Consider the following 62,994-nt stretch of genomic DNA (forward strand, 5'->3'; position numbering starts at 1 on the left):
GAATACAGTACAGTACCACAATTTTTCCAATTTTCCTTCTTTTTATATTTTAATAATCAAATATCATCATATCACACGAGAACGATAACATATGTATTATAGAAATCGATAGCCAAGTAGCATAAAAAATATATAAAATATATAACTTTCAACACGGGAGAGTCACAATGAAACACAAAAAGTGCACTTGCATATATATTTAGATTTTGAGAAATATACAATTAGTTTTTTATAAACAGGTGTATTTTTGCATGTAGCTTTCTTATTTTTACAACTTATATCTGAATCTTAAAGATAAATATGTTTTGACGCTTTATGAAAATAAAACTTAATAGGATATTGACATAGTATATCACGATTGTTACATATTAACGCTTTATTTCTATTAAATGAATTAATACTACATGTAGAAATCTGTCAAATATTCAAGAAAATCATTATTTTCAATATATATACAATTATCTATATATTAAGTGAATATAATATTTTAAAATAGCATACAAAACACATTCTTTGTGCATTATATTTTAAAATAGCTAATTTTTTTCTAGCAGATAAAAATATTTGTTACCTATCACAATCAGTATAATTGTAAACGCATATCCTTTTATCCTTAAATGAATTAGAGTTCAGTGTAATTGAAATAAATAATTATGGCACACATTTTTGATAGATGTAGCATATAAACAATAATATACAATATATTACTAATGCCAACTCAAATAATCAAATATAATATAATTATTGCTATTACTATTACTTTCAAAAAAGAAGAAATTATGTTGTTGCCATTTTATAATAATTTTTTTGCAGAATTATTTTCAGAAAGATTTTATTATATAACGTAAAATAGATTTAATTAAGTATAACAAATATTTTTTTACAGGTAGCCAAACTCTTAATAGAGTCATTGAAATGAGGTGCATTAAATATATACAGTAAGATAAATTTAGTTTAAGGATAAAGAGTTGTCTATCATCTATAAGCTCCAGACAATATCTATATATTGCACTATTATAAAAGGATTGACATAACTTAATCTTTATGGTATGTATTATTTGATATCCTATATATTAATGTGCAATAGTAAGGACGGCAATTTGATATAAAGAATGTTATTATTATATTGTAATCACATATTGAATCATTGGCCTATCTATTTGGACCATTCTATCGTTTTTGGGGCTGTCCTTCTATTGCTTCCAAATTTATTTCATATTTGAAGGCATTAGGGGCACATACTTATCGCTAGGTCGAAACTTGTATTGCGAGCACAATCGATCAGACACAGCCTCTGCATAGCCATTTCTGCAACACATTTTATTGCTCAATCAAATAAAAAATCTCGACAGTAGAGCAATTTGCTAGATTGGCTTTCATAAAATGAGAAAACCTCCACCAAAGAATTAAAATTATTAGATTTAATACTATTTTGTGTAGAAGAACCTTCACCTGAGAATTAAAGTTATTATATAAACATTGAGAGAGAGAGAGAGAGAGAGAGAGAGAGAGAATAATTATGATATACAGAACCATCGCCATGTATTAAATGCTGAAAAAGTAAAAAGACATTTACAGCGCAAAGTCCTTTTTTTATATTTTGAAATCTCTTCAAATAAAGATGTGACAGCTTAAGGAAAATTTCTCTGGCTGACCATAAAATCCTTAAGTATGAAGGAGAAGGTTGTCAACAGTGGTCTTCGGAATCCTCTACTCTCTGATAATTCGTTTGGGAAATAGCTTGGGGACTTCTCCCATTGTAAAATGCAACTAAAATGATTCTATATTATATAACAAAAACGCATTTATGTAATATTTTTTAATTAAAAAAATGATAAAGTCTATCCTAGTTTCTCTTATAATTATGCAATAATTTATTATTATATGTATCTAGAATAAATATTTGTCTAAAGTAAAGATACACACATACATATGTGTGGGTGTGTGTGTGTTTACTTTATTATACATACATACATACATATATACATACATACATACATACATATGTATATATACATATATATGTATATATGTAGTATCTTTACTTTAGACAAAATCTATTCTAGATACACACACACACACACACACACACACACACATATATATAAAATTTTGAAGACCTTTTTATATAAAATATAAAATATATACCTTTGCCACTGTGAACACGGTCTTCTTTCTTTGAAGCAGGTGACCTGGATAACGTTGAAGAATAACGCACCGAGGGTATTAGCCACTTCGGTATTGAGATTTTGTAAACATCTGCGGAATTTGGCATCGCAATCGCAATGTGAGCGAGTAAATGGTGAATTATTGCATATACCGTGTATACACTCTTGCGGCGCTATCGTGTACGGACAATGATCATGTTCCCTGCAACAGGCGTCTTCAGCCGAATGTTGACCCAAATCGTTATAGCCAACTGTCACATTGCCCGGCCCGCACCATTTGGTACCCGGATATATTAAACCACTGCCAGGTCCTTGATTCTATAGAAAATTTAATAATTTTTTGGAAACAAATTTGGAAAGATAATTATCATCTCATAAAAAAGAACTTATTTTAAGTATAAAAATGCATTTAAAAAGATAGAAAAGGAATCAGATAATAATTAAAAACATTTATTTTCTTGAGAACAAATGGCTTACCTTTCCTTTGTTTTGTGAAGCTTTACAGGTCTCTTCGAGGTCCGCGACAAGGTTGCTGGAAATTTGTCGAACCTTCCTGGGATCTGCACCGAGCACCATTCTCTGGATGGTCCCACGATCACTATAAAGAGCGCAAAAGGGCGCGTCGGCGTTCAACTCTACCATTCTGGACATAGTAGTGTCGGCGACCAGTACGCTCGCTTCAATCTTCTGGAGCCACAGGATCGGCAGAATGCTGAATAGTATGGCGATCATCTGCAACGATACGTAAGAAATGATGAAACCATGTGAAACAAGTTGTGAAAAATGACTGGCGAATATTTTGACGGAGGTTTTTTGTATCTCTCTAACGCAAGCAAAAAAAATATGCAAGGTCATTCAACGATCGTCCTTCTTCTTGAGTGTCTGCGTTTGCGAAATTTCAATTCACGAACGACTTTCAAGAAAAAAAAATAGAAGTCCATTTGCGAATAGCCAAACATCAGATTTCGATTAATACTTGACCGCAATTTTAAATGGTCACTCGATCCCAAAGCCATTATTAATGCAACCTTTTCGACGACAGAATAAAACGAAAAGCAGGCTGCTTGGTGCAGTAAAACTATTGCATAACGTAAATTAACATATTTGTGCAAATTATCATAAATCGATTAAGAAATTCAACGATTTTATTTAGTGAATTCCTGTACTATGTATTTAGCAAAAATTGTTAGTGAATAATTTTCCATACACACAAATGTTTTCAGTAAAGTACAAAGCGATTTTTTCGTAGCGAAAGGATTAACAAGTAGATGCGAATTGCTCATTTATTACACTGCTATTCATTTACGAAATGTAAAATTACAATATAATAATTTTTTAGATCGACTAAAATATCAAAGTATATAAAGCATGTATTTTCATGTCATTTGTCAAAGTACAGAATTGCCGGGTGCAGGCAAACGATTAAGTTCTCGGCGGATACATTTAATTCTGAGAATCGAACCATTCTGTGACCTCGGCTCGGTTTGGGTCGTTTCAATTCAGACCGATCGTGAAAACGAGAGTGCGCGCCCTGAAGCAGAATACGCGCGTAACAACGATGTAGGTCAACGAGGTCCATTGACGAACTTGTCTCTTGAACCTGTACTGCTGAGGGATGTCGCCCCAACTAATTCATACGGTCTGGACGACTGACCCAGTATACCGCATCGACGGTCATTACTCGTCGCAAATCGTTATAATCAAGTCATCAAAACTGTTTATTCATCCATTATTTTGCGTTCGTGTTTGGCTCGATGAAAAAATTCAAAATAATACGAGCAAATCTTTGATTGTATAATATTCACGTCTAGATTTACATCTTTTAACTATCAAATTATGGTGTATTAATTTTTTCCATTTTTCATAGAGGAATAAATAGGAAATATTAATAATTCTGATTTGTGTAATATAATTTAAATAATTTATAGCATCTATCTATAGTATCTTTTTAAATAGTGTAGACAAAATCTCGCATTGCGACATGACACATACACTAACCGATTATGCAATGGTCACAGATAGAGTAACAAACTGTCGAAATCGAAAATTACAACATATTACAACATAAAGTTTTAAACGAAATAAGCTGATTATTTTCTACACAAATTCCTCACAAAATTATTCGAAATATACAGGTCTTAAGCTAACTATGAGGTATCAATAATAGTCTTATACTTTTTTTTTAAAAAATTTCTTTCCGGGTATTATATTTATTTACAAAGACAAATTTTTCATAACAAAAATTGAAGTTATTTTCTTTTTATTTTTATCACGAAAAATTTGTTGTAACAAAAGTTAATCATAGAGGTATACATAAAGTGTATATATGTATTATGGACTTTTAATTCGTTTTCCAACTGTAACTTGCATAATCTACGATGTGGGTCAATGAGGATTGTCGAACTTGTCTCTTGAACCTGTGTGCCGATATGTCAGCAGAATAATTCTTTCATAATTGGACGCAGTCTGGGCAGTTCTGTGGCGTATCTATCGTGCGTCCCGACGATCATCGTTTATTGCTAATCGCGATTATTATCAAATCAGTTAGACCGATAGATACATAGTGACAAAAACAGTCGCGATACGAAAAAAAGAATTAAAAAATAGAAAAATACTGCGTGTGTATTTTATTTCATTTTTATGTTATCTATGCTTCTATTTTTTAATAATGTATTTTATTATTTATATAATTAAAATTATGCAATTATACACATATTTTTTATACAATAATATACAATATTTTTTTAAGATTTCCGGCTTTAATGAGGCTACATGTAAAGTACAGAGGACATATATAACTGGAGGACATATATAAATCTATTTTTCGAAAAAATAAAATGCTAAACATAACACGTGCGCTATGGCTACATCAACGATCTCGATAATAAAACATCGGGTCCATCCAGTAATACTTGGAGAAATCGTCGGTCCGAAAGATATATACTTCGAGGGCATTGCAGGTAATTTAAAGTGTTACTTAATCTTTAATATCTGGGATTTAAATTTGGAAAATTTTTTAAAAATTTTTTTTTGTAAATACCGATATAAGATAGAGACTTGCATTAAATGCTGACATATTTTACAATCATTATTTATTAATATTATAAATAATATAATTTGATGAAATGTTAACGATGTTTTTTATGTATATACTATAATATATACGATGTTCCACTTTCACTATATTATTTTTCAACGATAAATTCTTTAGTCAATTTGTGAAACTAATTTTTACAAAAATATCGAGGAGGGATTATCATGTACAACACACAACTTTTGTTTTTCACAAATCATATATCTTTTAACTGAACTTTAAATTCTATTAAATTATACATCTAGATTTTAAGTAAAAAAATATACGTTATTATATATTTAATTTGCAATCTTTTTTTAACATATTATAATTACATATTGAAAACGAGTAGTACGCCTTAACATTTAGATTATGATATTTAGATGCGAGGTGTAATCTCAAAAATAAATCAATTCGAGCGAAATGTGAAATTTATATTGCTCACAAAACAGAATCTGAAGTGATCGTTCCAAGAGTCAGAAACTTTCGATTGTGACTGAAAGAAGAAGGCACAGAAGCACAAAGTCGGTAGTGTAAACTGCGCACTCACCCCGCATCCCCACCGAGCTCGTTGTACACTGCAGTGCGTAACGAACGGGCGGTAAGAAGGGTGTAGCCGCATTTCTAAAGCTTGCAAAAAACAATAATTCAATAATATCGCTATTACACGTGAGATATATGCTAATGCTGAAGTGTCACTAAATTATATTTTATTTCAAAGACTTATTGCTAAAAATTTTATAAATTTTTAAAAGGATTAAAAATGAAAAATATAGCAGGACGACATAGATGAAAAATGAATCATTATAAAACAGTTTTAGGAATATAACAAGTGTAGATATATATAATAAGTGTAGGTATATAGTAATGGTTGAAATAACATTAACAGAATGTCAAAAGCTTATTGACTATGTTAACACATTAGTCTATGAGAAATACCATTCGCATCACGAAAAAACTTCCTTTAATAAATCTCGAATTTTTGTGTGAAATATTCGGCCAGTTTTAGAATTAAGATATATAAAGTGAAACGTGTCATATCAATCAGTTAATCAATGTTTCGTGTCATATCAATCAGTTAATCAATGATTCGTTAAAATTTGGCAATAAATTTGAAATTAAAATTTAAATGATTATATTTTTGAACGAAATATCGTTGCATGTATTAAAAAATAAAAAGATACATATAAATTTTATTTTATTGTTTTAACAATCTATTAAATAAAAATAATAAAATAAATTACACATCGAGAGATCAAATCATATAATAGTTACTTTTACTATACAAAAATCTAACACGAAGAAAAAATATAAAAAATTATATTAATTAAGTGTATTATTAGAAAAATATGAAGGTATTAATATCATGCGTTAATACATTAATTTACATACGTTGAGAAATTTGTTAAGATCTTAGAGCTGTGAAATGACGTGACCGCAGTTAAAAATCTCGAAGACGACGCGTGCTGCTTGCAATCACGAAATTAGCTTGTCGCTCCTCCGCGGTCACTATCAGACTGATAGTTCGAACGAGACGTGAGAGGATATTAATATTCGTGGTCGCGTATATACAAACGCGTATATGCGGTCGCATTGTACATGCATTGGGGGAGAATCTAAATCATCTGACACAGAGACACTGTTTATATAGAGCACAAGAAATAGATAATTGATTTTTCCCAGATTTATATCTTGAAAACGTATTAATAAGAAATTATCAGATAGTTCGAACAAAACATGATAAAAGAATTTTATTCGTATGTAGATTTGAAAGAAAAATGATCTTTAACATTATAATTTCAAATTCTGTTAGTTTGCATACTCTTTTGGAAAATTAATACATGAATAAACAATATTGTAATCATTTTAAATTTTTTAATTAACTTACTGATGTGATATTAACAAAATACGTAAATGTCTAATTACCAATTTTTTATAATGCAATATATAGTACATGCATTTTTTAATAATAAGATAATTTTAATAATAAATTTTAAGCACAATGACATATAAGTGTATTAATAATGACGAATATAAGAATTAATTATATAAATTATACATTTCTAAATACAATAAAATATAGAAATAATAAATATATACATTATGCTTTATTCAGTTTTATTGATATCAGAATTTCTTCTTTCGTACATATTATTTAAAACATGTATATTCATGATGCAATCATGTATTAATCGAGCCAAATAGTGTCGTATGAATATCTTTTTATCGCATTTTATTCCTATTTGTCACGTATTTCTAAATAAAATCACACAAACAAATAAATCAGAAGAAAAATATCGATAGATCTATACAATGAGTACTATGGATGTTTAGTCGCGTGGAGATCGCAATTAACGCAATAACGCAATAAAAGATAACAGATTGTATAATTTTTAGGGAATCCATTCTACGTCGTTGTTCTCCAATATTCTTCCATCATTTCTACTGTTAGTCACGCGACCATTCTGCTCTGTCGAACTTGCGCGATCCTCTTCCGTTCCAGTCAGCTTGTGATAAACCTGGCTTCCAGTTTGGGCAACCCACTGAACACCATCGCCAATCTTCTCTCCTGCTTTGCGCACTACATTGCCCAAATTTTCAGAAGTGAAAGTGTTGGGATCGATATTAATATCCACAGTATTGTTCCCGTGCGGACAACCAGATTGCGAAATGATGCTCAGATCAAACGGATCGACGCCAAAATGGCTCAGTCTTTGACGTATCTTGTCTACCTGCGATTGATCCAACGTCCGAGTCCTCGAGAGGATCGTAGCGCTCTGTCGATGAGCGAATGCCAGTTTCTGGCATGTGAATATGCCAGCATAAGTATCGTAGTCGGTCATAAATACCACATGGGACGCACTTCCGGCTACACCTAAATTGCAGAAATTTTAGTTACGCAATACGGAAGCCTGACTTGTAATTCGGATAAATACTATACTTAATGAAGAATACAGAACCGTTTTTCGCAAAATTCAAACTTAGCTATTTGTCATCAATTTATCTGATATCTTATAATAGATGGAGGAAAAGACTATAGCTTGCATTTTGAAAAGCATAACTAGCATTATACAGTATATAGAAATCATATATATTTACAGCGAATTTTTGCCGCATAATGAATTTCTATAAATTATTTATTATATAAATTATTTTATTTTTTATAAGGAATATGTAAAATGCTTTTTTTTGGATAATAAATTTAGATAATGTTAATTAATGTTAATTTTTTATTTAAAGCACTTACTAAGAGGAAAACGGACTTCCATGCGTCCTGCAGTACTGGGTTCCGGTACAGTCAGCTCACCAGTATAGTGATATTCATGCTTTAATGGTGTAAGACCTGCACATACGCATCACGCGTATTACGGATAATTCATCCCATTTGCTAGACATTTATCCCATTGACGGGCCTTTATAACTCTCGATAAGGCCCGATGACTTGTTCACAAAAGGTGACGTATCTCCTTTTTTCATCAATTGCATGTGATACACGCTTGTTAATTTTTAATTGTCTTACCTAGGATTAGATGATCAGAGTCTTGGGTTATTACATATTCGCCTGGCTCTTCTCCTCGCGTGTAGTTGTAAGTGATACACTTGCTACCTGTCGACGTTTTTTGGATGACATACCACAGACCTAAGAACTAAAATTTTAAACAAGCTGATTATTACTAAAATAAATTGATTGTCCTTTATTAAACATAATAAAAGATATAATAATTTGAAATATACGCGAAATAATTGAAAATTTTTTATTATCAGTTATATTATACACACACGCGCGCGCGCGCGCGCGTGTGTATACATATTTATTTATTTACTTATATAGCTTTATTTATTCCGCTTACTCTATTCATCTGAAAACCTTGCATAGGTTCCACAATGGGACAGGCGCCCATATGATACGAGTGAGCTTGAATAAAAGCGAAGCATCCCGCCAATATCAAGATCGAAGTCAAGTACTGCATCTTCTAAAAAAAAAGATAAAAGTCAATAAACAATAACATTAAGCAATTTAAATTCTCGTAAAAGATTAATACACAAATTGAATTTTCCCCAATGTAATATTTATATCAATAGATAAGCGTGTTTACGAATCATTAGTAACACTAGATTAAAATTTAGTCATTAAATCTGATTCATTATGATTAATTTACTTCAAATTTTCGAATCAACATACAAAAACACATGTGTTATTATAATGTAATTTAATGAAAAAAATTGTTTGAGATAAATATATATAATACGCAGTATTATATATATATATAATTACTCTAATTACTCTAATTACGATACTATCTATAAAATAATAAACAATACAGTTATATAAATTGGATATTATTTTCGATGTGATCACAGATTTCGACGGAAATGGTGATATAACACATTTTTTTTTACTATTCCAATGTAGCTTTCCGGTAGGATCTATAGATAAGCATACACTCAGTGTGAAGCGATCTTTGAACTCGCACTCAAACAGTCATGATCTTTCTTTTTTTTTTCTTTCTTCTCAGATTTCAAGTACAACTAGTGAAGCATGATTCACTCACCTTGGACACGCATCATCGAGCAAAGAAGAATTTCTGATTCTAAATAAACTATGTGCATATTTGGTTTTTTCTTCTATACTACGAGATGTGATGATAGATAAAAAGATAAATGTCCAATAATGATTAACGAATACATGATTACATTCGACCTGTGCGACCTTTCGTTCCACGTCACAAAGAATATTAATGCTCTCCATACGAATTCGATTAATATCTTTCCACTTGCTAACAGGACATTCTTTTGACAAATACTATTAGAATTTATTTCGCGAAAGAAAAACTAATACATATTTTTGATTAATATTTTCTCGAGATTCGATTACATCATACGGAAAGTGTAAGCAATGTTTGTTACCCGAACATGCAACTTTATACATATTTGAGCGAAAGGGAAGATCTTTTTAAAGTAAGCGAAATTTAAATAAAACAATATCGGTTGTTGTGGTGCCTACAGGTGAAAAATAAGATCAATTTATTAAAGGAGAAAATATTGGAGCTATAAGCTCTCTTAAAAATGTACTCACTGTAGGAATTGCTGCTGCCGGTCTCTCTGCGTTCACTCACTATAAACACAAGTCTCAATGGAGGGATAGACTTTATGTGACTCGTGCCCCACTCTCGAACCAATTACGGGTCACGCACACATTTATTGAGACATATAATACTGACGATGGAGATACGTATAATGTATCACTGTTCTCTATGAATCACAAATCAGTTAATTCCAATTAATTTTTCTGTTTTTTTTTTAAGATAATCCCACTATTATATATTGACACAGCAAATATATACGTAATCTCTAAAAAATTCGGAGTAACCATAATTATCATTAATGTTACTCTCAGTTATATCAATGAGGACAATGACGCATCCACATACACAAAAGCACATATTAAATGATTTCTGAGAATTAATAATTCCCTGTTTATGAGATACATGACGCTTTTCCTATCTTTCTCATAAATTTATACTATAAATGATAATGTAAAATAAAATATAATTTTTACAATTACTTTTGTTAAAGTTAAAAAGTTATAAATTGTAGTAAAATATGATTTATTTATAAAGTAGAAAATTTACATTTGCAATTAATGCTAACGCTCTATATATAAATTTTCGGGCACATAATGTAGTAAATTCAAGTTAAAAATTATTAATCTCGTCTTATATTAGCAATGGATTTACATAACACAGATTTACAAATTTACTATATGAGTATTTATCAGAAGGCACAAAGATGCACATATTTCACAGTTATAATATACACAATAGAAAGGGTTAATTTTAAAAATCCATTGCTCTATAAAATAATGCTTATAAAAGATTTGATATCATATATAAATTATGCAGCAAAAGTGATAATATAATAGCAAATTAAACAAAATGTAATATTTAATATTCATAAAACACAAATTGATAAAACACTGATTAAACACAAAAAAATATATAGAATTCGCATTATTAAATGCAAATCGTGAATTCTGCATAAAACTTACTTAAATATAACATAAAAAATACTCTATTGTAATATTTTAATAATTTATAGAATTTATGTAATATGGAATATATCAAGTTTAACCATTAAAAGCTATAAACTTATTTTTAGAACATATAGAATGGTTTCTAGTAGAAAGTAGAAACATAAACTTCCAAATAGAAATGATCAAAAGAGAAAATGAGAAAGAGAAAGAAAAAGACATTTACTCAAATAAATTAACTTTTAGTACACCTTAAAAGACACTCTTCATGTAGTCACACGATTAAAAATGTAAATAATTGTACACATGTGTTAATTGTAAATGTATGCAAGTGTAAATAACAGTTCTGTTTTTTTTTTATAGCCGGTTTTTCCATGTTATGCATTGGGTAGTTTGTTCTTATCTAAATCATCGAAATAGGCATGATTTAATGTTGCTCGTGCGGATATTCTGTACACAGGATCGTATGTGAGCATAGCTTGCAACAGATCGAGCCCATTTGCATCCAATGTGTTCACTTGCAACTCCAAATTATTTGTCATCCAGTTTGGAAATGTCGCTTTGTAATCAGACAACTGTGTAACACCTGGCCATATTTCTTCTGTAGGTGTTCTTAATATTCTAAAAACAATTGTATAAAATTAAAAGTATAATATAACAATGATAACATGTACAAATCTTACCGGAATATTCTAAAGAGCTGATCAATCTCACTATCTCCCTGAAACAATGGCTTTTTGGTTGCCATCTCTGCAAAAATACATCCAATGCTCCACATATCAATAGCACATGAATATCTAGTAGCACCCAGAAGAATTTCAGGTGCCCTGTACCACAGAGTTACAACTTCATGAGTATATATTCTAACTGGGATTCCAAAGGCCCTTCCTAAACCAAAATCAGCTACTTTGATAATTCCACTTTTGTCAATTAGTAAATTCTGTGGCTTCAAGTCACGATGTAATATTCTACGCTTGTGACAAAACAGAATTGCACGTGTGATCTAAAATGATGGACAATCGTCTTAATATTAAAACTATTGATAAAATTTTCAAATATTTTCCAACTAATCTAATAAAATTTGTACACACACATATATGCATAACATTATTATGAAATAATATATATAACATGTTTCTATATTAAACAAACCTGGAATAAATATGATTTAACTACAGTTGGTTCTAATTGTTTATTGCCTAAACTATCCATGTATTTTTTCAGATCCATAGTAAGATACTCAAAAATAAGATACAGTCTTGATTCTTCCATTAATACATCAATTAAGCTCACAATATTTGGATGAGTTAATTCCTTGAGCAATGAAATTTCTCTAATAGCAGTTGACGGTATTCCTTCATCATCACTTTCCAAACGAATCTTTTTCATGGCTACAATTTCTCCAGTCTTCTTGTGTTTTCCTTTATATACTACTCCGTAAGTACCTAAGAAATGGTAAAAATTTGGAAATATACGTATGTATATGTTTATGTTAGCAAAACATCTTAGAAATCAAGGTAACTTATTTATAAAGTTGATTGTAATTTTATGGAAAAAGTAGCTAACAATTAATTAATATATATTGCACTATATTTTTTTTTAACAAAAGTATAACTTTGATTATATATAAATATTTAGATATAACACATGTAAGCATACAAGTTTATACACTAATTCTCTAATATATCACAGAAACAAAGGATGTGAGATTGTTATTTATTACAGATAATGCAGCCAAATTGCTGCCAAAAAGAGATCGGTAAATATTTATTCCCACTGATGCACAATACACGATACAATAAATTAGTCCTTCCATAACTCCAGAAGCTCACCTTCTCCGATTTTCTCTATTTTAATATAATTATCCATTATGCTTTGTATCTTTCTTTAAAGGAACGCTAATTGAACACCATATAACGGCTAATCGCGAAGTCTCTCTTAAGATTTGACGAAACCAGTCCTCGTGTCATACAAACTTCTCAAAGCATCGCCAATAAGCTAACGAACAAATTCAAATCAAACGTTGGCACGCCATCTTGATAAACACGATTCACATGTACGTTTTGCCGCGTATAAACCGTTAGATGCTCCGACTTGCTGTGTACTTCCGCTTTACAAGCGCACTCTCGCTACGCCATTATGTAAGAGCTTGTTTACGCGCGTATATTCAAAGCATAAACTTATACTCCTAAATTATTCTCTTTTACGGGAAATTTAAAAATAAAAATGAAAGGGAGTTATAGCTATAATTTCTTTCCACCATCCACAAGCGTATTATCTTACCATTATCATATCATTCTATCTTTATTTTGTAAATTTCTAAGTAGGCATCAAATTAATTACCCATACAGAAAATAGTTATTTTATACATATAAATTTACATATAAAACAAGTATTAATTGAACGTTGTTTCATAATTAAAAATAAAAGAAAATTTTATTTTTTAGATAATCTTAATAAATTTATTTGCAATGTTATAACGCGCAAGTACATAATTTCATTGTATTCGTCCATAATGAACTCTGAAGCCGAGTTAGAGCAACTTACTATCCACGGCTTGAAGGAAAGACTCGGAATCAAAAAGATTTGATTTGGTAAAATCTGTCGAACATAACTATATTTCGTATATCTTTCTATCTATATTAAATGTAATTAAACAATGAGGATGTAAAGTTTCAGTGCACTTTATCGTGGAAATTGATAGCCACCAGTAGCGTAACCGAGCCCTACGCCACGTTGTGTATGTGTAGTAGCTCGTGCTACTTCGTATTGTTGCTCCATATTATTGAACATTTCCTCCTGCTTCTTCAGAATATCCGGTTTGGCTCCTACCGTAGGTGCGCTAGGTAAATCACCTTTAATACCCATCAGTCGTTTGAATTTGGCAGACACCTTCCCATCCTGATCGTGTGTGAAGGTTGTGCCCATCCAAGTATTGGCGGTGGCACCTGCGCTCGATGCACTTTTACCATCATCTTGTTTTGACTACAAAAAAAGGGTATTGTAGAATGAGATTATATATTGATTATATATGCTGCTTAACAATGTCGTTACCGCTATTGATAATCGTCACCTTGTTAGCCCATAATAACTTCCTCTTCTGAATTTGTTCCGCATATTTGCCCTGCGTCGCTGTCGCCAACGGATTATAATAATTCTGCTCGCTCTGCATACCGGATGTCACCAGGTCACCGCCACCTTCTAGCGGTTTCAGTTCTATGCCCAGCTTCTCCAATTGGGCCAGTTTGTTCCGTCCCTTCTCCTCTCGGTAACTCATCATTCTGAACGGTGGCGGTGGAGCGCGATCCCTCGATCGCGACCTGGATCGCGTGCGATCCTTTTCCTTGTGATAGTTGGAACGCTCGTCTCGGTGTCTATCCTTTGATCGATCGTCCCTGGAGTGTCGCCGATCCCGTTCTCGGTCGCTGCGATCTCTACGCCTATCCCTTTCATTCCTGTCGCGATTACGATCTCTTCGATCGTCCCCCCTATAATGATGATCCTTGTCGCTTCTCTCTCGATCGTCACTTTTCTCGTCCTTGGATGAGGAAGTTTTACGTTTGTCGTCATCTCGACTTTTACGATCCCTACTTCGATCTCTACTACTATTACTGTCACGTTGCCTTCGATCATCATAACGGCGACTTTTATCGGATGTATGACGACTCCGATCGCTGCGGTCCCCTCGCCTATAGTCGTCTTTTGAACTCGTATGATTTTCATGATCGGCTCGCCTGTAAAATGATTACGTTCTGCAGGGGTATACCACACAGATGCGTATTATTATTCTGTACACGACAGGTATATAAATTTAGTAAGTCATACTAAATTATTGCTTTTATAGAAAATTTTATCTATAGCTATATATAAAGTATCATTAAAGCACATTTGCGTTACATGTATATAATTAGCAAACCAGCCTACCTCTGGTCTGAAGGAGAAGACAAGGCCCGAGACGATTCCGTTCTCGAGCCAAAAGTAGACTGCGCCACTGAAGGACTGTTTGCGCGTTCGCTACTAGATTCTCTGGATAAATTGTTGTTGTTGCTCTCCTAGAGAAGAAAAATTATCAACTTTAATATATAAATCTCTTACATATAATTTACTAAGTAAGAAGTAGTTCTTAATTACTAACGCAAAAGTTATTTTAAGATATGCTTTAAGATATGCTTTAAGATATGTAATTTTAATACACGCAAAGTTGGACATTGACAGTAAATAATATATATTGTAGAGAAACTTATAAAATATGTATATTTTGGAAACAAGGAGAGAAAGTACTCTTATTCTGGATACAAGTGAAAAACTTAAAAAATTTTTGTCTATAAAAAGTTTACAAATTCAACTTTCTCGCATCCTTGGTTGTACTTGATACAAAAGTTGCACATAAATATCCGTGTATCGCTACATTTGATAAAAAATAATGTATATATGATATGTATGTTAATTACCGGTAGATAGGTAAAATGGAATCAATGTATGAAACAACAATGTCACAAAAAAGAGAGAGGAATATGAGGGCCCTTCACATCAATCTGCCTCTGCAGTTAGTTATCACCCGAGTATACTTGTACATGTGGTTTCTTTGATGGTTGATGTTTTGTTAGTGTTACCTTCTTCCAGCTTCCTCTACTCACCTCTGTCTTCCGAATAGGACTTGGGGTAGTCTTGAAAGACCCTCACACAGCATAGACCTTGCCGAGATGCGTAGATATTGTATCATGTATTACCAACAGAGCTACGTGTTAATATTGTCTCACGAAGTGGCACTATTCCCATTTACTTATCATTTAAATTTTAATTATGTCAATGATAGAGCCTGATTATCCTGCGTTTGGTAAGGTTCCAAGGTCCTGTCTTATTTATATTTAGATTTTAAATAGATTAAGAAAGCACGTTAACTTTTTACTCAATTATGATAAACATCACTTGTATCAAATTATAATTTGATTAAAAATATTGCCAATACAGATAGTGCTTCTGCACAAATAATATTTGTTTATTATAAACATTGATCGATAACTTGACATGACCTTGCAAAACCAGATACTAGCCCCCTTATATATTACGCCTAAGACTTTGCATGTACATACAGTACCCAAGTAAGGTCACTGCGGTATCTTCTTAGGCATTGCCCAAGTGTTTCACAACTTAATAACTAAAAATCAAGGATTACAGGGTGCGTGCTTTCACTGTACCTCACTCATGTCCATTTGTACCGGGTCGTAATTGGCATCGCTAGCCCTCCTATTTGCCTCTTCCTGTCCCCGATTTGGCATCTAGAGAAATAAAATCAATTATCTCGGGTTTGAATGAATATTTAGACTTGAATTTGAACAGTTGAAATCGCAGTCTACTGATATTGCAAAAAGGATCGAGCGCAACTTTTGTAATATGTGCATTTTCATGAAAGTGCGAAATTTATAAAGTCTTTCAGTTGTTTGCGGAATAACGTTCGTTAGATACGCATAGAGGAGCCATGTCGAGCGATATACATTGCGATTCAAGGCGTCCTAAACGACAACGACGACGATCTAATCTTCGATCATCCGGTGCGTATCCTCGCGATTCCTCACCTTCACGTCGTCCGAATTGTTACTGTTGTCGCCGTCGCTAGCGTAATTCGCCAAGGAATCCATAATGGCGTATAAACAGCGCAATCGTTCGCTAAATCGCTGACTTCTCGGGAGTGAGTATCGTGTCGTGCCGTGGCTGTGTCGTGTCGTTCGCTAGCGCTATCATGCGTGGCGCGCCGATCCCTTGGTTGGTCTCGCGCACGCTCCTGCCATTGGTGGAACGAGTTGCTGTGAATAGTTCGAATATCGGATATCTTGGCTGGTGCATCGCGCATCGTGCAATTAACGAAATGTTCCTTTTGTATGCTCCTTCAAAGTTTCCGCCTTCTTCCCTCGCTCTTCGATTCCGGAGGATGCATTTACTCGATCTCGATGAGAGAGGAAAGGTAATTTCCTTCTTTATTTTCGATTCTCAAACGTTTTTCAGAGAGCACGATTTCCTTTATACGATGCACTTGTTCGTGTTTCCCCGAATCCGTTTTTAACGAGCAGAAGTTGGGTGAGGAAAGTAAAATTTATTAAAATGTTTGTGCCACCAAGAGAGAAGAAAAATCTTCATTATTTTATCGATATTTATATAGAATAATTCTTGATAGTTTGAGCTCTCTCTTATGACGGAAAAATGTTTTTGCTTGAAAAAAATTTTTTTATGTCAACACACGAGTGATTTTAATAATTTACAGATTCTAACACAAAAATAATTTCAAAAGTTTGGTATTTCATTCTTTATCCCTGTTCATGCATCTTATCTATTTCCGACCATCTCTCTCTACATGTTGATATGCTTCCATCTAATTATTAATTCAACTATAATTTCCCTTGCACAGTATATTCACAAGTGTATCTCGGATTCTCATCGTATTGTATATAAGTATGCTGAAGAGGTTAACGAGTACTCCCCTCACGCAAGGAAAACCCGATCGACGATATAAAAATTATACTTCTTCTGTCGTCGAGTAACCATATATACAACGTGCATATCTTACACTTCCTCGTCACTGACAATTTTTGTCATTATAACATGTAATTTAGGATCAAGAAGAAAATAGAAGAGAAGAAATTGGTGAAAGAAAGAGGTTAATAAATAAATATATATAATTTACACACAAACTGCAAACGGATGATATGTATTGTCTCTTGTATAAAAAGTATTATTAATGATAGGGTAGATTAATTTATAATCTTTTCCGTATCTTTTATGTGTGTTTATTATTTATATATTATTTAATTATTAAATTATATTAATTATATTAATTATTTATTTTTATCGGGAAAATCTTCGTTTCCTGATCGATATTAAGACGCGATTCTAAAAATTAGCATTCTAAGTACTTGATTAATATTGCAAGAAAGAAAATCATTAATTAGATCGTAAATAACTCAATATTGCAACCTATAAAAAAAATAATTAATTAGATCGTAATTGATCGACATGTAGTATTCTAGGAAGAAATGTCTCTGACTCTTGAATGAAATTTCAGGATATCCTATTAAATTACGACGGCATCTGAACTGCAAGTCGCATCATAAATGAAGAAGGATGACTATGTGCGCGATCGAGCGTCTACGGGAGGCTCTACTGGACTTAATACACGGGGTGCCCGATGCAACAGAGCATCCGGCTTCAGAGGTGCTCGAACCCGAGAGCGACCCGCGCCGTCTCAATCTTCGCGGTGCACGAAAGGTGCGAGAAGACGGAGAGATGGGAGCATACACGTTTACCCCGCGTAAGTAAGTACATACGTACATACGTACGTACGTATGTACGTAGCGTCTCGCATTGACGTTTACGCGCGAAGAAGCGCGGGGCCAGCGAGCCGAGCGGAGCCGAGCCGGCGACGTGACGCGCGTCGTCGAGCTGCGCGTCGTCGCGCGGGGCGAATCACCGGGACGCAACAGTCGCTCGCCGGACTTCGTGCTGGAATGAGGTGGTCGCGGGATGCGTGTCGCGATACCCAACGCTTGCGTCCACTGACACGATCTCTCGCGATTATCCGCCGTGATATCTCGTTCCCGCGTGTTCCCCTTTCGAGGATCGACGTCTGTTTTCCCAGCGAGTACGCACACCGAGTAGCCATCAGTTACACCGACGTACCATCGCGCACTTCCGGATCGTAAGTATACGTTCAATCATCGTACTTCGTCATTGGATTTCGCGAGGGATGCGATCGCGCGCACACCTCCCGGGTTGCATCTCTGACCTCGAGAGGGTTGGTTGCACTGTGCAATGTAGGTTACCGTTACATCCGACTTGCTATGAGGCTTTTGCCCATGTAATAGCATTAGCGTCGTCCCTTAAAAAAACTTGATTAAAGTGTATTTCATGAGAAAATCAAGGTGGTTAATCGACGCAATCGGTGTAACTGATGGCTCGTATAATATGGATTAGCGCTATCCCGCGATTAAGCAATCTTCCTTCTCTATTTATGGTATAAGTATAACTGTGAATTGTGAGAATGAGAGCAATATTGTCGATCGCAATTGGTTAACCAGTGTGCGACTAATCTAAAGGGCCGGTCGCAGTAATGTAAGTTAATGTTAATTCTATTTACAATGTTTCTAGTGACGGATTTTCCTTTAGACGCGTATCTATTGTTAGAGCCTTGATGTTTAGAAGCTTTTATCAATCTTCTTTTCCATATTTTATTATTATCGAATGATCTATAAAGCGCCGTTGTGTGATTACTGATTACAATGATAATTAATGATAGCTTATATCATCGATGCGATTCGAAAGCTGCACAAATTATCGTTTCACTTAATCACATAAAGTTTTAACGAAAAATTTCAATTTACGAAATCCTTTCAAAATTCCATCTATTTTTATAATTTTATTTTATCGACTAATTTTTTTTACAATTAAATGCCTCCTCCGTGAAAGAGAAACATCTCTTTAAAATCCGTTTGATATAAAATTTCGTACGTTGACATTTAGGATTAATTTGCCGTAGGGAAATCGGAATTTCGAAAAGTCAACGCTCCCGTTAATGGAATCTCTCGCAACTTCGTTAACGAGAATCACCAAGTAGCTGATTCCCTCTAAGGTAAACGATACTCTCGAACACGAAGCTTAGATGCGATGAAAATGTGAAATATTGTAACGAGGTAACGTTCGTCGCACCGTCGACACTTCCCTTTCATTCCATTCTCGAATCTACTCGAGTGACCCGCTTTTTGACTCAAATCCCAGCCAATTGTTTTCAACGGATCACGTCCTCTTTATACGGGTAGCTTCGACCCGTTCATCCTCCCACGATTTCCAGAATCTCGACCGTGTTAATGAAGTCTTCGACTGCGAAATTCGAGCGATTCCCTCTTCGATTGGTCACGATAATCCACTTTTCGATCACTCGAAACTGTATTAAATCAAAGACTTGTATATATGCGGTTTTTCTGCCAGTTGATACCGGCAAGATCGACCGAAAGAACGTCATCGAATAATCCAAGGTCCACATGTCAATTTAATCAGCTCGTAATACGTTAGATATTAAAGCTATATGGTATGCGATCACTGTGTCTTCATCAGCAATATTGACACATTTAATTTTAATATCGTGTCAGCATGAAAACACTCGTTTTAACGAATCGAGTTTCTCAAAGCTTTATCGAGATCATTCGAAACTTTTTATTAATTTCAGATGTTGAAGGATATAATTTTGCTCCCATAGATTGTTTATTATCTTTCGTTGTGCGAAAAGCAATCTAACTTTTGAGCGAGTCTGTCGGCGGGTAAATATCGACGAAAAACTTCTAGTAAACAGTTCCGTAGACATCGTAGACCATCCACAATTTCTTTCCTCTACTAATCCATTATGACCCGTAATGCATCGTTGCATCACTATACGCACGTTAATCGTTAATAATTTTCCTCACCCGGTCGACGAGCGAATTCCTGCTCTTCTAAATCGTTCCCAGACAAATTGTCTTATCTTTCTGTCCAGAAATGCTATTCTTGCAAGTAGTAAGACTATTATTCGTGTAGCAACTTTCTGGTAAATTTAATGTGAAATCAATTCGCCGAACGAATCTTTTCACACCAAATATATAGGATAAACGTGCCGTAACTCTTGCTGAAATAGAGTGTCGTATAGGTATTAGATAGTTCTTGGAAGCAAAGGCTTAGAATCATTCGTTTCAATCATATTTGATGGTGCGATATGAGAATATTATGGATTACGGAGAAATGATGCTCGAGTTTATATCGATCCGCGAGCAGGTACCATCCAAGACTTCCCATCGACGAAAGAGTTTCATGGGACATTTTACAGGATCATTAACATTTTCCTTGAAAATAATCGAGGGAGTAATGCGTGACACGTTCATTGGCAAGATAAGGAGAAACCATTCTATATATTTTTTTTTTAGACTCTTGATAAGTTTCTGCCCACGATATTTTTATTAAGGCTACTGCTTATCTCTTTTTTTCAAAACTAAAAATCATAATTCTTGCGAAATAGCGTGCGAGTGTCGCGCGTAATATCGATTACGTTGATTCGAATGCCGATTATTCCTGAAAACAGTCTCCGATCGAGTCGACCCATGACGCGAATACCATTGCGAACCAGTTCGTAGGACTTCTATGCGCCGCCTCCTTATCACGCAAGATCTTCTCGCTCTAATACATACGCACGCAGGACGGTGTTGCATTGTACAATACACACGGTGTGCTATTATATCGCGAGCGGGCAGGAGTAAACGTAACGCTTGTGTCATTCCGCGCGTAACGCGTGCGTTCGCCTCGCGACCTGAGCACTCGTCTAAGGACAGCTGCACTTACGCCAGATAAATTAACCACAATTTAAAGAGTCTATATTTAAACAAAAACATATGAGCGACATAATGTTTCTTAATAATACATTTAACATTTATGTTGAATATATTGCCGCCTTTTAATTAATTTAATTAAAAAAATTTTTTTAAATATATAGAAAATAAATATTACTATTAATTATTATCTATAATTATCATATTTATGTTTATATAAAAAAATAAGTTATACCCATAAATTGTAAAATTCAAATTCTTTATATATGAAATCATGCTGAAATGAATTTTACAAATTACTTTATTCTTGTATTGAACCGATCAAATTGACTTTTCGTTAATATCTCTATTAAAGAACTTTACAGTAAACACGCGCACTGATGTTATACTACTCTTATCATGAAATCGTAAATGGACATTGTACATTCTTGTTACACAGGTTCTTCGTTTCCTTGAAGCATCCTCTTTCTATCAGGCGTTCTTCCGTCTTTCGATTCGCTTTGCTCTCTCTCTCATCCTCTCTTTCTCTCTCCGGCTGTTCATCCTTTTATCCTTCTTCTCTCGCTCTCCGACACACCGTCGCGATTCCGTTATGCGCGGTAAATACATGCCGGGCATCCTCTGTGCGTTTTACCTTCGGAGAAAATAAACAGTGTCCAGCGTGTGCGCGGCATCGACCGTGCGTTATTGACACCGTATATGCGATCGGGCTACAAAGAGAAATGACGAGGCGAAAAATCGAGCTCATATTTTTCTAGACTACAAAACTAGCAATTTTTTTTACATTTCCCGTGATTAAAGTGATATAGCGGTATAGCTGTCCGGAGTAATTGATCAACAATTGACCATAATTGATCAATATTGAACTGTCATTGAATTATAAATTAATCATAATGGTATAATTTTGCAAACTACCTTTATAGATAAAAAGAAAATTAATATTATAAGTAATAATTTCTTTATCAGATATTTTCATTCTTTTATACAAAGGTTTCGTAATTATGTTTGTTATCTTTTATAGGTGCGATATTATTTCTCTGTAGAGATTCAAAAGAAAGAATCTGTGATGCATATCATACACACAAATATGTTTGAATCTCTAAATGGTTCCATCGGTTCTCCATACCAGACTTCCGGAGAACGTCTTTGTGTATACCAAAGTTCACAATATCAGTAGCGACGATCTCGTCTTACGTTGGCATTGCTATTGTGCCGAGGAACTTTGTTGCCACAAACCAATGCGAAATCGGTTGTATTGGAAAAGTACCATCATCTCTATATCGATCTCACATACGCTATTCCATGAAGAAATATTGAACAAGAAACTTTCGATTGTGTCAACACGATACCAATGTCCGTAAATTTATGTAAGAATACAAAATGCGAGTGTGTCGAGACCAACGGAATGCTGAAAACGATTTGCTGTATTGTTTTGCACAACTGCGAGTAAGTGCATAACAACGTTATCGGCGAAAGTTTCCGACTGTAAGATAATTTCCTCTTTGTATGCGCTAAAAACTTTTGCCGCAATCGATCAGAGTAAGAAAAATAATGCTTATATTTGCATGGGGATGCCCGACTTTCACAGCTATACCTCCTATCATTTCATATTAATGCATTCTTTCCTCACTTAATTTACGTACTTAAAATTGATTTCATATATTTATCATTTAATTTATTCTTTAAAAAAAGAACTTTAACAGATACCTCAACAGGTCACAAACGCGAGGAACTCGTCATCGAATTGTACGAGCGGAATTACGCCATAGAATCGGGCGATTATTCAGCGCATCGTATTTACCATTTCTATAGAGGTATGCTGGGAAAGCAAGTTCCCCGTCGCGCAATTTCTCTCGAAGCACCATCATCCGAAGGGTGCAGCCCCATGAGTAAGTGTGAGAAGGGGGAGATGGGGCGGAATTAGGTGCTTGGTCGTGCAACGGCTTGAATGAATAATTCTCATCGATCGTAAAATCTGTCCCTGCATGTGTCTCACGTCTCACACCACTGCTTCTCTATTGAATCGCTGTTTCGTTAGCAGGGATGCAGGTCCATTTTTAGACGATGTTTAGGGTCCGCGCTGAAACATAGACAATCTACATCTACGTGAAAAGCGCGTGATAAATCGTGGAATGAATGATAGCCGTCTTCGGATAAAAATAGCTCTCGTTTACCTATGGACTATGTATTTATCCATTCACGTGCGAGACGTACGCATAATCTCTGTCTATATACAATAATTTTCTCTATCTCTTTTCTTTTATTTCCAAAGGATATTTAAAAAAAGAAGGTATTTTTATATATAAAAAAATAAATATAATTTATGTAATTATTTTTATTTTTCAATTTTTTTACGAAAAATACATAATCTGTAATGTTTAAAATTACAGAGTTTTTATTTTAAAAAATTGAATATAATTTATAATACGATTTTCATTTCTTGTTTTTTCTCGAACAAATTGCAGGCAAACTTGTTTTCATCTTGAAATTAGACTTGACTTAATCAGAAAGAAAGATAGTCGAACGACCTAGCGTCATCGCCTGGTATAAACGTGACCCTGAAGCATACGGCTAGCCGATCTGTATTCTGGTTGTCAACGTTACGACACGCGGGCTTCAACAACGGTTACCACGATGTGTGTCGGCGATGTTTTTCAAGGACGATGCGGGTAACAATATATAAACGGAAAGGAACCGTTTCGTTACTATAATACCAGCTTTTATTATCTTTTTAAAGAAGTTTGTACACATTTCTAAAAAAACTTTTTATATTTGCTCCATGTCTGTTGTACGCCCGCGCGCACAAAATTACAATCTCATTTCTATCGAAAGATATTAAAGTTCAGAGCTCGATTGTGACTTCTCATCTCTTTTCAGACAAGGATCTACCCCATTTTTCCGTGGGTTTCTGTTACATTGTAACGTATTCTCATGTGTACCTTTCTACTCAAACACACACATGTACGCACACGTCATCACAAATATGTGCTTCATTCGCGGCGCTAATATGAGAGTTTTCCATTATCGACTCCTAAGGAAAAAGCGGTCATTTTATCTTCTCTTCCGCGCTCCGCCCGAAAAGTGCCATGTCTATCGTCGAGCGGAAGGTAGAAGGCCTAGATATGCTTCGTAAAATGTAATAAAGAAGTAAAAACTGCGGTGTCATTTAATTATCTTAATGTTCGTAATTATCACGCTGTATCAACGTCGCAATGTCACAACTCACGATTCAACAGAACAATCTCTCTTCCGCGCAAAATTCCGTGAAAAGGGTCATCACCATCGTCGTTGGACCGGTGAATTCACATGGGCCAATAACTTCTTCCTCCTCTATGATTTCATTAACCCAATTTCACGAGTCGCACACGTTAGACTAATCTATGAGCGGAAGGTCGTACGCGCGTGATGACGGCATTCCGTGTAATAAGGATACATAATAATCATGTGGAAACACGCATTGCCTATCGTGTCCTGAGAATGCGTGCGACTTTGATGAGTATTAAATATCAAGTATATAGTAAACGATATTATGATAGGGTACAGGAAGTAACGATAGAAGATTATCTTGGGAGAAAAGACTCGTTCACTTTTATCTTAAGATCTTGAATAACAAAGATCAATGTATTACATCGACTATATATCTTGCTATACTCTAAAATAACTACGCACTAAGCTAGCTTGTATTGTAACTTTAAAAAGCTTTAAAAATTTGAATTCTTTTCTAATAGATATATTTCGTTTCATTCAAAAATGTATATACTTATGATATTGATTATATATTTATAAGATATCTGTTGCATATTATGTATAAGATATCTTTTGCATATTATGTATACTTCAAGATGTTGTTGAACAGTGTTTACAGCGCGCCAATTTTCCACTTTATTTAATCACAAAATACATGCGCACAATTGAACCACCTGGGTTGTAATAAAACAGTCTATTTTTAGAGAATCGAAGCATGCCCGATCTTGTATGTACATGCAAACTGCATGCTTTTGGAAAGATTTAATCGCTGTTCGGGCTTCTCACGCTACTTAGAGGCAACTCTTGTGTTTTCACCTGTGAATGTTTCGTGATTTTTTTTACGCTGCGAAGTAAAACGCTCCATTATCGGAATCAAGAAAATGAGGAGGAATGATTGCGAGAATATCTATTCATTGTTCAGACTCTTATAAGAATAGATAATAGCTCTCTGAAAAGAGGGTGCTCTTTTTCTTGAAAGAGGAGTAAAAAAATCTTTCACTTTCCATCAGAGGAAAGTAGTCTTTGATTTGACCATTTGAGAGACTCTGGAGAACCTGTCTGTTCAAATTACGTCCACCCACGTCCAATTCATAGAATAAGAAGCGAATTGCCAGCTTTTATTATTGACATCCCATCAAGATCTGATAGACGCGTACTTTTATAAATATAAAATGATGGAACTAAATACAAAATGTATGAAGGAAAAACCAAGAAGAATTCAACTCTGAGAAGAAGTGAAAGATGATTTACTTCTTATGTATTGGGTCAGCGTTTTCAGGAAACAATTAGAATTTCTATTATAGTCGGTAAGAATTATAACTTTTTACGATGCATATGACAAGCGTATAAGAATTATTTTATATATAATATATTTTAATATTCAACTTTATTGGTATGTTAGGGTCATAGAGATTTAAAGAATATTTGTTGGCTCATGACTACATATTAACGGAGTTGGATATTGACGTAATCGGAGACCTGTTCTCGATGACGTAACGAGCCGTCTTGCGGAGGACATCTAGATGTGCACTGTGAAGAAAGAAAAAACTTATTCACCCAAAACTAACGTGTTACATCCACATAGAATATCGCAGGTATACCGGATGTTCGTTTCCTCTTAGCCTCGGATAGCTCTTGCTTTGCAAATTTAGGATTTTAAAATTTAGAATTTAATAATACAACATATAAAAAAGTAGTATTATAAAAATAATTTATTAACTATATCATCTTTTAGCTTACATATTGTAGCTTTATTATTATGGAAATTTATTATTATAAAATTTCTCAGAATTGTAGAATATGTTTATTTTGTATAAACAAAAAAAATTAAGTAGGATAAGAGACATTAAACGCGTATTCTATTATCGTAGACTATAACTTCCGTCTCATCGGAGCGCCGGATCGAATAAAGCTAAATTAGATGAATCTCGCCTAGTTAAAAAGCGTTCACACGTCTATTTATAATCGGCGATCATAATACGTATGGAAAATGCGCGGGAATTTTGGTGCTTGTAGTTTCTTGACTAAAAAATCATTTCGTGAATTGTGCTGAAAATCAAAAGTGTTTCATGTTGATACGAAATGAATGAAATTTAATATCACCATTCGATGAGATTAGATCAAATAATCGATATACTGATGGTAAATATTGACGCGAACTTCTCGGAAGAAGTTTAATATATTTCATGAGCTTGAAATCTCTCTCATTGTTACATTTTATGACTTATTTGTAGAAATGGGCACGAATTTTCATGTCGGAATCACGTTTATGAGCGACAAGCACGATAGCCGCTTCTTTAAAGCGTGCAGAAACATTTGAGGCTTCCGTAACCTGTCGTTAACCTACTTAGGACTGTTCCAGTACGCACTGTTTTAACTTGTTTTATAGTCATTCCAAGATCGGCGAACTGATTCCCTAGATTAGAACGCAAAATTTATGTCGTAATTGTGATCAATTGCATTCATAACTTGCGAGCAAAGAATGTTGCCATCATTTGTACAAATGTCAAAACTTGCTACGATTAAGTTTTTTTTTCTTTGCAGAACTTAAAATAAGCAAATATGAAATCGATTAGTGCGTATGTATATAATAAAATATAATAACTGCGTCAATATTCATGGTTTTTAAACAACACCGATAGATTTTCATCGGTATAAAAAGTCAGCATAGTGATTCTAAACTTGGATTTGCAATGTAAGGAGATTCTCTCTAACAAGACCAAAGGTCTCTTTCTTCGGTGAAAATTCGCACACGTTACTTTACTCTTTCATGGTTGCTGACCATGCCAAATTTGCGGAACGGAAGATGCTGATCGACTAAATGAAGAAGATGCGGACATTTAATTACGGTCGGCGTAGGAGGAGAGACACGCGCTGAAAGAAATGGCGAGATAGCTGAGCTATGTAACTAACTATATCTCTTATATGAAACGACGACAATTACGACGACGACGTAATCAATCCGGAACGACACAGGGGGATATACGAAGATAAATCATGCCTGCTGAGCGACCGTTCAACTGTGCGTTCCCCTTTTCGCAGTTCCTCTTACCATATGTACGATCGTTGAATGAAGAGTGATACGTAAGAGTGAAAAATAAGAAGAAAATCTTCTCGAAATATAGAAATATTCAACGAACGCAAAATTAAAAATAGATCTTTTTATTTTTATCGTTTAAAGTATTAAGTAATATCTTAATGGTATTAATTAATTAATACTATAATCTTGTAGGCGAAACTTTTTGCGAAAGAAATGAAACTTTGTCAATTATATTAAAGTTCTAAAAATAAGGTGCTAATTTTCCATGAAAGCTGTAATATAGTTAACCGTATATGACAGAACAGTTTGTTATAATGTAATTAATATATCACCAACACTCTTGGTGAAAATCGATCGTCACAATACGTGCATACATATATGTAGGGATTGGATATATTCATACATATACACAACTACATGAATTACGCGCGCCTTGAATGTCCCGAATTCGTTGCATTTGGATCGGATAAATTGATATGGCACTTGTGAAGCGTATCCACATGCGCGTTTTACCTTGGCATAAATTCGCAACTTGTAAGATATATATATACACGCTCATTCATGGATAAATGTCATCTCTAGGGTACGGGAGAACTTTATAATCTGACAGAAGTAAATGCGTCGAGCCTTTCCTCAAGCAACGGATATTTAACACGTCGAAGTAATTTTATTATCATATGCATATTTTAAATTAAACCTGTTCTTTCGCTCTCATCACGAACGCTGCGAAAAGCATCATGCTGTGGAATATTAATTGCGACCTATCATTTTCTTTTTTGCGAACTGAATTTTGCCGTTTATATTAATCCACAAGAACGTTTTTCCAATATGATATCTAATAATAAAGGCGTCTGGCAGCGACGAATTTTCGTCGAAGGACGAGTGAAGATTGCGTTTCGTTAAATCTTTTACTAATTTTACAATTCTTGTAATTGCATTCTCATTGCATATAAACGTACTTGGAGTTATATTTTCGACAATTTTCCTTTTCATTCTGCCTCGAAATAGACATCTACTTGGATTATGTTTGCGTATTATGGGAAGAGAAAGTAAGGTGTACACACGCGAGTTTTGCATACGAAGGATCACATACATATTCAATATACATTTGATAATTTATTTCCATAGCACATTTGAGCATCAGGCCAATGTATAAATATGGCACAATGATTTCATTGCCACGCGTTAAGAATCGATATGACGTCGATATATTACATCCGCATGGGTTGCCTTTGATGACCCGCACGCGTGTACAGGTGCGATCGTCTTCCTGTCCGATTACACTTGGTCGGTTTGTGTGACGACCTTGCTCAATCAACCAACAAGAGATGTTGTCACAGAATTCTTGTTGAAACATGTTATAAAAATTAGTAATAAGTCATTTTTAAAATATTTTGTTTTTATTTAATGTCTGCTAATTATATATTTGAAATTTTGTCATTTATAGAAATAAAAAACAAAATATTTCAAAAATTAATTATTAATTGTTTATATAGTGCGGAATTCTGATAAATCTACTTGAAATATTCTATTTTTAATTTTAATTACAATAGTAGAATAAAATTAATGTCACATCTGCTAATTATATATTTGAAATTTTGTAATTTCGAAATTGTTTCATATTAAATTAACGAGAGATGTGCGCACGATCTTTGCCCGCTTGTGTTTATTCATATTTTATAAATAACTATTATCCGTACATAATTTTTTCTTTAGCATCTCAAGCGCACGTAGAATGGACGCTTCGCGATGGAAATAGGCGATCAGTCAGCATAGTAGACGACCCCAGGTCGTCCTGATTGACCGGCTCATCCGCAACCGTTCCCGAGAAGACTGACCCGGTTGCTTGTTCGCGATGGCTACTATGGCGTCGACGGAGAAGATGGATATGGACAAGGACTTGCCGAAGAAGAAGCTCATCAACACGAATCTGATATCGCTCAAATGTCTTCTGTTCGTCTTTTTTGGAGGTAGGTAGATATCGATTGACGTCGCAAAAACAATCGTTTTAGTTCGAACAACTTTTACGATTATTTTTCTTCAGGCATCGGCTGTCTCTTTCCATTTCTTCCACTGCACATGACGAAGGTGGGACTGAGCATCGAAAATGTCAGGTTTGTGTCAATGATCTCGCCGGCAGTGGCGATATTGGGGCCGCTGATAGCGGGACCGATTGCTGACAAACTCGCCAGCCATCAGAGCAACAATGACAAATCATCGACTGGTCGTTACCTTCGCGTGATGATCGCCGTTGCGTGCATTTTTTCGGCACTCTTTTACTCGCTATTGTTGATAGTGCCCTCCGTAGACCGCACACTGCCGTTGGGCGAGCAGGGTCCGAGCCTCAAGTTCAATTGTGATCGGCGAGGAGCGATGGTACGAAGTTTAATGATTAAATTAATAGATAAATAATAAAGAGAATTAAGAGAAAATTCAGATATACATTTAAAGAATATTTTAATTGTATACATAGAATCCATATTAGGAGAGTAAAAAAGTATGGAAAAAATACATTTGAATTTTATATAGTCAAAATATTCTTTTTCTCTTTTTTTTCTAATTGTAAATAATATCAAATTATAATGTAATGCCATCTCCTAGGTGCGGCAAGAAAGATGCGAAGATCGTTTCGGTTGTCATCGCTGGGCCGATGACGACAGCGGGGTGGGCATCATGCTACTAAAAGACTGTAACTATGTTTGCTATCCGATCGGTTCGCAACGATGGCATTCAGAAGTCGCTACTGATACAACGACTTCTCAAAGCGTCGATCCTGAAGTTGATTTCTTTGACGGCAGCGGCGAGACCACGGTGGCACCGTTATACAGTGAACTTTATGCGCCGGTAAAGCTACAATTACAATAAATGCGACATCTCGACTGTTTGTATTACAAGACGAATGTGTCGCGATAAAACATAAATTAGTATTATAAATTATGAAAAATTTAATTGTGTAAATAGAAATTTTAACTGGAAATAGCATTTACATGTATCTAGTAAAGAGAAAAACATATTCTCTTTTCTTTCTTTCGTAAAAATAAAATTAAGCAAATAATCGTGATCAACGCATAATTTATGTATAATTATATACATGAGTCATAATTTTCACAGGAGGATCGCGAAGAAACGAAAAAAACTCGTCGTTATGTCATGGCTGAAAACGAGCCGCCGCATTTATGTTACAAGGATGAAGACGACGACATTATCTGTCATGTTTATACAGAGTACTCAGGTGTTTTGCCGGTGAATGGTAGTCTTGGACAGGCATTGAATCCCGAAAATGAAGAGGAATGGTGCGCATATCCTATGGCTGAGTACTTTGCTTGTCGCATACCGTCCGAGTTGGAAGTCAGAATGGCCGAATTTAATCAGAGTTGCTCCATTGAATGCGAGCTGGTCAATCCCTATACTCTTCCAGGTAATAATTTATACGCAATTAATTAGAAATTCAATTCCATGTCTTGAATTTTTTATTTAGAATTAAGCACCTTTTTTATATAGAAATTATAGCTATAATTAGAAATGCAGTCCCAAGAGATCGATTCTTTGAAGATTTCCGTAATAATCATGTTTTAATACTTTTATATAGCATTACTAAACGAGACTTGACAAATAAAAAATTTTAAAAGAGTACAAATATCATATATCATCTTTATTGATTTGGCGACTCTATTTTTCGCGATGACAGCAAAGAAAAATTGCAGATTTTTCTTTTACATTGGTGATAATATACCATTTCAGGCAGTGTGTTGGCGGAAAGCCAGTGTCAACGTACTGGAGATTGGGCGGAAGCAGCGTTTTGGATGTATCTATTCATACGTTCGATCGCGGATATCTTCCCGACGACTGCCGTGGCTCTAATCGATGCGGCGGTGGTGATCGCGACGAGGGAGACGTCATGCGGTCGCGGCGACGTAGGACGCCAATTGGCCTTCGGTTCTCTTGGTTTTGCTCTACTAGGACCGTTGACCGGCTATCTGAGTACTCTAACGAACGATATCGGGCCGGCCTATTGGCTACCGCTCATTCTACACGCCGTGCTCATGATCCTCACAGCCGTCATCGCTTTGTCAGCGAATGGCATGCCGCTCAGTCCACCGGAATGGTGGTGGCACACGAGAAGCGGCATGCTGGCGCTACCAATGAGTGCTATCAAGAGATACGGTAGCGAGACCGCTGCTTTGGTCTTCATCCTATTAGTTATGGGGACTTTCTGGAGTGCGATAGATAGTTATTTGCCTTTGTAAGAATCTATTAAGATAAAGTTATTAGCTAAAATAATTTAATCGTTTGTTAAACTGTGATTCGAGACATTAGGATTTTTTTTTTGTCACACAGGCATCTGCAAAAACTAGGGGGTAATGAACTTTCCATTGGTGTCGCTATGACTGTTGGAGCAATTCCAGCGTTCCTGTTTCTTTGGAAATCGGAACATCTTGTGGATTATTGTGGACACAGTAATCTTCTCATCACTGCCTTTACGGTGTATATAATCAGGTAGGTAAGTTTTTTCTGATAAACGGATGATAATCGCAAATATAACTGAAGAAAGATCTCTTCTTGTTGTGTAAGTTTTCACATTTGTTTGAAAAATTTGACTTAATTAACCAATACAATAGATTCACCGTATTGAGTTACGTGTCGGAGCCTTGGTGGTCTCTAATTACGGAGGCTTTAGAAGTATTCACCTTAGGAATAATGTGGGTTACTGCCATTCTCTACCTAAGACATTTGGTACCGCGTCATTTGACTGTGACTGCCCAAGCGCTGCCTGTGATAGCTCACTTTTGCGTCGGTATGTCTCGTCATTTATAGCGTATATACTCAGGTTTGAATGATATTGACTTTTCTATTTGATGCACAGGCCGATGCCTCGGAGCCGTCGTCGGTGCTTATATAAATTTTGCTGACGGGGATATTGTAGAATCGCTAAGATCCGTGTATTATTACATGGCGATAGCGGCAGCTATTGTTGCCGCCTTGTATTTCGTCTTATATCACGGTCTACTAAAGCCGAGATGTCATGCACACACTATTCAAGGTCCGCGTCAACCTCTTACAATTATGCAAGGTAAACGATATTCTATTGTACACATGTAATATATATGATTAAATTCATCGCACTCTGTCTAACGTATACATCACAATTTTAATTTTACAAGCTGCCATAAAAGACGAATTGAGTAAGTGATCAAACACGATCGAGATTTTCGACTTCGTGTTCTTCGAAATACATGTACATATCTTATATGTGTTATCTCTAATAATGTTTCTTTATTAAAACGTGGAAATTTTCAAAACTGTTTTCTCCGATTTTGATTTTGTCTGTCATGATCGGAAAAAAGACCAGTTCTGCGCATTTCCGCGGAATATCCCTCCTCTGCATGGATCATGGAGAACTATGTCTGTCAGTTATTTTCGCGAATTCGCGTTATATTTCTAATTTTCATCGTTTTCCATAATTTTTTTTTATAATTTTCCAACTATAGCGATGAACGGAAACGGGAATTACATGCCGCTGAGGGTATATCATAATGGAATGGGCAAAAAAGGTCAATTTCGATACTGAGAAGATCTATGAAGATGAATGAAGATTATTTAGGAATGAAGCTACAACACATGAACTTCAAGATATACAAATTGCCGATGATATGTGCTCTCACATGTATTTTCGTTGCATCACATTTATCATTAATTTGTAAAATCTAAAACAACTGCATTATCATTTTTGTTTCTTAATGCTATTATTTATATAAGAATTATTATATTATAAGAATCATTACTTGCTCAAGTACTTTCTATGAGCTATATCACACATCAGTTTTTACATTTCTAATTATAAAAGTGTAAGCTGTGACAAATATAAACTTTTTTGTCTATCGCAATAATAAAAAGCGAAGTAATACTTCTCTTCATGTGCGAACGTTCTGTATAACAAAAGTTACATGTGACTATAATACTTTAATTTTTTATACTGTAAATTCATTTTTTGTACAATTGCTATGTTCATAAAACTATCAACATACGAATAGATGAAGAACTTTCTATGATGAAAAACTTTACAGCGAGACTTACATGTATCTTTACATGAAACATAAATCGATTATAGATATTGATATGCTAAAGGTAAAACATCTACTTGACCAATGTTACGTTTCTGTGAGTTGATATATATGTACACCAAAAAAAAATGAAATAAAAAATACAGAAAGAAAAATAATCTGTAATTATTATCTTAAAAACAATTATATCCCGTACTGATTATTCATATTAAATTCAGACACAATTGAACAACTTTGAACAAAGTTTTGTTCTATTTATTGAAATGCTTACAGCCGAAAGAAAATGTTTTCTCTTTCTCTCTCTCTCTCTGTCTCCCTTTTACATTGCAAAAACTATATTGTAAATCTAAAGTAAATTTCTAACATATATGTTATATAAAACAATTTATTCATACACTTATCTTAATATTTGTGTACATACGCGTATGTATGAGTCACAAACACATGCAAATATCTATAGATATAATACATAAGTATTTATATTATATAGCATATGTATACGCACACAGATGCATTGTTCAACAATTCGCTGCGCATATCACGCAATAATATAATAATAGTCACCACAAAAGTATAACATTTTAATTATTTGTTCTTTATACAGAATGATAGGATTCTTATGTACAATATATATGCAAATGGCATAATCGTACTACAATGCAAATTATATACCTCATAATATGTAAATTAAAATGTGCAAAATGTTTGCTGTTTTAATAATGAAAACAAATAAGAATGTTTTTTTTTTCTTTCCAATAAATATATTTTATACACTACTTCAGACTTTGTGCTATTTATAGAGTAAACTTAAATAACAATAAATTCTCTTTTACGTATTGATTATCTTTCGATATTCATATATAGACAAAAAATTCAGTCTAACTTATAATAAAAAAATTGATCTATACCACTTATTATCATCACAATAGCAATATACCAAATAAATTTCTAAACACTCTAGAAGATCTATTTTCTTGAAAAAAAGTGCCACATATCTTATTTAAGATTTCATTTAAATAATTATTTTTTTTCAGAATACTGAAGAATACAGATATGAAAGAATGAATATGTAAAATATATGTTATAATTTCTATGATGTGTGTTTCAAGTTCTTCTATTCAAATTCAATATTTTAAAATTAAAATTTTCTTTCAAAATCAATATTATTAGTAAATATATCTCTTTGTTCAATAGAATATACCTCTTTGTTAATGGAAACTATATTGTGATCAAAATTTGAAATATTATTATTATTATTACATCTTACAGGAATTCATCAAATGCAGAAAATTTTTAAAAATAAAATGTACTAAATTATAAAGCTTCAAGAAAAATTATATTGTATTTATATATAGTTTGAATTTTTAAATTATATTGTGTAGCAAAGTTTATGGTAGATATAATTTAGAGAGCTCATTTCTCCTAAAGTATAGGCCAAAGTTAACTTTTGATAATAACTTTTAACTTAATAAAAAGTTAACTTTTAATTTGTGTTTAATTGTATAGTACTTTATTGTATATAGTACTTAATGTGAAACGGAATATATCCTTAAACAAAATTTCATTTCTATCTGTAAAATAAATTTAATTTCTTTTAGAAACAAGCTCTTTATTTGATTTTTCTAGATCAAATATCTTTACAATCATGTTCAAGATAAACTATTATACAACTTTTATACAATGTAAATTATTTCTGACACATTAAAATATTCAAAAGATAAAAAATTGGAAATGAAAAAACGCGTTTTTGTGAATTGCAAATTAATTGCAATCATTAGAATTTGATGAACTGCACATTGATAAACAATGTCTCTCATTAATCATCGATAATAGTACAATCATCCTCATTTCCCTTTGAAGTAGTTGTTTCCATATTTACTGTATTATTAACAATTGTGCCTGATTTTGGATCTTCATTATTTGACATTATCGATGTCGTCCCTCCATCTGTTACATTGTCGTGAGTATTTTGTAATTTTTCATCAAGTAGAATCATTCCTTGTATTCTGATATTTTTTGTTTTTTGTATTGTAATATCAGAATCTGAGTCATTAAGAATCTTTTGGTCATCATTATTAATTGTACTTTTCAACGTATCAGTCATATCGTTTATTGCATTAATATGATCATTTAAATTATTTTTCTCACTTTTTTCTTTTTCACAAATTTTCGATTCATCAGTAGATATATCAGTAGATATATCAGTTGAATTGGTATTTTTAAGTAAATGTGAAATAAATGATGAATTTGTTTCTATCAATTCTTGAAACGGTATTTCATGCGAGTCTTCAAAACTTTCTACATCTTCTGTCTGAAAGCCATGATCTTCGATGTGCTGCAAATAAAATATAAACTGTTCCTCATATTTACCAAAATTTTTGTCTGGTGGTGACATTTGTTTCAAGACACTATTGTCCACTTTTGAATCATTATTAGATTTTGTCAACATAGAATAAGAGATACATTTCTCATAATCTCTTGGGATGTTGTACACTTGAGTTGTTTTGTCCACAGACAAATGCACTTTAGCATCACCAGTGCCACGATGTATAACTGTTTTTTTAGAAAATAACAAGTTTTCAATAATATTGCCACTTTTAACAAGATCGGATGGTTTCTTAATTCGATATTCCGATCCTTCATAATCGGATTCGGTATCAGAATCGTTAACACAGATCATATCTAAAGGAATTTCTACATTTTCTTGGGACGCTAATTCGTTTTCATCTAGTGAAGACTGCATTTCTGCAAGTTGTGTTTCTGTCTTTTGAGACCTCCACCATCCGTTGTACTCGCGCACTATCCTATCATTGATATTCGTTAATTGGAGGACTGTGTTGCGCATATTCCAATAGAACTGCTTAATCTTCTGTTGGGCTGCCACTTCAACGTCTTGTATCGCGTTATTTAAATCGAAAAAACAATACATTTTTTCTTTCACGTCACTTAAAAGTTTATCGAGTTCTTGACTGTACGGCAACATTATTTCACTGAAAGAAGCGACATTCTTTGTCAAAGTCGAGCTCATTTCTCGCAGAGGTTGTTCCTCCTTTACGCCATCATCGTCGCTATTTTCCCAAGTGAGAGCCACAGGTACCACTTTGTCGAGCGAAATATCTACAACATCCATGTCGTCGTCCCCATTGACTGTTGGATTATTTTGTTGTTGAACGACTCTTGGCTCGTCGTCGGAATCACTATCGAGATCAATTATATTGGGAGTCAATGTTAGATTCACTTTTCTCCGCTTCGGAAGAAGATAGACCGATCTGCCACTTTTGTCTGTCGGATTAGGTATAGACACCATTGTGTTTTGTGAAGACTGAAGCGACTGTGGCTGTTGATACGGGGTTGATACTGGCGGTGGCGGCGGCATTTGATACGAGGTTGATGACTGTATTGGCGGCGGTGGTGGTGCCGGAAGAATAATCCGATTCCGAGTCGTAGGATTCACTATAGCGGGTGTTCGTATGTAAGTGTTAGATCCTGCGCTGTTCATAAAAGTTGTATGGTACAGAGGAGGCTGCTGCAATACATTAGAATCGTATCTCGATGGTAATGAAGTATTTGAATTTATCACGCTAGGCGATGGAACGACGATGCTCTCTGATGAGCTTTCGCAATTCGTAGATTGCGATGGGCCAGTCAAATACGAAGACGGACGTGGTCTGATGGGAATCGGCGCAGATTTTACTCTCACAAAAACTGGTTTTTCAACTCTGCCGTTTGCTTTGATTCTAACTGGCAATTTCTTAATTGGTTTACTGGTTTCCTCCTCAAGTATGTATGTTTCGTCCTCTTCTTCGGAATTGGATTCCATTCTTCGACGCTTACGTTTCCTCCTACGTGGGCAACAGGGTGTTTCATCCAAATTCATCTTTGCTTCAATCTCGGAGGCGCTTAAATCTTTATCATTTTGTATTATCCTGAAATATGACATTTTGACTTTTACAATGAAGTAATTTGATGAAAATTAATGTTTCTAATATTGTACTTATGCAATATTACCTTGTCATTGTCCGTACATATTCAAGTAGAGCCCAGCATATACCCCTTGCGCTATATAAATCAGTTGGATTGCATACAAAACATTTCCATTTTTCGTCCGCTTCAATTTTTTTTCTTATCGAAAGAGCGAAATTTCGTTTTATACATTTATAACAGAATGTATTACTACAATATGAGCAGCAATATAAATTGCCACCATTTGCACACCATCTACAGAACATATCTGTAGCATCATCACCTAAGAATGTAACATAATTTAAAAAACATTAGTATATATATAAACACATATTCACGAAGATAATATAATAAAATATTGAATAAAATATTGAAATTAATGAAATTAATGAACTCTATAAATTATTACCTTGTTCAAAGCTACCATCTCCATAAAATTCACGACAATTCGCACATAACAATGTGCGAAGCACAGGATGTTCAAACATGTTATCGATCTGAGCTGGAGCAGAACCAATATGCATATCACAAGCTGTACAATGGAGTCTTCGATATCGCACGGATGAAATGTCTAAAAGGATAAATACCTATATTATAATATACAACTCCTATATAACTAAAAGGAGCATTGATCTTTCATAATATAATCTGTATTTTCCCTATAATAAACTTTAATTCTAGAATACAAATACAAAAGAAAATCTAAACTAAATTAAAAATTATTTGTTGCAAATAAAAAACCATCTTTAGAAAAAGAGAAGAAGAGAGATAGAAAAAACTGACCATTTTTGAACATAAGCTTGTAGAAATTGCTCTCCTCCTGAGAAATTGGTGGGACTGTGCTGGTCGTGCTGGATGCCTGATCTTGTCCTGGTGTTACTGGAAGAGAGACAAGTAGGTTAGATCATCGAAATCATCCGGATGCGAGAATCGCGTATCGCCATCTCCTCACCGTTTTCCTTAACGTCCGTTTCCTCCTTCACCTGTACTTCGAGCATGCTCGAGATATCCATGGTGTTTGTTCGCGGGCTCGGCCGTCAGAAAGACGCTCGCTTCAAAACACAACAAGCCGCGGCCACCGCGGCTATTATACCGCCATTTCTCCGCGAAAGCGACCGGTCTCTGTGGACCTGACCGACGAAGAGACGCAAGTCTATTCGACGATCCTTCTCGTGACGCTGTTGTGGAAAAAAATTTGGAATTTCCGAATGGAATGGTACATCGGGAAGGGAGAGAGAAAGAGGATGAGAGAAGGTAGTTCTCGTTCATGGAAACGTGGCGTTCATTTTCGAAACAGAACTTTGCTCTCCCCGCGCCAAACATTCATCAAACCATCATGCACTGTTACGAGGAGGGATGGACATTTAACGCTCGCTCTGTCATACAAATCACGAAAGAAAAAGTTACCGCCTTTGGACGTGTTTCTGCGCGATTTTTGAGTTTCTCCCTCTCTCGAGGGCTTCGACAGTAACACCATATATCAGTTTATGGCCAGTATCTAATATTCCTCTTGGAAATTAGGGACTACTTAAATTAAATAAAAAAAAAAAAATCACGAAAGTAACGGGATTATTATTGAAGCATGTCATGCTCGAGTTATCTGTACATGCATACTGTAAAGCTAGAAAAGTGTGTACGTATGACAAATCAAACTATATTTGATTTTGCAAAAAATAGCGTAGACATGAAATATGATTAATTATATCAGATAAAATTTAACTAATTAGCTGTCAAGAATTAAATTTGTATTATTTCACATAATTATTTGATAGGTATACGTAATCCTAGAGATATTCGTGAAACTTATTCATTTTTATGGTCTCTCGCAGGGATCATATGGGACGAGGGTTCGAGCTGAAGTAACTCCAATACTGCGGATGCGGATATTGCTTTGGTGACGGCTTGTTTAAAAATGGCGCACATTTTCGATTTGTTCTCGCGAGAGAACTCACGAAACACGCAATTACCTTGCGAAGATGGACGAGAAAATCGCGAAAGATGCGTCCCTCGACAAAACAGCGCGAAAACTTACCGATGACATGCAGAACATGTCAAATTATAAAGCCCTTTATAACGAGATACAGGTAAAAATGATTCAATACCAGGCCACATACTCATTGAATATCAAGCTAAAATACTTTCGAAATTGATTGCAGAGAATCGTTGCTTCGCCCATCGTAGATAAAGATGATTTCAAGAATTCATTAATCACAGCTCTGAAAAATAACGGCTTGGAGACGGAGATCAGAAACACAGTGTTTCACTGGGCACGATCACGGGTACATAGTTGATCAGCTCCAATTTATGGACTACTGCTAATGGAAATTTCTTTATAGGGTTCACTGCATTCTCGATCAGTTTCGCATATACAGGTGACGGATCTGAGCTACTTAAAAAAGACTCAAATTCAATGGGAACGACGTATTCAAAAATCATTGAATTCAACTTGTAGTGAATTAAATATTCCATTGGCTCGTATAAGGCTTACTACCGATAGAGACGAATTGGCGGAAAAATGGAATGAATTGAGTACTTACGACATCGGTAATTTATTTTTTTAAACCTGCAAATAAAATATAAAATTTAATTTTTATGAAATCACTTATATAAGATAAATTAATATATGTTTCATGAAGAAATTTTACCTTTAGATTTATCACAATATCGCCCATTGTATGCGCCAAAGGACTTTTTGGATGTACTGTTTTCCATACGTGATCCTTCTTTTAAAAAACAACTGTGTGTAATTATACATAAATATATAGATTTATCTACATATAAATTAATCTATCTATATTTCTTAGAAACTAAAAATATATATCATCAAGTCTTTTATATAAAAATATTTTAGAGATGAACTAAATTGGGATTTCAGTCATATACAAATTAATGTAAAGACACTTGCACAGTTGGTACGAATTTTAAAGTTACTCCTGTAATTTAAAATTGATATGATTGTATGTATCAAACATTTTTTGTTCTCTTTATATAGAGACGTATGTACTCAGGATTAGCACAGGGAATGCCATTACTTGGTATAAATCCTGATATGCCAGCTACAGAAAATTTCCCAAATTTAGAAGCCGAGCGAACGCACATTGGGGAAAAAGTATTGAATTCGAATCATGCTCCGATCGCCCAAGAATTTCTTAAGAGAGGATCTCCTCGAGCATTGCGCGGTCGTCTCTGGTCGCTCGTTCTGGGATCTGTTATCAAAGATAATGTATAATTACTAGGGATCTTTTTTTCTTTTATAATCATGAAATGTAGATAATTCTTTTTTTTTAGGACATAGAATATTACGAAGAATTGAAAAATATGGTTTTACAATATGATATTGTTGTAGACAAGTTAATAATAATGGTGATTTATATTTTTTTTCTTAAATTACATTATCTTTTTAAATAAAAGAAAAAAATCATATGTTGATATTGCTGTAGGATGTACAATTAACAGCGAGAAACGACGATCAATATTTTGTATTTGAAGATGTCTTGTATAAAACAATGCTATGCTTCTCAAGAGATTCCGAAATACTTGCACCAGTCACAACTGACAGAAGCGCTGGTGGTCAAGTGATCCACGCGGTTTTGCAAGGCAAACCAGCGACGTTAGAAAATACCTTAGTTTTTCCACCAAGCGGTGTTATTCCATTTCATGGATTCACAATGTATGGTAAGGAATTGCAGAACATGTTAGAATTTCATTAATTAATTATTACATCAATATTTTTATGTCAGCTACACCATTTTGTTATTTATATGACAATCCCTGTGCTATGTATTATACCTTTCGTGCATTCTATCTGAGATATTGGTTTCGTTTACACACTGTGTCAAGTCACGAGCAAGGTATAGTTGCTCTCTGTTTACTCTTTGAACGATTACTGCAATGCCATGAACCACAGTTGTGGATCCATTTCAAAAATTTACATATTCAACCGTAAGTTTATTATGTTTTTCCTCTCCTATATTTTTATTTGCATAATTCATTAATGCATATGTTTTTAGTATAAGAATAGTTTTCAAATGGCTTATGAGAGGTTTTAGTGGTCATTTACCACCTGAACAATTATTATATCTTTGGGATTTAATACTGGGTTATGATTCATTAGAAATTATTCCTCTATTAGCAGTGACAATATTGAGTTTTCGAAAAGAAAATTTACTGCAAGTTAATACCCAACAAAATGTAGAGGTATAAATATGATCTTATTGGTATAAATGTATATTTTGTGTATATTTCTATATATTTAACATTTATATATGTATTTTTTATTTTCAGGCAGTATTAGCAGATTTATCTTCGTTAAAAGTGATGCCTCTACTGCAGCTAGCTCTTCTTAAAGAATAATACAATTTTTATTATGTATATATAAAAAAAATCACATTACAGAATTTGTAAATTTTTATGTCATTTCTCTTTTATCCTACGTATGTATTCAGTGATTTTATTCATGAAATATCGATATCGGGGAATATTAATGTATAGATGTCACACGTTGAATAAATAATAGACATTATAAACTTTATATCGCTAATTTTCAAAGCTGTAAATAATCGCTTATATCTACGATATCTGACTTGAAATAATGTCATCGCGTGGGAGGGATAAAGGTCGCCGGTGTCTCGAGGGGGAGAAGAGTGGAGGGAGAATTTTCCTGTTTCCGGCTGTCAACCGTAGAAGTTGGTAGAGCAGCGTAGAGCATCGACGCTGATCGACGTCCTGCCTGTGGCTCGTCTTTTCGCGCGTTTATCTCGTCACTACGGGAAATTTCGCGGAATAGAAAGTGCGAATAAAATTGACGCCGTGCGTGAATGCGCTTCGATTTGCAGATCGTGAGTATCCCGCTTTCGTCGCGTCTCTCTGACAGCGTCGTTACAGTGGCAACGCCGAATCGGCGATCTACAGCCCCACATCGAACGAAGGGTAGGGTGGTGTTCTCTCACCCCCAAATTATTAGTCATGCACCGCGGTTTGCTCGGTGGCGAGTGTTGCGTCAGCGTTGTTCGTTCGCACGAATCTGTTTGTTGACGCAATCTCGAGAAACGCTGTGCTTGACAGAGTCGATTTCTCCCTGCCATTATCCGCGCCGAGAGCAACGCCCAGCGAATTATTCGCGTCTGTGTTCGAACGATTGCATTCCTTTGCGTAAAATTTGCGATCGCGAGACTTTTTTTCCCATAAAAGTTTTCGGTAACGCTCTCCGTCTTGGTTTTATTAAAACTGTATTTATTACATTCTGAAAAAATCCCGATATTTACTATATATGCTTATCGTACACACAAGTGCTTTATCTCAGATTTAATAAACATATATCTTAAAAGATTAAAGGCAGAACTCACAAATGAATAGCTAATTAGATATATACATATTATTTATATATATATATATATGTTTAAGAATTTATTATTTATATAAAAAATTTTAATGAGATATAATATATTTTTTTATTTTCTTTAGATTACATGATTTAAGTAGAGTGTGGATATTTGAATTAAATTAGCAGCATAAAGATGGCTTGGCGTTTCAAGGCATCCAAATACAAAAATGCCACACCGATTGTTCCCAAGCCAGAGGCTTGCATTAGAGATATTTCTGTGGGATCATATCAAACTTATGGGAATAATATAACGGCATCTGCGGCATTTATGGCATTCAATGTTGATCATAATGGTACATTTGCATCTATCTACAATAGATTTAGTCTTTGTTAAATTTAATTTATTTACACACAAGTTATTTTTTTAAATGTTTCTTTTTAAAGGATCCAGTTTAGCGGTATTATCATTGGAAGACTGTGGTAGAAAGAGCAAAACTATGCCATTACTTCATGCACATGCGGATACTGTGACACATATGGATTTTTCTCCATTTCATGATGGCTTGCTTGCAACTGGTTCTCAAGATTGTCTTGTGAGTGTCTTGATGTTTTATATTTTCAGCAAAATGTAAGATGTAGGAAATATTGTAAGATACATTTTTCTACAGATTATATTAATCCTATTTGTAAAATTAGGTGAAGTTATGGCATATCCCAGAAAGTGGTTTGGAAGAATCCTTGTGCAATCCAGAATGCACATTCTCGCATCGTCAACGAAGAGTGGAAGCAGTATGTTGGCATCCTTCTGCTGAACATCTTCTGACCACTGCATCATTCACCAATCTCTCACTCTGGGATGTTCTTTCTCAGCAAGAATTATTCTGTAAATATTTTGAAACTTTTTTTTGGCATTTGCCTTATTTTATCGCTATTGAAATTAATTTTATGATATTGCAGCTAACAGTGACCACACAGAAGTAATTCAGTCTGTAAGTTGGAAGCAAGATGGTATCATTTTGGCAACGTCTTGCAAAGATAAGCAATTAAGGATTATAGATCCGCGCGCATCTGCATGTATCGTTAACTCGTGCTCAAGTCATCAAAGTATCAAAGATTCCAGAATAGTTTGGCTAAATAGCGACAGAATACTCACTACAGGATTTGATGCAGCAAGATTGCGTCAAGTTTTCATTAGGGATTTGAGACAATTGAATGAACCTGTGAAAACATTGGAATTAGATTGTAGTACTGGGTAAATATGAATTTCTTTAGTTTATTTTAAATTATTTTAAGTTAATATCGATAATTGTTTATATATATAATGTTATATTTTGTAGTATCTTGATGCCGCTTTTCGATCCTGATACAAATATGCTCTTTCTCGCTGGAAAAGGGGATACTACTATTATGTACATGGAAGTTACAGATAAAGATCCTTATCTGGTAGAAGGAATCCGTCATAGCGGTGAGCAAACTAAAGGAGTTTGCCTGGTTCCTAAACGAGCATTGAATGTAATGCAAGCTGAAGTTAACAGACTATTACAACTCACTTCTAATATGGTGATTCCAATCATGTATCAAGTTCCACGAAAAGTAAGTACTAAATATCATCTATATGAATTTTTACATGTAATATATAGCTAAATGTTTTATAATTAAATTTTAGACATACAGAGACTTTCATGCAGACATTTATCCAGAAACAACTGGATGTGTTGCTCAAAATAACGCAGGAGCATGGATTAAAGGTCATAATGCATCTGTACCAAAGATATCATTGGATCCTGCTAAGAGAAACAAAGGCGAAGAACCAATTACTGTGAGTAAACATTTTAAAAGCTGTTGTGAATGTGTTTTAATATTGATCTTAATATCATATATATTTGGAATAGCTTTGATCATTAAAAGGACTGAAACATCTTTCTGATCATATCTGTAAATATTCATTGTATGATTATTTCAAATTTTTAAATCACTTATCATTATGCATGCTTTTCATCATCAGAATTTATTTTTTTTGCATTATTATTTTGTTTGCTTCATAATAATTGGATGTTGAGGATAAACATTGGGGTGTGATATGTCAATGATATTGTTATTTCACACATACAATATTTATTTTTACTTTATACATACAATAGGTAATGTATTTTTAAATGGATTTTGTTACATTTTGAAATTCTGGAATATGTAAAAAGAAATCAATTTAATAATATATTTTTTTTATACAAAACACATACCGAGTTTTGTTTTCTGAAGCGTTGAAAAGTGTTACACAACATAATTTTTTTTTTAAATTGCTTGCTAACCTACACCAGCTAATTTTGTAATAAGCGTTTGCAATATATATATTTTCATGATTATATGGAGTATAAATTTTAGTATGCTAAGAAAAAAAATATTATTTATATATTATGAATATAAGATCAGTAGAAAATATAATGTAAGGATATTTTTATTATGGTCTCCATATTTAATCTCTTCTTTGCAGGAGTTTATATAAATTATTTAATTACCGATTATGCTACTACTTTATTTTGCGCCATTTAATTTCTTTTCCTATTCCATGTATATTTTTTTTCACGTTTCAGATATCCAATATATGTTTTATAATTTATACATTAGCACCATTCAAAATATTATTCCTGGCACGTGTAATATAAGTGGCAATTGATGTTGTAGCTTATTCTACAGCGTAAGTAATAGTACAAAATGTGTAAAAACATTTGTATTATTTCTATACATAGAAAGTAGATTTTTTTGTTGCTTCCAACAAATTTAATCAAGAGAAATTTGAAATTTTAGTTATTTAGAAGCTTAGCTATATGTCTTCTGTATATTTGTATCTATACTGTACAAAAAAATGTGACTTATGTGTGTATAAATGTATGTAAAAGTGTGCGAATGTTGCTAAATTGTCGTAAAATTATTACGTCGAATGCGAACATATCTCAAAAGTGCAAAATCGGACAGTGTAGTTGGATTTGTAATTGCGATTTGCGATCATTAAGGAATTTACCGTACCTCCAGGTACACAAAGGGAACTTAGCAGCACTCAAAGACAATCAGCGCGAAATTACAGTAGAACAAACGAATCGGCAATCTAAATCTTTGGCCATTACCACGCCGAAAGGATTCTCGAAAGTGCAAAGCAACGTGAATGAAAATGACACTAACATAGAAAACGATACCGAGAAGATCGAAGACACGAAGAAGCTATCCGAGGGGGAAGAAGAGAAAATTAAGATACAAAATGGAGGTGCTCAAGCCGTTCCACCAAAACCTTTACCGAGAGCATCAAGAACTAACAGTATCTCCGAGGAGGAACCAAAACCGGTAGCACGTCCACGTACATCACCAAATCCTGGCTCAGTAGTTACATCAGTGAATCCTAATGCGATCGGCGGATATAAGGTTGTAATCACAGCTTAGAAAAGAACACGTTATATATAATAAGAAGGATATCTGATTTTTCTATGATATTTTTGCGTGCGGCTAGTTTCCATATCACACTTATCATCATTGTCATAACATTACTAACAATCACTTTTTTACAAGAACAATTCTTGAATGGAGGAACGAATCAATATATTCTCTTTTCTTCTTTTTTTATTTTTAGCCTCGACTTGGTCCCAAACCATTCCAAGCAAAATCTAGCAGCCAGGAATTTTCGTTCGACAAAGTCTTCTCTGTACCTGTCGCACCGAATAATGATAATAATACTAACGGTTATCAGAACGAAGTTAACAACGTTGTAGAACATAACACGGAAGCAGATAAGTCGCCAACTTTTACACCTAATGAACGTACGAAAGACGCGGAAAATGGCAAAAGCGACTCAAGTTCCATCGAGGAAGACGCCAATTCGAGCGATTCTGGTTACAAGCCGAAGACACCATGCACCGCGGAAAGGCGCAAAGTATTCGAAACGAAAGTAAAGGACGAGTCACCTGAGAATGAGGATGTTGGAAATTTCGAACGTGGTTCAACAAACAGGAACTCAATCGCCGAAAGACGACGTCTTTACGAAAGTCGATCCGTATCGGTTACTGATGGAAATTTAGCGGAGAAAGCGATGGGTTCGCCAACTATGTTGAGACGAAGAGATTCCTTCAAGGCGAAGAGCGAGATGATTAAAGAAGACGAAATGAAAAAGAATATTCCCATGTTGCGGCAGCAGAGTATGGATCCCAAATTGGAAAAGGTGGAGCCCGTTGCAACGTTAGCTTCCAAGAGAACATCGACAGTTTTTGGTGAGAACTGAAATGTACTTTGTGAAATTTATTATCTTGATACATTTCTTATTTTTTTGATCGTTATGCAGGAAGAGTATCCAAGTTTCGGCACTTGAAGGGTACGCCAGGTCATAAATCTACACATATCGAAAATATACGCAATATTAGTCGTCAAATATCCGGCGAATGTGATGGCTTTCATGGTAAAATAATTTTTTCCTTCTTCAAATATAAGATTCCCTCTGTATATTCTAAAAGATATTTCTAAATTAACAAGATTTTTTATAATAAACAAAACATGACATCTCTATTTTATAAATTTGTAGCTAATCCCGATCGAGTAGCTGTACCTTTGAGTGGTCCAGGTGGAAAGATAGCAGTCTTGGAATTGAAGAAAACTGGAAGATTACCGGACGGAGTTATGCCAGCATTAGTCCACGGTGCGACCGTAATGGACTTTCAATGGGATCCATTCGATAATCAGCGATTGGCAGTTGGTAAAGTTTTGAAAATTATAATGAAAAACGTATTATTTCACTAAATTTGAAAAAGATCAAGACACTTAGATTTTGTTTGCTTGTGTACTAGCTTGCGATGATGGAATAATTCGATTATGGGAAATACCGGAGTCTGGTTTGGCGGAACCGACAAACGAACCGAAACACATTATAGAAGCTCACACTGACAAGATTTATTTGATCAAATTTCATCCATTGGCGTCAAACGTTCTTGCGTCCGCTTCGTACGATATGACTGTCAAAGTTTGGGACCTGTCGCTTTTATCGTCTACTGAAACGGCGATTGCGAAGATCACATTGATCGGTCACACAGATCAGATATTTAGCTTATCATGGTCACCATGCGGTCAGTATCTTGCTAGTGCATGCAAAGATGGCAAATTACGAATCTACAAACCTCGATCTAGCGACGTTGTCGTGAAAGAAGGGAAAGGTCCAGTCGGTACGAGAGGTGCTAGAGTTATATGGGCGCTTGAAGGCAAATATCTTGTTGTAATGGGTTTTGACAAGTAAGCATAATACAAATAACAAATGTTTGTAATATAATAAAAAGAAAAAAAAGATACAAAAAGAGATAATTATATTCTATATATTTCAGAGTTTCTGAAAGACAAATTTATGTATTTAAAGTGGATAATCTAAATATTCCTTTGAATACTGTTGGATTAGATGTTTCGCCTGCCATACTAATGCCATATTACGACGAGGATAGTTCCACGCTTTTCCTAACCGGACGTGTAAGAGATTTTTTTCTACAATCAAGCATATCTTAATGAGAAAAAAATTTAACGCAATATTGATATATTATTTTTAGGGTGATTCTACAATATATGCATTTGAAGTAACCGAAGAACCTCCATATTGTTGTCCATTAAGTCATCACAGATGCAGTAGCTTACATCAAGGATTATCATTCCTTCCAAAAAATAAATGTGATGTGGCCATCGTAGAATTCGCCTCTGCTTTGAGGCTAACAAATAATACAATAGAGCCTTTGAGTTTTACCGTGCCGCGCATAAAGGTACATGATTAAAAAAAATAAATGTGGAATTTTTAATATAGAAGTGGATTAATATATTTGTTTTTTTTTGTTTTTTTTTGTTTTTTTGTTTTTAAATTAGAGCGAGTTATTCCAAGATGATCTTTTTCCTCCGACTAAAGTTATCTGGAAGCCGACTTTATCTGCAGCAGAATGGTTTAATGGTGGTAATAAGCAGCCATCTAGAATAAGTCTCAAACCACCTGGTATGGATAATTGTAAGTAACAAATATATTGAGAATAAAAAACAATGTATGTTCACGAAACAATATGTTCCCGATTATCTGATACACTTGAATTTTTATTCATAGTAACTGAAAATCAATCGCAAAGTGCAGTTACTCCTCCTCAAGTCGCAAATAAACCATCCTCGACCCCTTTTGGCATATCTGCGCAACCCTTCAGTAGACTAGGATGGAATCCAAATGTTAAAGCGAAACAAGAAGAGGTAAGAAAAATAGAATGTATGCATTTTTCGTAAATAAGTCTTCAGTAAATAAATATCATTATTAAAATCATTTATCACAAAACAAAACATATTAATAAATCAGATTTCATTGAGAAATAAAATTATATACAATGCATTTGAAATCGATAATAAATGTATATACTATATAAATATATATAAATGTATATAACTTTCTAATGATATATATAGTGTTGTAAAGTAACAAATTTGTTATATATTAATTATAAATATATAAATATATTAATATCCTTTATTTTACTAGTGAATGATAAAATATAATGTAGTAGATTATTTGAAAAAATTGTTTTAGAACTATTTTGAAAAACTTTTCATCATTACCATTCTTATTATGTAAAGCATTTTTATTTTCATTGTATATAATATTATGTGATATATATGCCAGATTCAGAAAACTATGAGCCATTTTGTGGGAGATGTTATTCAATGTTCATTGGAACAAGATCACATGGAAGGTGTTGAAGAACATGAATGGGTAGATATCTTATTTGTCATATTACACATATTTTGATTTTTAAAGATTTCTATTTATTTATTAATAATTTAATTATTTTCATTATTTTTTAATAGTTACTATACTATATATTCTAACACATTGTATGTACATTCATTAATTTTTATTTAATATATTTTTTATTTTTGCATGAAAAATGATTTTTTTTTTAGAAATAAAGTTATATATTTGCACTTTAATAAAAATGATAACATGAAACATCAAGTTTTGAAATTGAAAGAAAATTTATATATATAAAGTTTATTTATGAAAAATTTATGTGAAATGATAATATTAGAATTTATCATTATAGGACGAGTGAAAATTGAGGACCTATGGATAGACATTGATAAAACAAAAATTTGAACATGTTGGAGAGCCGTAAATTATTTATAAGTTAAAATTATATATTGAAAATGGCGCAAGAACATCGCAGTATTACTGTGTATAAGTAGAAAGAGGTGCGAGAATTATATCTGAGAGATATACTTCCAACAATTTGTTTTCTTGAGGAGGTATCTTCTAAGCGATAAGTACAGTGTTTTATATCAATTTACAACAAATAATACTCATTTTTTGGTAAATCTAGCTTAAGATTTTTGTAAACGCATTTTTCAACATATAGAGAAATAAGAATCCAGGCCTTGTTATAAATATTAATTTAAAGTAAAAAAAGTAAAAAAGTGAAATGAAGCGAACGACGACACAAGTGATTCATCTTTAACAATGTAGTATTTGATATACAGTGCAGCATTGATATGAAAATACTGTTCTTATAAAACCAAATGCGTGATTATAGCTCTAGTCTCGAATCATTTTTCTTCAACTGCTAATTTCTCTCTCATACATTTTTAGCTACACAAATAATTCTATAGTATTATTATCACTATAGAGATTATATATATATATATAGATATAGAATATATGCTTATATGTCAAGAGAATTGAGGAAAACTTATATAATACGATTTGACAATAGCTTCTATCCATTTAATGAATATCAGTTTGGAAGTTTAGTAGATGAATAATTCTCTTTATTGTTAGAGCAAATATGCTAGTATATTCATTACGCTTTCCAGTACCAAGTGTGAACGAGTATCAGCTGTATCAGAGACAATTATTGACGATTTAATTACTTGCTAGAAATCAAAGGTGTATTAAAATGAAGGATTTTTTGTATAAATGGGGAAGAGAATTCAAGATGTGTGCCATTTGCAAAGATAGACATAACATCCAATCTATTACTAATAGAAGGATAAAGCTAGTATTATACCAATATTAGGTCTCTAAATGTAATTATTTCTCTCAATGAAATCAACATTCCTTATTTTTTTATATAATGCTGCACCAGTGCCAGATTTATCTTCATTTCTGTAATACCAAATGTCAATAATGGTCTCAATGTATATGTCATATTATAATCTATCATCGTATATATGTGATAATAGAGCAAGCGAGACACTGTCTTCACAGAATTATGAAACAGAAGTTTTTTACGATATTTCATATCCTTATACGCACATAGGAGAAAAGATCATTATACAAGATAACTGATAGATGCGACGCGTAATAGATATTAAGTCGTAAGCCAATAACTTAATTGTATTGCGAAGTGTAGTACGTCTCGATTGATGTATTACATCAAGCACTCTGCAAAATTCAAATTATGATATTACTTTGAAGAAAATGACTGGTTTCCTCTATGCTTATCAGTGAGAATATCACAATTAATAATCGATTCTTTTTTTTCTCCTACATGAATATTTAGGTCAGAAAATGTTTTCTTTTTCTCATATGTTACAGATTAATCATTACAAAAAGTGATAATATTGTTTCATTAATTATTAATTAAAAAGCAAGTTTTATAATAATTAAAAATTTATAAATCCAAATATTTTTCTTTGTAAAAAGATTTTTTACTGCGACGAAACTTTTTCACTAAAATTACACATATTGGCACATGAATATACTTGAAGATTAATATAGTGCCAAAAATTCATTATCAATGATATTTTGTTGTATGTTGCATATTTTAGGCCTGTAAGATGTTTCAAAAAACATTCGAAAGTATTTTAACAAATTTTTTAAACCTGTGTCAAAGATGAAAAATTAGATAAAAATTTTATTAAAACTTATTGCTGCCATCTATATTGTCCACACTTTTGATCTATATATTAATGAATGAATGAAGAAAAATAGGAATACAACAGTATTAATACTTTAATGTATCTTTTTTATTCAACTGTTTACACGCGTATATTAAATATTTCACAATTACAATTCAAATTTTGAACCGTTTTGCAGTTTTTTAAATTTGTTTATGTGACCAGAATAATTAAGCACAATCCTTTACAGCATAAGGTTTACGAGATGAAGATCTGATAAGAATATACGAAACGCTGAAAGTTTTTCGCAACTTGATCTTCTGCTCTGTAAATGATCGCTGTCTAAATAATTTTATATCACACATATAGTAATATACCTTTATATCAATCTTATACCATTCATGTATTTCAGCTATAAAATCTTTTTATCAAAAAAACTCTAATCATATTTAATTATAACATCCATTTCCAATGTCCTCCGTCTAATCGAACTCTATTTCATAGAATTATAGAATAAAAAAATTTTGAGATAATTTTTTATTTAATTAATAAAAATTTCTTATATTAGAATCATAAGAAGCTTTTAAGAAGCAGAATTATTTTTACATCAATCAAATTCAGAAAACATACATGGAATGTTTTATTGTGAATAAATGTAACTTTTTATAATCGCATGATATATATAATTTATAATTAAGCAGTATTAATTTATATTTATTTTCTTTTATTTCTTGTGCTATATGCAAAAATAATCAAAATAAATATATGTATGAATTATTTAATATATCCAACACGATCTCTAGGAATCAATCTGAGTTCCATGCCATGTTTAAGAAATACATTTCCTAAAAGCATATAATTGATTATTGTATATTTAAAATAGAGAGCTATTATATATTAGAAAAAAAAATTACCTGCAGTTTGTTGAGGATTGATTCCTATACCATCATCTGTAATTATGGCTGATGTAGCTGCTGGTACTCTAAATTCCTCAGCAGCAAATTGTACTACAGCACTAAATGGAGTAACTTCTGGTACACTAAGTCTGCAATTAATGAAATAATAATGTCTTTCTTATTTTTAAAGATACTGTGTATTAGAAAATTATATAGAGAATAATGCAGAAATATGTATATATATAAAAGTAAATATATTTTTCTTATGTAATATTTTTATATAATATTTCTTAATATAAAAGAATGTGATAAAACCTTATTCTGTTAATAAGACAGATTTATTTGCAATAGAAGTATTTTATTTCTTTTTGTTATACAAATTTTATTATACAAAAATAATTTGTTATTACAAGTTATATGTTAAATCTAAATGTCAACTCAAGATATCTATTTCAATATTATTCCATATCTCATTATCTGGTTGCATTTTAACAGCATTCATTCTATTGTATACAAGTTCACAAATTACACGAGGACCACTTAATAAAATTTTCATTATTTTGCAGAGATGTTTATATTCAAATTTAAAATCTGAACACCACTTTCCATCTACCAAGCACATATTTCTACCAAAATAGAATATCGCATCTACAAAATCTATGCAAAAGCTATTGTCTTGAAGTAATTTTAAAAGTAATTTTTTCTCAGTATTTGCAAAAGCTATACAAATTTCAGGATCATAGTGAATTAGCTTTGAACTAAAAATTTGTATAATTAATTTTTTAATTATCTCATCATGTGATTCTATTGTTAAATGTACTAGTCTTGATACATGGCCATCATTTAGCATCTTGTTTATACATTTTGTTACTTCACTTTGATCATTATTAGCTATTGCCACTTGCCATGTCATAATTAATGCTTCATCTTCCATATTAGAGAGTGGTACCCCTAATTCTTCTAAAGACTCTATAACCATATTTGTTGCAAGGGATTTACTTATTGTTTGATTCAGAAAAGCATTTAATCTGTCACAACCAAAGTGTTGACTATATAATTTTAGATATTCATCTACTAGCTCAGTGGGAATGTAACTATCTTTCAAGTAACGTTCTAATAATTTATCACAAGCTTTCTCCAAATCGGAGCATGTGATGTTCTGATTTTGTGGAAATAATTTTCGTTCTGATTTGCAACGAAAATATTCTTCAAACAATAATTTTTTCTTTTCAGTTTGTATTTTTTCAATTGTCAGTTCAATGAAATAGGCACAATTGAAAGCTTGTATCATATTTTCCGCGGTCATTTGTTCACTAATGATTGGACTTTGCAGCAACGTGAGAAACACGTCGATAGTCTTAAAAACTTCAGAGCCGACAGCTTGCATTTTATTGTAATTAAGATGCAATTTATCCTAAATGGCCACTTACACTTTGTATGGCAACTTTGGATCAGATGTGAGAGTTATTCTGAAAGTAACTTTGTTTGATCTGGAACATATAACATTTTGTATCAGCATGTTGCATTGCATTCTATGTATATAAATAGGAAATGTCAAATTGACAAAACATATGGTACTTCATCAAGACTAATACATATTCTTCTGGATACATTTGATTTTTTTACTTTAATTATTAAAATGGTAAAAAACTATAAAAAATACATACGCCATAGTTGCTCAACAAATATATTGTATAAAATATAATAATATTCCAAGTGAAATCCAAATGCTTGCTGCTTTCAATAAGACCTTAACCTCTATTTAGGAAAAGCAGAGCGAACCAACAGGAAATCTAAAAATCTAACAGCTGTGCGTAAAGTCACTAGGAGTCACAATAAGATAAGATGGAGCTAAAATGGCGTCCGATAGTGCAGATAGTGCACACTTTGTGTAGCTATCTATACTAAGTGCAATTTTTCTAACCTTGATCCTGGTTTGTCCTGTGTCCTGTTGTATGTGAGATGAGAAAACTCCTTCTGTTGCGCAGAAAAAGAAGAAAATATCAAAAATGCCAGGTTGTTGCGTGGAGAAATGTAACAATCGCAGCCTATATCTATACTATCGGACGCCATTTTTGCTCCAGCTTATCTTATTGAGATCAAAATTGCGGTACTTTGTTAATCTAGTGACTTTAAGATTGCCTAAAAGCAAACTATGACAAAAAAGAGTGAAAACTATGAACAACTTTGTTGTTTGTTTTATAGATTTTAAAAATGGCTTGTCGTATGCTACATATTTAGAGTTATAAATAATTTGATAAAAAATGTTCAATCTGTAAACAATGATAACGCAAATGAAATATATCATTGTCTCTAAATCATTATATGTAATTAACATATGATGTGTATTTAAAATTAATTTATCAATTTAACTCTAATAAAATTATGAAATTTTTTTCAGGTATATTATTGTTTAATATTGTTTAATTTATTGCTTGTCAGTCATTCACATTTATTAAAAATAGTCACTTTATTAAATAATGTGAGAAACTATATTTTTTGCGAATAGTAAGTAGAACTTTTATGGATATAGCATTTTGATAATAATTTATATTTACAGTAGAAAATAATTTGTATTTCACTGTGCTTTTGTTCTGTAGGACCTGAAGATGAATTATGAAAGGGTGTGACAAGTATCAGTAATGCAGGAAGACGCAGTGGTAGAGCAAGAAGAGTAGTAAAAAGAGAGAGCTCCTAAATAAGGAAATTATTGGCATGGGAAAAATTCCGATACAATTTCCTGGTCTAAACACTCCTGTGTTTAGAGGAAAAGAATTAATTCAACAGCAAAAACTGCTTGTAAATCTTGAAAGAAAGCAAAAACTTATGGAATTACCACAAAGTCAGATGAATGCAAATAAAATTATCGCCATTGGAATGTGGTTGGACGAGTGTTACAATGGATGGCAGAAGCATTGAATCAGATCTTATTGGAAAAGGTTAATATTTATGCTATTATTGGATTATAATGGTTAAATCACACACATACAAAAATCATGTGATACGATGTCTATTTTCAATTTTTTTTTTGATGTTTCAGTTCTAAATATTAGAATCTTATATAAATCTTATATAAAAGATCTTATATCTTTATATAAATCTTATTATTAATATCTTTGTTTTCTGCAGATACATTTGAAAGTTTTGAAACCTGGATTTTGGAAAACAAAATGATAACTTGTATGACTGGTAATTTAGCACGTAAGACTAGAATCAGTTCATTTATAGTAACTGGAAATGGAAATGGATTAGCTGGATTTGCGTTATCAAAAGCCAAAGCATCCTTAAAGACGATTAAAAATAGGGCTGGTCAAAGACTAATGTATATTCCTACATATAAGGAATACACTGGTAAGAAAATAATTGTCAATACTATATAATATAAAATTTATTTCTTCTCTTTTAATATCACTTTGTATTTTTCAGTGTTACATGATTTCTTTACACAGTTTGAGAATATAAAAATATTTGCAAAGAAAATTCATGAAGGATAATGGGCTTGTTTGTCATCATGCGATAAAAGCGTGTTGCGAGATAATTGGCATAAAGGATATGTATGCCAAAGTACAAGGAGGATGTAAAAGCATTCTTTATTGGTTTATTGCAATAGGTATGTATATAAAGTATTTAAAGGCATATTATACTTTTTATTTAATTTATATTAGAAAGAATTTTTTATTTATAAGAATATATATACATATACATATATATATATATATATATATATATATATATATATATATATATATATATGTTAGACATAAAGCTAAAAAAAAACGCGGATTGTGTCGATTAATTAATTAATTGTTTTATTTAATTATCAATTTATATATGTATATTATTAACAATAATTTTTTGTTTACTTAAACTGTATAAGGTTGTACATAAGAAACAATCTTTTTTATTTAGTATTTCAAGCATATTTTCATAGAACTTTAATTTAATTATTATATTATTAAAAATATTGAACAAAATAAAGAATTAAGGCTTTCTCTGCAGTCTCATAGCAGATTATATCAGAAATCATACTTTAATTATTGCAATATATCATGAAACAAATCAATCTCAAAATAATGGAAATATTTGCAGAAATATCAAATATGTAATGTAAATATTTTAATTTTTTTGTATGCGATCTATTTTTTATTCTATCGATGTTTTCATAGTGATGCACCTTGAGCACTTTGCTTCATATGTTTGCAATAAAAATATATTAAAGCAAATTATTTTGCAAATTTATTATTCTAATTTTTATTTAGAAAGACTAAGATTAAAAAAGACGTATGCATTTTTTTCAGATATTTCTATTGAAAAAAACGCATCAGATAAAACTTTCCTGTACATTTTAAATGTGCTAAAAGATTTGCTCTTTATTCCACTTACTGCAATAATGTACACTAAAAATGACAGATATATATTAAAAATGATAGATCTATATTTAGTAGTTGAAAAGAAAGAGAGGAGAAATGAAAAGTGCATCTAGAGAATTTAAAAGAATAAAAATCTAAAAATAATAATACATAAAAATTAATATTATGTACTTTTTTCATGAGGAATATGGGGTGCACTTATGCATTTATTTATTTAGATGATATTTACTTTAGAGCACATTCAGTATTCAACTTTAATTTTATTTTCTCTTTCTTATGATATATAAGTATAACATAATTACTTGCTAATGCTGTCATTTTTGTGTGCTTACAGTGATACAGAAGCGACATCACAAGTACTATATTTACAGATAACATCTGTATAAAAAACCAAAAATCTAAATCTCTCTGATGAAAAAAGGATAAATATTGTAGACCAGCATAAGTATCAACCAATTATTCCACTGCTCTGTTTCATTAGAGTTGCAATTTTCTTTTATATCATAAATATTATAAATAAGATAAAGATTTCTGTACATTTCAAATAAATTTATATATTTTATGTATGTAATACTGCGCACACATATTAAAAGGTGATAATATCGCAGTTATAATAAGATACAATCCTGGCAATGTAGCGATGTTTGGATTCTGAAAATAATTTAATTTGATTTATTTTTGAGAAATGCACACAATACTTGAGAGCAAATTATTTTTGTGCCATGTATTACCTGTGTAAAATTCCACACGCAGTATCATATTGTCTGCGATATATGAAAAGCTTCATCGATGAAATAAATGGTTGAATATGATTGAGATATAAGAAAAGTACTTGTAATGTAGTAATATAGTACTTGTAATGAATAACGTTAATGTGGAATACATAAATATTTTATATTTTAATTTCAATGTAATCGAGATGTGATAAAACACTCATGATTACTTTAAAAATGTGTCCACAAATATCATGTAACTTCAATAGCTGCACATTCCTCAAATTAATCCTATTACGTTAAATGAATCACAGCAGCTTGTTTTAATTTAATCTAACCTAACCAATTATATTATATGCTACTCATTAAAATGTGTAAAACTGTACGTCGCACATTTAATACGATTAATATATTACGTACTAAAATGTAATACATTAAGGAAATAATTAAATATTATTTTTTAAAGCATGATACAATCCAGGCAGCATACGCTTGTGTTTACATTCGATATCCAAAGACAATGAGAGGTTAGGTTAGGTTAGATCAAACAAATTTATCGTTTAACTGTTGGCAACCCTACGAGATAGGCTATGCAGCACTGCGCGCGCGTATACAAAATTCAAATCGCTTCTAGCATAATCATCTTCACGCGATCGACTTATTTGAATTGCACCGAATCGAATTATGATGCGGCGCCGATTTGTCCGAATGTAATTCGGGACATCGCGATGCTGTATAAGCGTCAGATGAGCACGAATTGTCACGCAAATATGATAAATCAAATCTACTCAAACGGCTGTTCCTCCTCGGAACAGTTCGCTCGCCTCGGGACGTCCCATTCCGATCTTGATGCACACAAATTCACACGATATCATCAACGCGAACGCGCGACACTTTATGCGGCACTCCCGATACTCGCTCGCATCCGATAATCATCATCAAGGGCGCGAATAACGCGACGCAACTTCGCTCCATCTTCGCGATGACGCCATCACTGAATATCGTCAAAAATCGCTGTCGCGCGTTTCCATCGACACACTATGAAAGTCGCGCGATCATCCTTGGACACTCTCGACGCTCGTTCATTCGCGATATTCGTTTAAAAACGGTTAAAAGATGCGAAAAATGCGGACGTACGACGATCCGTGTAACTGCGTATAACTCCGATTCACGCGTCAACATGGTGGCCGTATGACGCGTTTGACGTAGCAGTGACGTTGCAGTAACGAGCGGTCACGCGCCAACATGGCGGCCGAATCAGTGCGCATTCGTTTCTGCGCATGGCCATTCCAGCGCGCAACTTTGATTTCTGAATATTGTCTACGGCTTTAATTAATAGCACATAATGATAAATATATAAAGATGGAATCAATTAATCATATTGGTCATATATGTAGACTTGCCCGAAGAAACAGAAATAAAATTAAGAGATATTATTAATTTCTTTTTTTTTTTAGTAAAGGATGGAAATGTCTATTCATAGGCTTGTACTTTTTTTCCTCTTTCGCGCAATTTCGATTCAATATATAAAGTGGAAAATTCATAGTATATTATGCTAATGATATGAATTACGAACGATTCGATTGTTTTACTGCTGCCGCTCGCCGCCCGCTGATGCTGCTGGTTCCAGCTGCTGCTGCTGTTGCTGGCCGCTGCCCGCTGCTGCTGATGTCGGCTGAGAGACCCACATTCTGAAAAAGAAAAAAAGTTAAGAAAAAAAAGGGAACAAATTAGAATAAAAAGAGAAACAAATTAAAATAAAGAATAAAGTTTAAATAAAAGGCTCCTTAAACATAAAAGTAGGGAAATAGAAAAACTAGAGACAAAAGACAGAGATGAGCGAAAGCTCGAAACTGTAAAAGGAAAGAGAATTAAAGAAAAAAAAAAAAAAAAAAAAAAAAAAAATGCCCGCTGCTCCTGCAGCTGTCCGCTGTCCGCTTCCCGCTGCCGCTGTCTGCTTCCCGCTGCCGCTGTCCGCTGTCCGCTGTCCGCTTCCCGCTGCCGCTGTCCGCTTCCCGCTGCCGCTGTCCGCTTCCCGCTGTCCGCTTCCCGCTGCCGCTGTCCTCTTCTCGCTTCCGCTGTCCGCTGTCCGCTTCCCACTGTCCGCTGTCCTCTTCTCGCTTCCGCTGTCCGCTGTTCGCTTCCCGCTGCCGCTGCCGCTGCCGCTGTCCGCTGTCCGCTGCCCGCTGCTGCTACTGCTGCAGCTCGAAACTGTAACAGGAAGAATCAAATAAAAAAAAGAAAAAAAAAATGCCCGCTTCCCGCTGCCGCTGTCAGCAGTCCTCTTCTCGCTTCCGCTGTCCGCTGTCCGCTTCCCGCTGCCGCTGTCCTCTTCTCGCTTCCGCTGTCCGCTGTCCGCTTCCCGCTTCCCGCTGCTGCTGTCCGCTTCCCGCTGCCGCTGTCCTCTTCTCGCTTCCGCTGTCCGCTGTCCGCTTCCCGCTGCCGCTGTCCGCAGTCCTCTTCTCGCTTCCGCTGTCCGCTGTCCGCTTCCCGCTGCCGCTGTCCTCTTCTCGCTTCCGCTGTCCGCTGTCCGCTTCCCGCTGCAGCTGTCCGCTGTCCGCTTCCCGCTTCCCGCTGCTGCTGTCCGCTTCCCGCTGCCGCTGTCCTCTTCTCGCTTCCGCTGTCCGCTGACCGCTTCCCGCTGCCGCTGTCCGCTGCCCGCTTCCCGCTGCCGCTGTCCGCTGCTACTGATGTCGGCTGAGAGACCCACATTCTGAAAAAGAAAAAAAAATAAGAAAAAGAAGGGAACAAATTAGAATAAAAAGAGAAACAAATTAAAATAAAAAACAAAGTTTAAATAAAAGGCTCCTTAAACATAAAAGTAGGGAAATAGAAAAATTTGAGACAAAAGACAAAGATGACCGAAAGCTCGAAACTGTAAACGGAAAGAGAATTAAATATTTAAAAAAAAAAAAAATGCCCGCTGCTGCTGCTGCTGTCAGCTGTACGCTGTCCGCTTCTCGCTGCCGCTGTCCGCTGTCCTCTTCTCGCTTCCGCTGTCCGCTGTCCGCTTCCCGCTGTCCGCTGTCCTCTTCTCTCTTCCGCTGTCCTCTTCTCGCTTCCGCTGTCCGCTGTCCTCTTCTCGCTTCCGCTGTACGCTGTCCTCTTCTCGCTTCCGCTGTCCTCTGTCCGCTTCCCGCTGTCCGCTGTCCTCTTCTCGCTTCCGCTGTCCGCTGTCCGCTTCCCGCTGTACGCTGTCCTCTTCTCTCTTCCGCTGTCCTCTTCTCGCTTCCGCTGTCCGCTGTCCTCTTCTCGCTTCCGCTGTCCGCTGTCCGCTTCCCGCTGTCCGCTGTCCTCTTCTCTCTTCCGCTGTCCTCTTCTCGCTTCCGCTGTCCACTGTCCTCTTCTCGCTTCCGCTGTCCGCTGTCCGCTTTCCGCTGTCCGCTGTCCTCTTCTCTCTTCCGCTGTCCTCTTCTCGCTTCCGCTGTCCGCTGTCCTCTTCTCGCTTCCGCTGTCCGCTGTCCTCTTCTCGCTTCCGCTGTCCGCTTCCCGCTGCCGCTGTCTGCTTCCCGCTGCCGCTGTCCGCTGTCCGCTGTCCGCTTCCCGCTGCCGCTGTCCGCTTCCCGCTGCCGCTGTCCGCTTCCCGCTGTCCGCTTCCCGCTGCCGCTGTCCTCTTCTCGCTTCCGCTGTCCGCTGTCCGCTTCCCACTGTCCGCTGTCCTCTTCTCGCTTCCGCTGTCCGCTGTTCGCTTCCCGCTGCCGCTGCCGCTGCCGCTGTCCGCTGTCCGCTGCCCGCTGCTGCTACTGCTGCAGCTCGAAACTGTAACAGGAAGAATCAAATAAAAAAAAGAAAAAAAAAATGCCCGCTTCCCGCTGCCGCTGTCAGCAGTCCTCTTCTCGCTTCCGCTGTCCGCTGTCCGCTTCCCGCTGCCGCTGTCCTCTTCTCGCTTCCGCTGTCCGCTGTCCGCTTCCCGCTTCCCGCTGCTGCTGTCCGCTTCCCGCTGCCGCTGTCCTCTTCTCGCTTCCGCTGTCCGCTGTCCGCTTCCCGCTGCCGCTGTCCGCAGTCCTCTTCTCGCTTCCGCTGTCCGCTGTCCGCTTCCCGCTGCCGCTGTCCTCTTCTCGCTTCCGCTGTCCGCTGTCCGCTTCCCGCTGCAGCTGTCCGCTGTCCGCTTCCCGCTTCCCGCTGCTGCTGTCCGCTTCCCGCTGCCGCTGTCCTCTTCTCGCTTCCGCTGTCCGCTGACCGCTTCCCGCTGCCGCTGTCCGCTGCCCGCTTCCCGCTGCCGCTGTCCGCTGCTACTGATGTCGGCTGAGAGACCCACATTCTGAAAAAGAAAAAAAAATAAGAAAAAGAAGGGAACAAATTAGAATAAAAAGAGAAACAAATTAAAATAAAAAACAAAGTTTAAATAAAAGGCTCCTTAAACATAAAAGTAGGGAAATAGAAAAATTTGAGACAAAAGACAAAGATGACCGAAAGCTCGAAACTGTAAACGGAAAGAGAATTAAATATTTAAAAAAAAAAAAAATGCCCGCTGCTGCTGCTGCTGTCCGCTGTACGCTGTCCGCTTCTCGCTGCCGCTGTCCGCTGTCCTCTTCTCGCTTCCGCTGTCCGCTGTCCGCTTCCCGCTGTCCGCTGTCCTCTTCTCTCTTCCGCTGTCCTCTTCTCGCTTCCGCTGTCCGCTGTCCTCTTCTCGCTTCCGCTGTCCGCTGTCCTCTTCTCGCTTCCGCTGTCCTCTGTCCGCTTCCCGCTGTCCGCTGTCCTCTTCTCGCTTCCGCTGTCCGCTGTCCGCTTCCCGCTGTACGCTGTCCTCTTCTCTCTTCCCGCTGTCCTCTTCTCGCTTCCGCTGTCCGCTGTTCCTCCCCTTCTTCCGCTGTCCTCTTCCGCTTCCGCTTCCGCTGTCCGCTTCCCGCTGTCCGCTGTCCTCTTCTCTCTTCCGCTGTCCTCTTCTCGCT

General features: G+C 34.5%; 10 protein-coding genes and 1 long non-coding RNA gene across 23 annotated transcripts; 5 read left to right on the forward strand and 6 right to left on the reverse strand.

Annotated features, from left to right (window-relative positions):
- Positions 1 to 889: 889 nt before the first annotated feature.
- On the reverse strand, positions 890 to 7,012 carry LOC105253180. Of its 4 annotated transcripts, none has more exons than XR_003122587.1 (5): positions 5,687 to 6,369; positions 2,646 to 2,900; positions 2,149 to 2,486; positions 1,577 to 1,770; positions 890 to 1,308 (listed from the first exon to the last, which is right to left on the reverse strand). XR_003122587.1 is itself a non-coding variant. In XM_011261032.3 (4 exons), the coding sequence occupies exons 1-4, from the start codon at positions 5,861 to 5,863 to the stop codon at positions 1,209 to 1,211; spliced, it is 870 nt and encodes a 289-aa protein (XP_011259334.2). In that variant the 5' UTR covers positions 5,864 to 5,984; the 3' UTR covers positions 897 to 1,208. The 4 variants fall into 4 exon arrangements, 1 of the variants encoding a protein (XP_011259334.2); XR_003122588.1 differs by having other exon boundaries at positions 892 to 1,308; positions 5,792 to 6,369; XR_003122589.1 differs by lacking the exon at positions 5,687 to 6,369 and adding an exon at positions 6,634 to 7,012 and having other exon boundaries at positions 896 to 1,308.
- On the forward strand, positions 2,303 to 5,803 carry LOC112637519. Its single transcript, XR_003122590.1, has 4 exons — positions 2,303 to 2,476; positions 2,666 to 2,912; positions 4,918 to 5,128; positions 5,625 to 5,803. It is a non-coding gene; the product is annotated as an uncharacterized LOC112637519 (long non-coding RNA).
- Positions 7,013 to 7,330: 318 nt separating the features above from the next.
- LOC105253177 (apolipoprotein D) lies at positions 7,331 to 10,404 on the reverse strand. Its single transcript, XM_011261027.3, has 5 exons — positions 10,319 to 10,404; positions 9,093 to 9,215; positions 8,762 to 8,888; positions 8,489 to 8,584; positions 7,331 to 8,116 (listed from the first exon to the last, which is right to left on the reverse strand). The coding sequence occupies exons 2-5, from the start codon at positions 9,210 to 9,212 to the stop codon at positions 7,635 to 7,637; spliced, it is 825 nt and encodes a 274-aa protein (XP_011259329.1). The 5' UTR covers positions 9,213 to 9,215; positions 10,319 to 10,404; the 3' UTR covers positions 7,331 to 7,634.
- A 1,089-nt stretch (positions 10,405 to 11,493) lies between these two features.
- Positions 11,494 to 13,141, reverse strand: LOC105253176 (cyclin-dependent kinase 1). Its single transcript, XM_011261026.3, has 4 exons — positions 13,105 to 13,141; positions 12,425 to 12,717; positions 11,956 to 12,275; positions 11,494 to 11,893 (listed from the first exon to the last, which is right to left on the reverse strand). Exons 1-4 carry the CDS (start codon positions 13,139 to 13,141, stop codon positions 11,650 to 11,652), a joined length of 894 nt encoding a protein of 297 aa, XP_011259328.1. The 3' UTR covers positions 11,494 to 11,649.
- A 575-nt stretch (positions 13,142 to 13,716) lies between these two features.
- LOC105253175 (arginine/serine-rich coiled-coil protein 2) lies at positions 13,717 to 17,040 on the reverse strand. Its single transcript, XM_011261024.3, has 5 exons — positions 16,849 to 17,040; positions 16,471 to 16,551; positions 15,197 to 15,324; positions 14,346 to 15,006; positions 13,717 to 14,257 (listed from the first exon to the last, which is right to left on the reverse strand). The coding sequence occupies exons 1-5, from the start codon at positions 16,909 to 16,911 to the stop codon at positions 13,958 to 13,960; spliced, it is 1,233 nt and encodes a 410-aa protein (XP_011259326.1). The 5' UTR covers positions 16,912 to 17,040; the 3' UTR covers positions 13,717 to 13,957.
- Positions 17,041 to 18,709: 1,669 nt separating this feature from the next.
- Positions 18,710 to 34,103, forward strand: LOC105253174. 3 transcript variants are annotated; one of them, XM_025407424.1, is made up of 12 exons: positions 25,513 to 26,165; positions 26,261 to 26,453; positions 29,615 to 29,868; positions 29,943 to 30,274; positions 30,500 to 30,742; positions 31,010 to 31,316; positions 31,640 to 32,141; positions 32,237 to 32,395; positions 32,518 to 32,693; positions 32,763 to 32,969; positions 33,061 to 33,081; positions 33,388 to 34,103. In XM_025407424.1, the coding sequence occupies exons 3-12, from the start codon at positions 29,754 to 29,756 to the stop codon at positions 33,465 to 33,467; spliced, it is 2,142 nt and encodes a 713-aa protein (XP_025263209.1). In that variant the 5' UTR covers positions 25,513 to 26,165; positions 26,261 to 26,453; positions 29,615 to 29,753; the 3' UTR covers positions 33,468 to 34,103. The 3 variants fall into 3 exon arrangements, with proteins under 3 accessions (XP_025263207.1, XP_011259324.1, XP_025263209.1); XM_025407422.1 differs by lacking the exons at positions 25,513 to 26,165; positions 26,261 to 26,453 and adding an exon at positions 18,710 to 18,962; XM_011261022.3 differs by lacking the exons at positions 25,513 to 26,165; positions 26,261 to 26,453; positions 33,061 to 33,081 and adding an exon at positions 18,718 to 18,962.
- A 1,448-nt stretch (positions 34,104 to 35,551) lies between these two features.
- On the reverse strand, positions 35,552 to 38,959 carry LOC105253172. Its single transcript, XM_011261018.3, has 5 exons — positions 38,876 to 38,959; positions 38,707 to 38,802; positions 38,333 to 38,494; positions 37,969 to 38,206; positions 35,552 to 37,886 (listed from the first exon to the last, which is right to left on the reverse strand). Exons 1-5 carry the CDS (start codon positions 38,934 to 38,936, stop codon positions 35,777 to 35,779), a joined length of 2,667 nt encoding a protein of 888 aa, XP_011259320.1. The 5' UTR covers positions 38,937 to 38,959; the 3' UTR covers positions 35,552 to 35,776.
- A 125-nt stretch (positions 38,960 to 39,084) lies between these two features.
- LOC105253173 (TBC1 domain family member 19) lies at positions 39,085 to 42,590 on the forward strand. 3 transcript variants are annotated; one of them, XM_025407419.1, is made up of 12 exons: positions 39,085 to 39,177; positions 39,753 to 40,007; positions 40,080 to 40,202; positions 40,260 to 40,467; positions 40,575 to 40,662; positions 40,775 to 40,835; positions 40,916 to 41,146; positions 41,212 to 41,286; positions 41,364 to 41,598; positions 41,664 to 41,865; positions 41,934 to 42,120; positions 42,208 to 42,590. In XM_025407419.1, exons 2-12 carry the CDS (start codon positions 39,900 to 39,902, stop codon positions 42,274 to 42,276), a joined length of 1,587 nt encoding a protein of 528 aa, XP_025263204.1. In that variant the 5' UTR covers positions 39,085 to 39,177; positions 39,753 to 39,899; the 3' UTR covers positions 42,277 to 42,590. The 3 variants fall into 3 exon arrangements, with proteins under 3 accessions (XP_025263204.1, XP_011259321.1, XP_025263203.1); XM_011261019.3 differs by having other exon boundaries at positions 39,108 to 39,556; XM_025407418.1 differs by having other exon boundaries at positions 39,108 to 39,552.
- Positions 42,591 to 42,598: 8 nt separating this feature from the next.
- LOC105253184 (coronin-7) lies at positions 42,599 to 51,682 on the forward strand. Of its 4 annotated transcripts, none has more exons than XM_025407414.1 (18): positions 42,599 to 42,761; positions 43,387 to 43,599; positions 43,691 to 43,839; positions 43,943 to 44,129; positions 44,204 to 44,498; positions 44,584 to 44,839; positions 44,913 to 45,065; positions 46,277 to 46,660; positions 46,866 to 47,499; positions 47,571 to 47,684; positions 47,808 to 47,978; positions 48,070 to 48,508; positions 48,598 to 48,736; positions 48,814 to 49,020; positions 49,121 to 49,256; positions 49,350 to 49,486; positions 49,911 to 50,000; positions 50,332 to 51,682. In XM_025407414.1, the coding sequence occupies exons 2-18, from the start codon at positions 43,440 to 43,442 to the stop codon at positions 50,338 to 50,340; spliced, it is 3,660 nt and encodes a 1,219-aa protein (XP_025263199.1). In that variant the 5' UTR covers positions 42,599 to 42,761; positions 43,387 to 43,439; the 3' UTR covers positions 50,341 to 51,682. The 4 variants fall into 4 exon arrangements, with proteins under 4 accessions (XP_025263199.1, XP_025263198.1, XP_025263201.1 ...); XM_025407413.1 differs by having other exon boundaries at positions 42,632 to 42,852; XM_025407415.1 differs by lacking the exon at positions 42,599 to 42,761 and adding an exon at positions 42,998 to 43,119.
- A 1,006-nt stretch (positions 51,683 to 52,688) lies between these two features.
- On the reverse strand, positions 52,689 to 54,912 carry LOC105253171 (ubiquitin-fold modifier 1). Of its 2 annotated transcripts, XM_011261016.3 has the most exons (4): positions 54,687 to 54,833; positions 54,450 to 54,509; positions 53,038 to 53,168; positions 52,689 to 52,968 (listed from the first exon to the last, which is right to left on the reverse strand). In XM_011261016.3, the coding sequence occupies exons 1-4, from the start codon at positions 54,689 to 54,691 to the stop codon at positions 52,898 to 52,900; spliced, it is 267 nt and encodes an 88-aa protein (XP_011259318.1). In that variant the 5' UTR covers positions 54,692 to 54,833; the 3' UTR covers positions 52,689 to 52,897. The 2 variants fall into 2 exon arrangements, with proteins under 2 accessions (XP_011259318.1, XP_011259317.1); XM_011261015.3 differs by lacking the exons at positions 52,689 to 52,968; positions 53,038 to 53,168 and having other exon boundaries at positions 53,431 to 54,509; positions 54,687 to 54,912.
- A 484-nt stretch (positions 54,913 to 55,396) lies between these two features.
- LOC112637520 (28S ribosomal protein S5, mitochondrial-like) lies at positions 55,397 to 56,595 on the forward strand. Of its 2 annotated transcripts, none has more exons than XM_025407421.1 (4): positions 55,397 to 55,420; positions 55,620 to 55,958; positions 56,149 to 56,370; positions 56,446 to 56,595. In XM_025407421.1, the coding sequence occupies exons 2-4, from the start codon at positions 55,871 to 55,873 to the stop codon at positions 56,511 to 56,513; spliced, it is 378 nt and encodes a 125-aa protein (XP_025263206.1). In that variant the 5' UTR covers positions 55,397 to 55,420; positions 55,620 to 55,870; the 3' UTR covers positions 56,514 to 56,595. The 2 variants fall into 2 exon arrangements, with proteins under 2 accessions (XP_025263206.1, XP_025263205.1); XM_025407420.1 differs by lacking the exon at positions 55,397 to 55,420 and adding an exon at positions 55,492 to 55,527.
- Positions 56,596 to 62,994: the final 6,399 nt, after the last annotated feature.

Source organism: Camponotus floridanus, unplaced genomic scaffold (genome assembly GCF_003227725.1).
Source record: "Camponotus floridanus strain SB8 unplaced genomic scaffold, Cflo_v7.5 scaffold174, whole genome shotgun sequence".
NCBI lineage: Eukaryota > Metazoa > Arthropoda > Insecta > Hymenoptera > Formicidae > Camponotus > Camponotus floridanus.

Excerpts from the sequence above, each read along its gene's own strand:
- LOC105253180 (XM_011261032.3), bottom strand. The coding sequence starts at position 5,863 with ATGCGGCTACACCCTTCTTACCGCCCGTTCGTTACGCACTGCAGTGTA. Across the intron at positions 2,901-5,686 it reads ATCACTTCAGATTCTGTTTT|ATGATCGCCATACTATTCAG; the intron begins GTGAGCAATATA and ends GTATCGTTGCAG. Across the intron at positions 2,487-2,645 it reads CTTCACAAAACAAAGGAAAG|AATCAAGGACCTGGCAGTGG; the intron begins GTAAGCCATTTG and ends AATTTTCTATAG.
- LOC105253177 (XM_011261027.3), bottom strand. The coding sequence starts at position 9,212 with ATGCAGTACTTGACTTCGATCTTGATATTGGCGGGATGCTTCGCTTTT. Across the intron at positions 8,889-9,092 it reads AAGGTTTTCAGATGAATAGA|TTCTTAGGTCTGTGGTATGT; the intron begins GTAAGCGGAATA and ends TTAAAATTTTAG. Across the intron at positions 8,585-8,761 it reads CTCTGATCATCTAATCCTAG|GTCTTACACCATTAAAGCAT; the intron begins GTAAGACAATTA and ends GCGTATGTGCAG.
- LOC105253176 (XM_011261026.3), bottom strand. The coding sequence starts at position 13,141 with ATGGATAATTATATTAAAATAGAGAAAATCGGAGAAG. Across the intron at positions 12,718-13,104 it reads AATAGAGAAAATCGGAGAAG|GTACTTACGGAGTAGTATAT; the intron begins GTGAGCTTCTGG and ends ACCATTTCTTAG. Across the intron at positions 11,894-11,955 it reads CAGCTCTTTAGAATATTCCG|AATATTAAGAACACCTACAG; the intron begins GTAAGATTTGTA and ends AATTGTTTTTAG.
- LOC105253175 (XM_011261024.3), bottom strand. The coding sequence starts at position 16,911 with ATGGATTCCTTGGCGAATTACGCTAGCGACGGCGACAACAGTAACAAT. Across the intron at positions 16,552-16,848 it reads ACAATTCGGACGACGTGAAG|ATGCCAAATCGGGGACAGGA; the intron begins GTGAGGAATCGC and ends TTATTTCTCTAG. Across the intron at positions 15,007-15,196 it reads TCTTCTCCTTCAGACCAGAG|GCGAGCCGATCATGAAAATC; the intron begins GTAGGCTGGTTT and ends ATCATTTTACAG.
- LOC105253174 (XM_025407422.1), top strand. The coding sequence starts at position 29,754 with ATGGCTACTATGGCGTCGACGGAGAAGATGGATATGGACAAGGACTTG. Across the intron at positions 30,275-30,499 it reads GTGATCGGCGAGGAGCGATG|GTGCGGCAAGAAAGATGCGA; the intron begins GTACGAAGTTTA and ends GCCATCTCCTAG. Across the intron at positions 32,396-32,517 it reads TTTACGGTGTATATAATCAG|ATTCACCGTATTGAGTTACG; the intron begins GTAGGTAAGTTT and ends CCAATACAATAG.
- LOC105253172 (XM_011261018.3), bottom strand. The coding sequence starts at position 38,936 with ATGGATATCTCGAGCATGCTCGAAGTACAGGTGAAGGAGGAAACGGAC. Across the intron at positions 38,803-38,875 it reads AACGGACGTTAAGGAAAACG|TAACACCAGGACAAGATCAG; the intron begins GTGAGGAGATGG and ends TCTCTCTTCCAG. Across the intron at positions 38,495-38,706 it reads CAAGCTTATGTTCAAAAATG|ACATTTCATCCGTGCGATAT; the intron begins GTCAGTTTTTTC and ends TTATCCTTTTAG.
- LOC105253173 (XM_025407419.1), top strand. The coding sequence starts at position 39,900 with ATGGACGAGAAAATCGCGAAAGATGCGTCCCTCGACAAAACAGCGCGA. Across the intron at positions 40,836-40,915 it reads TAAAGACACTTGCACAGTTG|AGACGTATGTACTCAGGATT; the intron begins GTACGAATTTTA and ends CTCTTTATATAG. Across the intron at positions 41,147-41,211 it reads GATCTGTTATCAAAGATAAT|GACATAGAATATTACGAAGA; the intron begins GTATAATTACTA and ends CTTTTTTTTTAG.
- LOC105253184 (XM_025407414.1), top strand. The coding sequence starts at position 43,440 with ATGGCTTGGCGTTTCAAGGCATCCAAATACAAAAATGCCACACCGATT. Across the intron at positions 48,509-48,597 it reads GTTGTAATGGGTTTTGACAA|AGTTTCTGAAAGACAAATTT; the intron begins GTAAGCATAATA and ends TATATATTTCAG. Across the intron at positions 48,737-48,813 it reads CGCTTTTCCTAACCGGACGT|GGTGATTCTACAATATATGC; the intron begins GTAAGAGATTTT and ends TATTATTTTTAG.
- LOC105253171 (XM_011261015.3), bottom strand. The coding sequence starts at position 54,406 with ATGCAAGCTGTCGGCTCTGAAGTTTTTAAGACTATCGACGTGTTTCTC.
- LOC112637520 (XM_025407421.1), top strand. The coding sequence starts at position 55,871 with ATGCAAATAAAATTATCGCCATTGGAATGTGGTTGGACGAGTGTTACA. Across the intron at positions 55,959-56,148 it reads ATCAGATCTTATTGGAAAAG|ATACATTTGAAAGTTTTGAA; the intron begins GTTAATATTTAT and ends TGTTTTCTGCAG. Across the intron at positions 56,371-56,445 it reads TACATATAAGGAATACACTG|TGTTACATGATTTCTTTACA; the intron begins GTAAGAAAATAA and ends TGTATTTTTCAG.